This window comes from Xenopus laevis, chromosome 6L, assembly GCF_017654675.1.
Source record: "Xenopus laevis strain J_2021 chromosome 6L, Xenopus_laevis_v10.1, whole genome shotgun sequence".
In the NCBI taxonomy this organism is placed as follows: Eukaryota; Metazoa; Chordata; class Amphibia; order Anura; family Pipidae; genus Xenopus; species Xenopus laevis.
This window is the reverse complement of record NC_054381.1, coordinates 23,347,812-23,419,900: the sequence shown is the minus strand read 5'-3', so window position 1 is coordinate 23,419,900 and position 72,089 is coordinate 23,347,812. Positions and strand designations below refer to the sequence as shown.

The following is a 72,089-nucleotide window of genomic DNA, read 5'->3' as shown; positions in this document are numbered from 1 at the left end:
TTTAATAAGAAACCTGACTGTATGCAGTGAAATTCTCCCTTCATTCACTGCTGTGGATAGGAATTGTCAGATGGTCCCTAACTGCTGAGCCGGGAAACAATCATACTTATGAACAGCAGGGGGAGCCCCCGCCTTACTTCCCAGCCATGCAGAACTCAAGCAGCTTTGTTTATGATGATCCCTAAGCAGCTCAGACCACACTGAGCATGTGCACAGTCTTGCAAAGATGTTTAACAAAGTTACAAGATGGTGACCCCCTGTAGCCAACTTTGAAAGCATAAATTATTTGGCTTGTGGTGCAGTAAGTTCATGTTTATATTTAGTATACAAAATACAGCATTTCTAGCCTTATTCTATTTTAGACTTTACATGCCCTTTAAAGGGAGAGGCTATCAGTTTCCCATGAATGAGGCAACTCTGGGTCATTTTTCATTGTGACATGAAGCAGAGCAACTTTATCTCCCCAGGTTTCCTGTGTGACTGTTCCTATGGAGAAATCTGGGACCAATGGAAGACATTTCAGCCATGTGCACTCAGTCTGGGCATACAGATTTAGCCAATTACAGGAGGCGAATGACTCCCATTGTCCCCTCATTGTCATTTGCTGGGGTTTCACAATGACACCCAATCACAATAGCTGGGGGGAGCTTTACATCTGGACCTTCAGTATCTGGACCTTCAGCCTCTTTGTTGGGAAAAATAGCTAAAAGTATGAAGGACTTAAATATTTTATAAGTTATTACATAACTTCAGCATATATATCCAACCAGCATCTATGCCTCTGTACAGTTCTGCAATAATATTTGTAAAATTTTAAGAGAGCTCTATAATCCACATACATTACAGAACTAATTGCCGACCCCTGGCAGGACACATGGGGTCTCACCATCGACTAGAATTCTCATAGGATCTATTTAAGGGGTTGTTTACCTTTAAATTAAATTTGAATATGATGTAGAGACTGATATTCTGAGACAATTTGCAGTTAGTTTTCATTTTTTTGTGACTTTTTAGTTATTTAGGTTTTTTATTCAGCAACTCTCTGGTTTGCAATTTTAGCAGTCTAGTTGCTAGGGCCCAAATTACCCATCAACCATGCACTGTTTTGAATAAGAGACTTTAAAATAAATAGGGGAGGGACTGAATAAAAAGATGAGTAATAAAAGTAGCAAAAACAATAAAAGTGTAGCTTTAGAGAACATTTGTTTTTTTTAGATGGGGTCAACGACTCCGCCCATCTGAAAGTTGGAAAGGGTCAGAGGAAGAAGGTCAATAATTAAAAACTAAAAAAAAAAATAATAGTGAAGACCAATGGAACAGTTGTTTAGAGTTGTTCATTCTATAACATACTATAACTTAACCTTTAAGCACAAACAAATTTAAAATTAGAATCGCACAGGGTCATTAGACCAATGTTGCAGTTATTTGGAACCACTTTAAGAGGCCACTAAATAAAATGTCTGAATTTTTTTTGGGCAGTTTGGCCACGCCCCTTGCTGGCTTCTTGGATGGGGACACTATAGGGAGGGGGCTATGGAAGGAGGTCAGGAAGGCAGTGCGAGAACAACTATGTCTAATGCAAGGCTGAATCTGCAAGTTCAGTTAATAGCGCCTTAACAGAAAATAATTATATACTCACCCATTATTAGTTCCGTAATTAAGACACAAAGGGAAAATAATAAATGATGATCGGATTATATGGTGCAAGACAGGCAAGTGAGCAAGTGAGGATGACAAAGCCAAACTTGTTTGATTCCTGATTTGATATTGGTTATTATTTTTCATTATTGATTGTTATTGGATTACACAGTCATTTGCTCTATCTGCCATGCCACTGCTTGGGGGGTGCTGCTTCCATAGAACTAGACCCCCCCCCCCCATTCGTTTTTCTATTTTAGGGTAGCAGGACAATGGCTGCTGGAGGATTGTGGGACTTGTAGTACACTCCCATGCTGTCCTATAAATAGAGTTTCTTAGCCTTGATCTGCAGGGCAGTCCTTGGCTGGGGAAGTGTCCTTTGAAGCCTTTCTTTTCTCTGGATTGAATGATGCAAAGCAGATCTCTTAGGCTGGCGCCTGAGCGTCATTACCTTCAATTACAATAATTGTTGCCTATCCAGTTTGTGCATTTTCCCCTGGGGGATCTCTCTCTGTCATTCTCTCCCCTTCCATCTCCAGTCACAGCCGGCTGCTTTCATAGCTCTGCTCCATGTCCTGTCACTGAACTGGAGCTGGGATACAGCTGTGAGACTCCTCACTCATCTCTCTATACATTTCTGCCCTTATTCTACGCAAAGCCATTATTTCCAATGTTATGTCATGGGAACAGACTTTTTTTTAAGGAAGGTAACATCAGGAATATCTTGTTGAAATATAGCTCCCAGAATTCATAGCAAGCCAGTAGCTAAATATGTACAACGAACTGAAACACATAGGTTTACACAGTAGGTGCTACATATGGCTGCAGCTACACACAAGGCTACCTGCTACGTTCAACTGCCACATGAAGGCAATTCAAACTGCCAACAATAGTCCCTTATGGCAAGTGGAACTCTGTAGAATATTCTCAGCCATAGAGAAACACCCAAAAATGTCATGAACAGCCTCCTATTAACATGAATAACTGTAAGGTGGGCACTCTATTCTGCACTCAGTATAACTGTAAGGTGGACATTCTATTCTGCACTCAGTATAACTGTAAGGTGGACATTCTATTCTGCACTCAGTATAACTGTAAGGTGGACATTGTATTCTGCACTCAGTATAACTGTAAGGTGGACATTGTATTCTGCACTCAGTATAACTGTAAGGTGGGCATTCTATTCTGCACTCCGTTTAGCTGTAAAGTGGGCATTCTATTCTGCACTCACTTTAGCTGTAAGGTGGACATTCTTTTCTGCACTCACTTTAGCTGTAAGGTGGACATTCTATTCTGCACTCAGTATAACTGTAAGGTGGACATTCTATTCTGCACTCAGTATAACTGTAAGGTGGACATTGTATTCTGCACTCAGTATAACTGTAAGGTGGACATTGTATTCTGCACTCAGTATAACTGTAAGGTGGGCATTCTATTCTGCACTCCGTTTAGCTGTAAAGTGGGCATTCTATTCTGCACTCACTTTAGCTGTAAGGTGGACATTCTTTTCTGCACTCACTTTAGCTGTAAGGTGGACATTCTATTCTGCACTCAGTATAACTGTAAGGTGGACATTCTATTCTGCACTCAGTATAACTGTAAGGTGGACATTCTATTCTGCACTCAGTTTAGCTGTAAGGTGGACATTCTATTCTGCACTCAGTATAACTGTAAGGTGGACATTCTATTCTGCACTCATTATAACTGTAAGGTGGACATTCTATTCTGCACTCAGTATAACTGTAAGGTGTACATTCTATTCTGCACTCAGTATAACTATAAGGTGGACATTGTATTCTGCACTCAGTTTAGCTGTAAGGTGGACATTGTATTCTGCACTCAGTATAACTGTAAGGTGGACATTCTATTCTGCACTCAGTATAACTGTAAGGTGGACATTCTATTCTGCACTCAGTATAACTGTAATGTGGACATTCTATTCTGCACTCAGTATAACTGTAAGGTGGACATTGTATTCTGCACTCTGTTTAACTGTAAGGTGGGCATTCTATTCTGCACTCAGTTTAGCTGTAAAGTGGGCATTCTATTCTGCACTCACTTTAGCTGTAAGGTGGGCATTCTATTCTGCACTCACTATAGCTGTCAGGTGGGCATTCTTTTCTGCACTCAGTTTAGCTGTAAGGTGGGCATTCTATTCTGCACTCACTATAGCTGTCAGGTTGGCATTCTTTTCTGCACTCACTATAGCTGTAAGGTGGACATTCTATTCTGCACTCAGTATAACTGTAAGGTGGACATTCTATTCTGCACTCAGTATAACTGTAAGGTGAACATTCTATTCTGCACTCAGTTTAGCTGTAAGGTGGACATTCTATTCTGCACTCAGTATAACTGTAAGGTGGACATTCTATTCTGCACTCAGTATAACTATAAGGTGGACATTCTATTCTGCACTCAGTATAACTGTAAGGTGGACATTCTATTCTGCACTCAGTATAGCTGTAAGGTGGACATTCTATTCTGCACTCAGTATAACTGTAAGCTGGACATTCTATTCTGCACTCAGTATAACTGTAAGGTGGACATTCTATTCTGCACTCAGTTTAGCTGTAAGGTGGACATTCTATTCTGCACTCAGTATAACTGTAAGGTGGACATTCTATTCTGCAATCAATATAACTGTAAGGTGGACATTCTATTCTGCACTCAGTATAACTGTAAGGTGGACATTCTATTCTGCACTCAGTATAACTGTAAGGTGAACATTCTATTCTGCACTCAGTTTAGCTGTAAGGTGGACATTCTATTCTGCACTCAGTATAACTGTAAGGTGGGCATTCTATTCTACACTCATTATAACTGTAAGGTGGACATTCTATTCTGCACTCAGTATAACTGTAAGGTGGACATTCTATTCTGCACTCAGTATAACTGTAAGGTGGACATTCTATTCTGCACTCATTATAACTGTAAGGTGGACATTCTATTCTGCACTCAGTATAACTGTAAGGTGAACATTCTATTCTGCACTCAGTTTAGCTGTAAGGTGGACATTCTATTCTGCACTCAGTATAACTGTAAGGTGGACATTCTATTCTGCACTCAGTATAACTATAAGGTGGACATTCTATTCTGCACTCAGTATAACTGTAAGGTGGACATTCTATTCTGCACTCAGTATAGCTGTAAGGTGGACATTCTATTCTGCACTCAGTATAACTGTAAGCTGGACATTCTATTCTGCACTCAGTATAACTGTAAGGTGGACATTCTATTCTGCACTCAGTATAACTGTAAGGCGGACAGTCTATTCTGCACTCAGTATAACTGTAAGGTGGACATTCTATTCTGCACTCAGTATAGCTGTAAGCTGGACATTCTATTCTGCACTCAGTATAACTGTAAGGTGGACATTCTATTCTGCACTCAGTATAACTGTAAGGTGGACATTCTATTCTGCACTCAGTATAACTGTAAGGCGGACAGTCTATTCTGCACTCAGTATAACTGTAAGGTGGACATTCTATTCTGCACTCAGTATAACTGTAAGGTGGACATTCTATTCTGCACTCAGCATAACTGTAAGGTGGACATTCTATCCTGCACTCAGTATAACTGTAAGGTGGACATTCTATTCTGCACTCAGTATAACTATAAGGTGGGCATTCTATTCTGCACTCAGTATAACTGTAAGGTGGACATTCTATTCTGCACTCAGTATAACTGTAAGGTGGGCATTCTATTCTGCACTAAGTATAACTGTAAGGTGGGCATTCTATTCTGCACTCAGTATAACTGTAAGGTGGACATTCTATTCTGCACTCAGTTTAGCTGTAAGGTGGACATTCTATTCTGCACTCAGTATAACTGTAAGGTGGACATTCTATTCTGCACTCAGTATAACTGTAAGGTGGGCATTCTATTCTGCACTCAGTATAACTGTAAGGTGGGCATTCTATTCTGCACTAAGTATAACTGTAAGGTGGGCATTCTATGCTGCACTCAGTTTAGCTGTAAGGTGGACATTCTATTCTGCACTCAGTTTAGCTGTAAGGTGGACATTCTATTCTGCACTCAGTATAACTGTAAGGTGGGCATTCTATTCTGCACTCAGTATAACTGTAAGGTAGGCATTCTATTCTGCACTCAGTTTAGCTGTAAGGTGGACATTCTATTCTGCACTCAGTTTAGCTGTAAGGTGCTCTGTGGAAGGTTCCATCGAATTGGTAAATGAGCTCGGAATTGATGTGTGTAAGTGCAAAACGTGTGAAACACTGCAGAAGAATGTGAAAGAGACAAACAGCACAGATTTTATAATAATGTGTAATAAAGTATTTTTTTGAGCCAGCATTTTTATTACAGCATATGAATAATTTCGGATTTTTCTAATCTACCCTGTTAAATTGACTTTACATGTTTGGCTGGCCATTTTTTTTTTAGAAGCAAGCCCAAAGCCAGCCTCTTTGTCTTAGAAATAATAGCCCGGCGTAGCAGCTGTTGCATGCACAAGTGCTTTCATATTTCAGAGATGACACGACGTGTATGTCTGAGTCATGATGCCATGTAATAAAATCATTTGTGTAAAGCAAAATGCTCCGGGAGACCATAAAACATCATCTCAAACAGGGTGCTAATGAAAGCTCCTCGGCTTCCAGCTCCTCCAGATAAAAATAATGATAGGAAAGAGCAGCATCATAATTAGCCGCTTCATCAAAGTGTTGGGAGCCACGTCATGTCGCCGAAATACGCCATTAAAACAACAAGCCTCTTTTTTAGTAACTTTAATTACTCACATCTGAAAAGGGAAACATAGTGTTAGGATTAGAGACGAGCAGGCAGATGGATATAATGAAGAACATGGGAGATTCTGTAATCCACCCTTGACCTGGATATGCAAATGATTAAAGGAAAAGTAGAAATTTTTCCATAGGAAAACCAAGGACCTCCAGATTTTTAGGCACCTAATTGTTTCTTGAGGCCCCAACCTTATAAATAGTACATCCATGGGACTAACAAACACTTCCTCCAAAAACAACATCTTGTTGACAAATTTTGTAGTTGAAGCCCCAAGCAATGGGGGGGGGGGTCCGTCCTTTGTTCTTTGCTTTTTAATTCATAAATGACCTTGAGGTCGGCATTGTAAGTTCTGGCTCTGTGCTTGCTGATTATTATAAATTGAGCAAAACAATAACTTCAATGCAAGATGTTTTCAAATGGGGTTTAAATTAACCGGGGGACTGGGCGGCCAATTGGCAACTGCTGTTTAATAAAGGTTATACAGTTTGGCAAGAACAACATAAATGCTGCGTAATGGGGTGTTTCAGTGGAGTCAAGGGGAGTTCATTTTTAGTATGTCCTAGATTGGATAATTCTAAGCAACTTTTCATTTTTTCTTTCTTATACTAATTATTTGCCTTCTTCTTATGAAACTTTCCAGCTTGGGGGTCGCAAAAACAAATGTTCTGTAAGGCTAAATAATTCTCGTTATTTGCTTCTTATATTACTCGTTGTTCTATTCTGGGCCTTTCCTATTCGTATTCCAGTCTCTTATTGAAATCAATGCATGGTTGTTGGGTTAATTTGAATAAAAAGGTAAATAACTCAAAATCCACAAAAAATAACAAATGAAAACCAATTGCAAATTGTCTCAGAATATCACTCTCTACATTGTACTAATAGTTCAATTAAAGGGGACAACCCCTTTAATTGAGAAAGAAAGGGTTTATTGCGGATAACAGGCTGTGCAACGCTAGGTCGTATCTTCTAAAGCCGATCTGGTGAGGGTGTAAAGCTGAGAAAGCATGATTCTGATTCTCCTGCAAGATCCCTGATATGGGAAAACAGTTAAATAGCAATGGTAATGAGTTTAGGAAAAACACACATTGGGGCAAATTTACTGAAGGGGCGAAGTGACTAATGCTGGCGAAAATTTGCTTCATCGTTTCAAAACTTCGCTGATTTACTAACGGAGGCTGGCGTAACTTCGCTAGCAAAGGAGATAGACTCTAGTGGTACTTCACTCCCTAACGCCTAGCAAATTTGCTCTCTGGTGAATGGACATAACTTCGCAAATTCACTAAGATGCGGATTTTACTGAACGTTACCTCTTGCGCCAGACTTGCCATCACCACCTCAGACCAGGCGAAGTGCAGTAGAGTAGATAGGAGTTCCTCAAAATTTAGCTGAAAATTATAGGCTGCAAAAGAGCATAAATTATTTTTGGGGTAACCGGCTTCCCCCCTACATTTCCTAACATATGGCACATCAAATATACACTGGGCTCATGTGTAGGGCAATATAACAACTCTATTTTATTTTATTAAGCTTCCTTGGGCTTGTGTAATGTAATGTATTTGCTGCAACATATACGTCCATTCAACTTTAACTTCCCGCCGTATGCAAATTAGGCAATGCTAGCGCAGCAACTTTGCCAGCGTTCGGCGCCCTGGACGCAACTTCGGATTTTAGTGAATTAGCGTTATCCTGGCGAATCTACACCTGGCGAAGTGTTGCGTTGTGAGCGAAGCTGTCGCTGGCAAATTTTCGGAGGTTAGTGAATTCTTTTTAAAACCTTATTTATTTAAAAGGGGATTCCTTTATTCATGAAGACCCTATCTCACAATCAGGATTCCCAACTGCTGTTACTCCATTAGCTGCCACTGAGCATATATATATATATATAGATAGATAGATAGATAGATAGATAGATAGATAGATAGATAGATAGATAGATATACCTTATAACCTTATAATCAGTGGGTACCGATTTTCTAGATGGCTACATTTATCCAAACAGTAAAGGGAGAAAGGAGAAGACATACTATTGTATATAAAGGCAGTAATGTAACTAGAGGGGGGCCGGGCGGGCCCTGGTGCGGGACACGCAACCGGGCCCCCCGCCCCCCTCCGTACGTGATTTTCGGCCCGGATTTCAGTGGCGCGTAACCTGCCGGGGGGCCCTGAGGGGGTGCGGGCCCTGGCACTTACCCTTATACAGGCATGGGATCCAGAAAGATGGGAAAGCTATCTTCCATAGACCCAATTTTATGCAAATACTGTTAAAATATATTAAAATTACTTCCTTTTTCCCCTGTAATAATAAAACAGTAGCTTGTACTTGATCCCAACTAAGATATAAATAATCCTTATTGGAAGCAAAACCAGCCTATTGGGTTTATGTAGGGGCAGATTTATCAAAGGTCGAATTACGAATTTGAAAAACTTCAAAATTCGATTTCAAAAAGACCAACTGAAATTTATTAAAAAAAATAAAAAAATCGAAGTTTTTTTTGGCTGAATAGGTCCATTTTCGATCGAATAGGTCCGTCGAATTCGATTCGAAGTTTTTCAAAAAAAAAAAACCTTCAATTTTTCAAAGTCCACCAATTGACTCCAAATAGATTCTAGGAGGTCCGCCATAGGCTAAAAAAGCAGTTCAGCAGGTTTTAGATGGCGATAGGTCGAAGTCAAGACAGTACATGATAAATTTCGAAATTTTTATTTTTTTATCAAATTTGGACTATTCCCTAGTCGAAGTACATTAGCTCGAAGTTCAATTTTTTTTAATTTAAATTTTCACTTCGACATTGGATAAATCTGCCTCTTAAAGTTTACATGATTTTCTAGTAGATGTATGGAATGGAGATCCAAATTACAGAAATATCCCTTACCTGGAAAACCGCAGGTCTTGAGCCTTCTGAATAACAGGTCCCATACCTGTAAAATGTACAGTTGTTGAATAAAAGCGCATAAGGCAGGGATTGTTTTACATTGAGCAGTTCTGTTCCTGTGTGAAGCTGGTTAAATTTGCACATTGGAAATGGATCCTCATGAAGAACTTGGTATGTGATAGAATGGCTAATTCTAAGCACCTTTTCAACTGGTCTTCGTTTTCCTTTTTTTTTATAGTTTTTTCATATCATTGTTCAATAATCTTTATTGGCATTTATATCAATAAACCATCCAAACATCAGAAGCCAATGTTAACAATCAGATCTTAATACATATCAGTAAATACAATATTTATAGTTTTTATTCAATTATTTTTCACTTTATCACTGACCCCATCTAAGAAAACAAATGGTCTGTAAGGCTCCACATTTATTGCTGTTGCTTCTATTTGGACCCTAGTAACCGGATGGCTGAAATTGCAAACTGGAGAGCTGCTGAATAAAAAGCTAAATAACTCAAAAACCACAAATAATAAAAAAAATGAAGCCCAATTGCAAATTGGCTCAGAATATCACTCTCTACATCATACTCAAAGTTAATTTAAAGGTGAACAACCCTTTAAACAGTTCCCTGGTGCCCTTATTCCTAGAGAAGCTCCGGCTACCTGCATTTAACAAAGGCCACTTGCAAGTCTTTCCAGCGATATGAACATAGTGGCTCTGTAAATTGTTAGTGTCTGGGCTAGCCATGAGAGACAGCCTGGGGCAGTGTCTGTGAATGCGGAGGCTGTCTCCTCGACAGAAACCATGTCATTTTCACCCATTCCATTCAGTTCCATTGAACGTCCAACTCAGTAAGTGAAACATATCATTTCTGTGCTCTACGGCCTTAACATTAACTGCCATTTAGCTGCTCTAAAATAAATTCCCTGCTAGACAGAAAATTATACCCTGTGCCTCTCAGAACTTGGAACCTTAGACTTATGATAATGAAGGCATGGTAAATGTACAAGAACATCAAGCCCAGAGCAGAGGTTAATGATATGAATATCTACGCGGCTGTAATCATTCCAAATACAAAGCAGACCGCAGAAAGGAGCATAATAATGTCAGGAGGCGTCATTCATGTGACAGTTCAATAGTAAAAAAAGCTGAAATTGTTAAAAATGTCTTATACATTTAGTTACAGGAGGCCAACTAGAGTCTCTAATACGATAAATCTCCCATGATGGGTTTAGCATAGATTTAATTGAATTAAAAGAATTATATTCAGGGGAATATCAGGATGGGATATTTTGTAGAAACGTTTGCCAAATATAGGATATTTTTATTCATAGAAACACTTTACATTAAATAATCAACATTTCATAAACAGTTCACAAATCACATAACAAAACAAAAATAACCAAAAATCCCACAAACCCACCCATACACCCTCCAACCTGCAGAGTCCACCCCTCTGTCCATTGGCAATTTCCCATCAAATACATCAAATCAAAGGCCAGTTTGCAAAGTCTTGGGGGCAGATTAACTAAAGGGCGAAGTGGCTAACGCTAGCGATTTTTCGCCAGAGTTGCCACCTGCAGGGACATCGCCAATTCACTAACAGGCGCCAATTCGCTAATGAATGCCATTGCCAGGCAACTTTTCGCTCTGGTGAACGGACATTACTCCGCAAATTCACTAAAATGAGGATTTTACTGAATGTTAACTCTTTCGCCAGAGTTGCCTTCACCACCTCAGACCAGACAAAGTGCTATAAAGCAGCTAGACCTTCCTCAATCTTCTGTCACTTACATCATATCCTGTGTGTCGAAAATGCATTAAAGTTCCAAAAACGCTGGCGACTTTTCCTTTTTTTTAAGCAGTATTGGCTGCAAAAGTCTTAACTTACTTTTTTGGGTAAGCGGTTTTCTCCAGACATTTTATTACATTAATTTTACAGTGGGCTCATGTGTAGGGCATTATATTAACTCTTCTGTCTCTCCTAGGATACCGCTCAGCCTCCCCCTCCTATAGCAGCTCCAACCCCTCTTCAGGGGTGCTCTGTCCGCAGCGTCCCCACCGCTTTACTCGAAATGTGCCAAAGGAATGGACGGCACTCCACTTGAAGAGGGAAAAAAGATCTTTATTGCAAGCTGATGCAGGGATCAAACGGCCCTACTCGTTTCGGGATACAATCCCTTAATCATAGGCATCATGATTAAGGGATTGTATCCCGAAACGCGTAGGGCCGTTTGATCCCTGCATGAGCTTGCAATAAAGATCTTTTTTCCCTCTTCAAGTGGAGTGCCGTCCATTCCTTTGGCACTGTTCATTATATTAACTCTCTTGTCTTTATTAAGGTTCCCTGGACATGTGTAATTTAAACCGGTAACTAAAACCATTTGCACCAACATTTTTAATAAAGACGTCCATACAACTTTAAATTTTCCGCCGTAAGTTTCGTTAGGCACAAATGAATGCTAGCGCATCTTTGCTATGAAATGCTCGCACAGCCGAAGTAACGGTAATGAAAAGTCGCCAATGTTCGACACCTGGGACGAAACCTCACATTTTAGCGTATTCATAACGTATTTGCGCCGTGCGAAGTGGTGCGATGGGTGCGAAGCTGACGCTGGCGAAAATTTGCCCTTTAGTGAATCTGCCCCTTGGTTTGTCCATATGGCCTTCCTTCCCCCATTACCAACCCAAATGAACATCCCAGAAAATTCTTTCCTGGACCAACCTCCTCCAGTTTCCATCACCCAACAAAAACAAAAACATCACACTTTCATTCATTTTCAGATCCGATTCTCCCAGGCTTCAGAAAGCAGCACCTCCAGCCTATAGAAAGAGAGAGGATCAGTATCAGTGCCCAGGGAGCCATATACAGTAAGTACAAACCATGAGAAGAGGGCATGTTCATGAAGAAGAAAAAGTAAGGAACTACCTATTGTAAAGTGCACCATCCAATGTCTGTCCATATGTTCTCAAAGAAAAGGCACTTAATTTTTATCTTTATCCGGAAAGCCCAAGGTCCCGAGCATTCTGCATAACAGGCCCCATGCCTGTACTTGTATACTGCCAGAAATGTCTATAATACGATATGAGGAATATATAATGAAATAAAAATCTGCTGAATGCAAACTGTAGTTCCTTTGCTACCCCTTCCGAGGAGTTTCTTCAAAAACATTTGCCAGAATTTATTATATTGTACCCAGGGGCAATCTTAGTATGTTATCTGGATCTGAGATACTTTCAACCAAGCACCAATGTTTTCCCCATCTCAGAAGGATGAGTTGTAGAAGAACAATTTGGCTGTATTGTCTCCTCCATTGGCCTCTAAATTGGTGTTGTCATGGTGGATAAACGTATTTATTGGTCTGCACCTGTTGGCCTGAAGGTCATTTAATGCTTCACGGACTGAAGGTTCATTCATCACCTCCTTGTCCTTGCAATGAATTTGTCTGCTAGGCAGCTGCTATGCTCTCGATCTGTATTTCTTAAAATAAGAGCCCAACCTCAATCATGGGGCTCCCTTGCTGGTCCAGCAAACAGTAATTGCAATTATTTCTCTCTATACACAGCAGCCTATTCCAACACTTCTTCTCTTCACCATCTCACTGAGGCAACTTTGGGTGACTATTGAAAACGCATCGCTGCGTGTGCATTAGTGCAGGCGACTTTGCATTGTAGCCTATAGGGAAAAACGCAGAGGCCGTTTGGGGAGATAGTCGTGCAAAAGACAAGGTGATCAGTCGCCAGGTGACAAAATCTCGCTGAATCTCCTCGTGTGGCCTTACCCTTACACCAGCGGAAGGCAGTTTGAGGCAATTAGTCGCCCGAAGAAGAGGAGATTTGTTGCTGGGCGACTAATCTCCCCGAATCTGAGCGTGTGTCTCTGCCCTATGTGTGTTTGCTTACATATAGATTTGATATAGATAAGCTGCTGTGTAGCATCCAAGGCATCCAAGATGAAGCAGGGTAATATGGCATGTTTCCTTTGCAAATAATAGATAAATAGATAAACTCAGTAGAATACAATGGTTTTAGTAATTAGCCAGGGAGATAAACAATTGCCAAATGTCCTTCATACATCTCTATAGAACCATTCAATTATAGCTTTTCTCCTATTAAATACGACATTTGTTGACAAGAAACAGTTTATTTGTAGGTCTAGGCTGAACAGATATAAATCTACCCCCTCATTGCATATATTTTCACTTCAAGGAGAAAGAAAGTCGTTTAACCACTTGGGGGTGATAAATGTTAGGAACCCCCAAGTGAATGTATTGACTTACCTGAAACCCCGGGCCGGTGCTCCTATCAGCAGAAAACTGCACCTGCCCGGGGTTATTCCAGTAAGTACCACGACTTTCCTTCTCTTTTCGTGGTGTTTATGGTATTGATATTTATACACATTTATCCTACTAAATATTTAGCGTTGGATTCATGATAATTAGGTTTTTCTGGGTTTCTTAAAAAAGGTGTCGCAACATTGGAAAAACAATGTCCCTTATACTGTTTATAAATGAGAAAATGCCTTAACCCAGTGAAAACAAAGCTTGTGGGAAATGGCAACTGCAAAAGCGCAGAGCTAAACACTTTGTATCCTCTCCCTCACGCTAACAATGGAGTCAGTCGGAATGGTGAATGTGGGATTAAATGTGGTTTACTTTGGCGGCATGGGATACAAGGTTAAGATAAACTTGCTTGTAATAACTCTTGCCCAATTCAACCTGGGGGAACTGTGCCACCCAATATCAGACTTTAACCAGGGAAATAACTCATTTTTAATTTTCTTTTACTTTGTATAAAAAGGAATGTTTAGCCGATTTATTTCAGGTTAAGCAACACTACATTCTCATTGGATGTACAGACTGGATCGGATACAACTGCATTACACAACAACACAATATGGCAAATGCAGCAGCTTTTCTGATAAGTCAGATCTGATCAATCACACTTGGACACATCGCATAATGGACTTAAAGGGCATGTAAAGGCAAAAAAATAAAATCCCATTTTTTACTTTCTTTAATGAAAAAGAAACCTATCTCCAATATACTTTAATTAAAAAATGTGTACCGTTTTTATAAGAAACCTGACTGTATGCAGTAAAATTCTCCCTTCATTTACTGCTGTGGATAGGAATTGTCAGACAGTCCCTAACTGCTGAGTAAGGAAACAATCATACTTATGAACAGCAGGGGGAGCCCCGCCTTACTTCCCAGCCATGCAGAACTCAAGCAGCTTTGTTTATGACGATCCCTAAGCAGCCCAGACCACACTGAGCATGTGCACAGTCTTAGTCTTGCAAAGATGTTTAACAAAGTTACAAGATGGTGACCCCCTGTAGCCAACTTTAAAAGCATAAATTATTTGTTTGATTAGGCTTGTGGTGCAGTAAGTTCATGTTTAGATTTAGTATACAAAATACAGCATTTCTAGCCTTATTCTATTTTAGACTTTACATGCCCTTTAAATAACATTCAAACATCAGTTTTACATCAGATTAATACTACTGCTATATCAAGACATGTTTGCCAGAAGTAATATTTCAAAAATCTGTTCCTTTTCCCCTCATGTAACTACTAAATCATGCATGCTTGCACCATGGCCTTGTGCTTTCTCACTGAGACTACTGGAACCCATTGCTAAACAGTCTCCTGGACTCCTACTTCTCTCCTCTTGGGTGAGTCTGCAAAAATTCCACATGGGTGGATTTCAACACAAAAAAATACACACCTGGTGGTTTTTGGCCCCAATTCCTCCCTTTGACAAGAGGATGCAAGCAAAGCCAACCACAGGATGCAAAGTCAATAACGGACACTGGCATTTAATTACTAAAAAATGCTGATGGAGTATCTGCCAGGTATGCCAATAGCCTAAGAGGGAGCCTGCTTCTCTTCTATTGAAATCTTTATTATGGCTCACTGTTAAGCAAAGGATAACTTACAAAATCCTTCAGTTATCCTTCAACCCTCAGCACCTGCCCTTATCTATTCACCTGTGGCTTCGTATGTTCCTGGAGATCTCCAGGAGGCAACCGCAGCAGTTTTCATTCTTTAACTGGAAAATTGTGAAAAATTAGCAAAAAGCATTAAAGTCAATGGGCATCAAAATAATTGTGACGCGCGACAATTTGGATGCGAGCGACAATTCTTATACGTGCAACATTTTTGTCCAAATGCATTAAAGTCAATGGGTGTCCGAATAATTTTGTTGGGCGCCAATTTTCATGCGCGTGATTATTCTGACATGCGACAATTCTGTTCTTGTTGCGGCCGATTTTTCAACTGTGTATTTTCGCTGCAGTTTCACAAATTTATTTACTGGTGGCGAAACGCAGAAATTCACCACAAATTAGTGCCTGGCGAATATATTAGCCCATCACTAATCTCCATTCCTCTCACAGTCACTGGGGCTCATTTATCAACACTGGGCAAATTTGGCCACGGGCAGTTACCTATAGCAACCAATCAGTGATTAGCTTTTTGAAACCAGCTGCAAGTAGAACAATGAATGCAGCAATTTGATTGGTAGCCATGGGTTACTGTCCATGGCAAATTTGCCCAGTGTTGATAAATAAGCCCCACTGTCTCACTCCATCCACCCACTGCTACCTTCCCTAAAGCTTTCTTCCTTGCTGCTCCTTACATTTGGATTTCCATCCCTGAATTCCTACTCAGGGAATGTTCCTTTGGGCTTTTTGAAATTATCTTACCTATTGGAACACTAACACAGTATCTGGTTCAGTCTTTGCACTTCTGGCCCAGTTTCCCAGCCATTGTGAACAACAACATTACTGTTTGTGCTTGTAAGGAACCCACCAACCTAGACTGTAAGCTCTACAGTGCACCTATGTTTTCCTCCTCGGTCTGCCACTTAATCTTTTCTACTGTATATATTTGTATGCACTGCAATGTTTGCCCTCTTGGTTATACTATGAATGTATTGTAAAAACATCAAGCAGTGCATAAACAGTAGCTTTATTCAAAGAAAGATAATCATACAAAGCTTGTGATGATTATTACACTTTATTTATATAGCACCAGCATGCTGCACAGTATCATTCATCAGTCCCTGTCCCAGTGGAACTTACAGTCCATATCACATGCATGCTATGGGTTATAAAAAGTTAAATAACCTGTCAGTGGGGTTTTGGAGGGTAGGAGGAAACTGGAGAACCTAGAGGAAACCCACACAAGCACAATAAGAGCATGCAAACTCCATATAGATAGTGCCCTCTCTGGAATTTTACCTAGGACCCAAGCATTGCAAGACAACAATACTTACCACTGAGCCACCACAATGAGGTAATAAGTGGTATTTGGCCTTGAGCAATTGTTGAAGCTAAAAAAGTCTGAGTCTAAAAAGTCTGAAAAGCCACTGCCTTTAGGGGCATTTTGATAATTAAAGGGATACTGTCATGGGATAAAAAGTTTTTTTCAAAATGCGTCAGTTAATAGTGCTGCTCCAGCAGAATTCTGCAGTGAAATCCATTTCTCAAAAGAGAAAACAGTTTTTTTTATATTTAATTTTGAAATCTGACATGAGGCTAGACATATTGTCAGTTTCCCAGCTGCCCCCAGTCATGTGATTTGTGCTCTGATAAACTTCAGTCACTCTTTACTGCTGTACTGCAAGTTGGAGTGATATCACCCCCTCCCCAGCAGCCTAACAACAAAACAATGGGAAGGTAACCAGATAACAGCTCCCTAACACAAGATAACAGTTGCTGGGTAGATCTAAGAACAGCACTCAATAGTAAAATCCAGGTCCCACTGTAACATTCAGTTACATTGAGTAGAAGAAACAACAGCCTGCCAGAAAGCAGTTCCATCCTAAAGTGCTGGCTCTTTCTGAAATCACATGACCCGAGATGGAGCCTACACACCAATATTACAACTAAAAAAAAATACACTTGCTGGTTCAGGAATGACATTTAATATTGTAGAGTGAATTATTTGCAGTGTAAACGGTGAAATTTGAGATGAGAGCTCCCTACTGAAGTCAGTTCATCACAAGACCCCATTATCATAATAATCTCCCTATTTTAGGTGCAGCTTCTGACACCAAGTGGATCGTTTTACCTTGGGAGATGATTCCTAAAACTTTCCATTGCTGCTGCTGAAAGTGTCCTGAGTCCATCCTTGGAGACCATTACAGTAGCATTGGTCAAACAGTTACGTGGGTTGTAGCCATAGGGCGGAAGCTTCATTGTTATCTAGTAATTTACTTAAGTCAATGCCTGTGCAGGCCTTCAGCTCTCATGTTCATGTCAGTTATTTAGTCTCAGCTTAACCACACCCAGAAGCTTAATTATTATTATTACAATCCTGTTACATGCCATCATACTCTCCAGTTATATATTAAACAATGCATACAAAAGACTTGCTACAAATTTGCTACAAATAGGGCCAGTTTGTGAGAACCTGTAATCTAATGAAACGGGGAGGGTGAGTCAGAGGTTTCCCATGGCGTGGTGTGGTCCGTCTGTAAAACATTTCCCATCAGGAGAGAGATGTGACGGTGCCTTAGGGTGGAGCATGACCAGTCACATACCTGGCCCCATTAGAGCTCATTACAGTTTTTAACTAGAGATTTTCAGATAAACCTACTAAATGCTACCAACTTCATTTTGTTTTCAGCAGAAAGCTAACTCAAAGGTAATCAGCTCAGTTTCCAGCATGGTGATGAGTGAAATATACTCACCGTCTCACACATATACACACAGTCATTCATAAACCAGCTACACTTGAGTCTATACTTACACAAATGAGTTGTTCGCCCTTTGGGTGGATCAATCAGATGTCATGGATCAGTCATGGTCAGTTTGACCATTAACATTGATGACTAAAATAAACACTGTCCAAAGGTCTGATGCCTATGGATAGATATTGACTTGTTCACTCTTGAACGAGTCATCAGGATATCAATGATCAGTATTTAAGTGTACCTCTGTCAGATACTGATCAAGCTGAGCAAAAAATCCAATCAGTTGAGGACTACATGAAGTTGTGAATATTGTCTTCATCCAATGAGTATGAATGAAGCCCCCACATGTGATCCAAGGGTGGCATGATCAGACAAATATCCACTCTTTTGGCAACCTTTACAAATAAATAGATAGGTCAGGTTAGCTTTCCATGTTTGTGTCCATAACCAATGGGTGGGTCATTCTGGGAACCTTAACTCAGTGATCCCCATCCAGTGGCTCGTGAGCAACATGTTATACACCGACCCTTTGGATGTTGCTCTCAGTGGCCTCAAAGCAGGTGCTTATTCATGAATTCCATGCTTGGAGGCAAGTTTTAGTTTCATGAAAACAGGTGTACTGTCAAAAAAACCTCCTGTAGACTACCAGTCTACATAGGCACTATAAAATAGTCAATCGTCCTTATTTGACATCCAAAGGAACATTTTCCATGCTTGCGTTGCTCCCCAACTCTGTTTATATTTGTGGCTCATGGTTTAAAAAGGTTGGGGACCCCTGCTTTAGATGGTCCTGAAACAGACAACTGCCCTAGGGCCTATCATGTCGTAGAGCAACAGATCAGTGGCGGAACTACAGGGGGAGCAGGGGGTGCGAGCGGGCCAGGGCCCGCACCCCCTCAGGGCCCCCCAGCAGTCCGCGCGCATATTCCCTGCGCCAGGTCCCGCCCCCCTCTAGTTACGTTTCTGCAACAGATGTAGGTTAGTGTGGCAAATATAGCCTCTATGAGGGATGACTTTAAAAAAGGAAGGTAGGGCTGAAAAAGAGAGCACATGATGCCTTGGTAGAGGGGAAAGCAAAGACAAACACCAGGGTTCAGTCAAGGTGATGGTAGATGATAAGGCTCCATTTGATATGAATGATGAACTATTTCTATATGACACTGTGGAACCATGATAGAGCTATATATACAGTTTATATGAATAAACAAGCAAATTCAAGAGGTCCTCTGCATTGAGACATTTTGTGCATACAGCTACTAAAAAATGCCTTACCCTTTAAACAAAACAGGGATTGGTTGTCCATATATTGCAATATATTTAAGCTGACCAACTACGTCAAAGTCATCTCATATCTGGCCAGTCCTCCGCTTAATTTTATCTGATTCATTAAGAATTCTATTGCTTCATTATACATTTTACACAGGGACTAAGTTTTACTTGCGACTTACTTGCTGCTTTCAAGGTTAAAACTCCCAAACTTGGCTGCCCTTTTATTAGACACCAGTGGGATCACCTGACTATAGCTGGGAAGGGTGGGAGCTACAACATGGAGCTGGTCACTGCTCCTGTATAAACTATAACAAACAAGGGAAAGTTGTGCTCACCACTAATTTTTGAAGCCATCAGGCGGGGGTGCAATGAGGCTGTGACCACAAAATACATATAGACAAATACAAGAGTCCTCTGCACTCAACCCATTATCATTATATTTAGGACATTGAGACAATTTATAAATAAACAAAACAGATAAAATTAATAGGAGGCAATAATGCTCACAGTTAAGAATTCTCCGGGTCTTTCATTCTCAAAAAAAACCAAAATGCCCAAGGGCAACCCTGCTTGGGAAGTTCTTATTTGGTTCATTGTCAGTCACCATACAAACATTTCAGGGTAGGGCCCTTCCTCAAGCGTGACGGAGACTCTGGCGCTGCTTGGGGTTGTGGACAAACCAGCAATGTTGATATATGGTAAAGGTAAAGCAATGTTAATGTTAGCAAATATATGTAAGCGCCTCCTTGGGCAGAGCTGGGGATTCCTCTGTACGGGGTTCAGGAACTTGCCTAGCTGCATTGATTCATCAGCACATTCTCTATTTTGACAGCTTTAACAGAAACTTTAGATTGTCATTTCTACACGATACGAGCTCCTTCCTCCGTGTCCACGTGGCACTTAACATTGAGCACAATGGTACATATATTATTGTTTATGTGCTATTTATTACATGTATGCCCCTGTCTGTTTACAAATACAGTCCATATACACGAACCATGAACTGCTTGTTCTATTCGCCATATTGTTCTTTGAAAGCAGACATCGGATGCATAGGCAGTGAAACATTATCTGAGATTCTAAAAAAGAAAGTGCTAGCAGCACAAGCCCAGGTAGAAGGTACAGGATGAAGATATTATTGATTTCCAATAATTTCCTTTTTTTTTTTGCATTTCTGCAGAGATTTCTTATGTTTTTAAAAGGATTCTGTCCTCAAAATAAAAGTTTTGATTTGTGCGTGTAGACAAAGTACTGTGTTTTGTAACAACGAGATTAGTTTGGAAAAACAATTATATAAAAATGGAAAAGTGCAAGTGGTCGAAGGAAGAGTCAAACCCCAGGATGGGCCCTTGGCAGCTAGGTGTATCACCCCTAATGTAATGCTCCATCTGTTGGTCCCTCATAGAGCAGGACACTTGCACACAGCCTAGCATTAAATGATTAAAGGGATACTGTCATAGGGAAAAAATATTTTTCAAAATGAATCAGTTAATAGTGCTGCTCCAGCAGAATTCTGCACTGAAATCCATTTCTCAAAAGAGAAAACAGATTTTTTTATATTCAACTTTGAAATCTGAATCATGTGACTTGTGCTCTGATAAACTTCAATCACTCTTTACTGCTGTACTGCAAGTTGGAGTGATATCACCCCCTCCCTTTCCCCCCCCCCAGGAGCCAAACAAAAGAACAATGGGAAGGTAACCAGATAGCAGCTCCCTAACACAAGATAACAGCTGCCTGGTAGATCTAAGAACAATACTCAATTGTAAAAACCCATGTCCCACTGAGACTCCTTCAGTTACATTGAGAAGGAAAAACAGCAGCCTGCCAGAAAGATTTTTTCTCCTAAAGTGCAGGCACAAGTCACATGACTAGGGGCAGCTGGGAAACTGACAAAATGTCTAGCCCCATGTCAGATTTCAAAATTGTATATAAAAAAATCTGTTTGCTCTTTTGAGAAATGGATTTCAGTGCAGAAGTCTGCTGGAGTAGTACTATTAACTGGTGCGTTTTGAAAAAAACATGTTTTCCGATGACAGTATCCCTTTAAGCAGCCCACAGGCAGGCCAGATGCCACAATTTCTTTTGCACACTAGGCTACTGAGATCAGGTTCTCTGGAGGGTCCATGTACACCAGTCCAACACTCCAAACCACTAACACATTGCTATACATTTTAGCAAAATCTTTAGCTTCCATAAAGAAGCTTGTGGCCACCATAGTGTATTCCATTCAGGGGTGTAACTACAGCACGAGAAAACCCTACGGTTGCAGGGGGGCCCAGGAAGTATAGGGGTTACATGAGGCCCAAATATTGGTAAAACAGGACAATCTCTGGAAATGTTGGGGGCCCTAAAATAAATTTGCTGTGGGGCCCAGTAACATCTAGTTACTCCACTGATTCCATTTCCATCGCTTTCTCGTCCACGTCCCTCTTTCAAACATCTGTTAGGACATTAGCCTGAGTCCAACATTAGCAATAACTGTAGGTGCAGCTCCAGGACAAGAAAACAGGCCTGCTCCACAACCAGGGCACCATGTGGTGTTAAGAAAAAGAAGAGGATTATCATGTGCATAGAAATACATACACCTTTGTATGTCTGCACTATATTTATATTTCCATGGCCTTTTGCCTTGGTCCCAAAGCAGCAGTTCTGTTATACTTTACTGCTAAGATTCTAGCTATATTTATAACACAACAATCAGAGGAATTCTGTCATGATTTTTATGATGTCATTTTTATTTCTAAATTACACTGTTTACACTGCAAATAATTGTATATAATATAAAATTTCATTCCTGAACCAGCAAGTGTATTTTTTTAGTTGTAATATTGGTGTGTAAGAGCCATCTCAGGTCATTTTGCCTGGTCATGTGCTTTCAGAAAGAGCCATGATAAAACTGCTTTCTGGCAGGCTCCTGTATCTCCTACTCAAAGTAACTGAATGTGTCGCAGTGGGACCTAGATTTTACTATTGACTGCTGTTCTTAGATCTACCAGGCAGCTGTTATCTTGTGTTAGGGAGATGTTCTCTGGTTTCCTTCCCCCCTGTTCTGTTGTTAGGCTGCTGGGGGGAAGGGAGGGGGTGATATCACTCCAACTTGCAGTACAACAGTAAAGAATGACTGAAGTTTATCAGAGCACAAGTCACATGACTGTGGGCTCCTGGGAAACTGACAATATGTCTAGCCCCATGTCAGATTTAAAATTAAATATAAAAAAAAAATGTGTTTTCTCTTTTGAGAAATGGATTTCAGCACAAAATTCTGCTGAAACAGCACTATTAACTGATGCGTTTTTAAAACATTAATTAGTAGAAAGCTAAGCAAGGTGAAGAAACAGCTCCACTGAAGTTCTAAAAACTGGATATATGGAGTGCCTGGCACTAATTAGAAGGGCATAAATATGAGGTATTCATGAAGGTTCATGATAAGGATAAATATAGACATCTCAAACTCATTAAAGAGAACTCTGTAGAGCCAGCCAGGAGAATGGTGGCAGCAGTAAGAATGAATGAGTATGTGCAGCAAAGCAGCTGGGTGAACAAAAATGGTTTGTAAGATAGTAATGAGATAGTGGGCGCCTGGCAGATGGAGGAGAAGCAAAAAGAAAACAGAAGGGTCTTTTAATCTTCTGGAGGTATAAGGGTTAGATTAGAAAAGCAGAGTGTACATACCATATTGACATGATCTCTGCATTCTCACTATGTCAGGAGGCAGACACCAGCCATGTGTTTACTTTAGATAAATGCATTTAATGCATAAATGCATAACATAGAGATCCACACACATACAGACATACAATGCACCCACACATACACTTGTGGATACACACAATGCACACACATCCCTTACACTGTATATTTGGGTGGAACAATGGCATACCTCCCAACATTCTGGAAATGGAAAGAGGGACAAAAAAAATGTGGTGCCCGGAAATTTTTTGACCACGCCCCTTTTTGCGGCCACATCCCCTAATTACCATGCCAATTTTACAAAATTTGCCAGGTTATGAAAGTTTGAACTCATTTCTGTTGTTTTTATGTTTTATTACAGTTTTACTAATGAATGTGAATTGCCCTTTAAGCTGTGAGTCTAACTGTTACAAATGTATCTTAAGTATCTATTCTGGGCTCTCTGCCAAGAGCCGATTAAGTTAGAAACATTGTGTCTTTTTTTGCCTGTTCAGTGCAGAGAAATCGGGAATTTCCAGTACAAACGCAGGACTACGGGTTGAGCTGTCAAAAGAGGGACTGTCCCACTGAAAACGGGACAGTTGGGAGGTTTGACAATGGTGCAGCCTCTAACCCCCAATCCTTCCATTATCCTTATCTATATTTGACTGGGACAAGTTCTGCTTAATTTAAAGAATCCAAAAAAAAATGTTCCAGGCGGCACTAAGGATAAGTATAAAGAGGTATCTTTATTGTGTCATGGTGGGTAAAATCATGGCCAGGCATCGCCATGGCATCAACAGAGTTTCTATTTGAACTGAGTGATCCAACATAAAAAGTTACACTTGATGGTCTGGTGTTATTTCAACAGCGGCCATCTAATATGTTGGATATGTAATTGCCTCAGATCACTTAACACTATTAAACACTGATGCCATGGTTCCAGGCAATAAATGTACAGGTGTGCCCTACTTGGGACCAAAATTAGAAGACACTGGAGACAAATTTTCTGTGGTAAAATAACCTGGTGTGAGCTTATCCCTGCTAAACAGTAATTACGACAGGGCTGAGATGATATTATATTATATGTCTGTACAGTCTACAAACAGACTTAGGGGTTGGGTTGTTCCTGCTAATGCTTGCGTTTTCTTTTCCTGCCCATGTACCCAGACCCAGTGATGCCAATCCATGACCCTCTGCCCTGGGTACATGGCTATGAAAAGTAAATGCCTGCCTGGAAGGAAGGAAATGGAACAATGTATGGAATCATATTTCCAGGCAAAGAGACCCTTGTACAAGGCTGAAACTGCAACCAGCGCCAGGAATACCCTTTGTAGAAGCTATAAAAAGCAAAAAATACATCAACCTTTTCATTTTTCCATTACACAAATACATAGGTACTTACAGATCTAAAACATCAGGAAGTCACCTTTCTCTTTGGTACATGAGTGGCGAGATCATATATGTGCTTAAAAGGAACATTATTATACAGGTATGGGATCTGTTATCCAGAATGCTCGGGACCTGGGCTTTTCCGAATAATGGATCTTTCTGTAATTTGGATCTTCATACCTTAACGGTGGCCATACACGGGCTGATAAAAGCTGCCGACAGACTGAATTTGCAGCTTATTGGCCCGTGTGTTGGGCCATCAGACGGGCTTCCTCGATTGGTATTCGGCCAGATGTCGGGCAGGGTTAAGAATCTGTTTGTTGATTCAGTCCCACGATCCGACCACCCACATTGCCTGAATTATGACCCAATCGTTGGGCCCTAGGGCCCACAATCGGATCATCACGAAATCGCTCACCTCAATGTGGGCATACAGGGGAGAGATCCGCTCATTTGGCAACATCGACAAATGAACGTATCTCTACGCGTATGGCCACCTTAAGTCTACTAGAAAATCGTGTAAACATTAATTAACCCCAATAGGGTAGTTTTGCTTCCAATAAGGATTAATTATATCTTAGTTTGGATCAAGTACAAGGTACTGTTTTATTATTACAGAGAAAAGGGAAATCATTTTAAAAAAAATTGGATTATTTGGATAAAATGCTATGGGAGATGGCTTTTCCATAATTCGGTGCTTTCTGGATAATGGGTTTCTGGATAACGGATCCCATACCTGAATATATAATGGGAGCTCCTTCATTGGTTTCACAAATTCCAGAATAAAAGCTCCTCTAGTGGTCACTAAATCTTGTTCACTATTTCTGTATTACAGGTATTTGATTTGTTCTCCAGAATGCTTGGGACCCGGGGTTTCCATAATTTCATACCTTAAATCTACTAGAAAATTACTGAAAGAATAAATAAACCCAATAGGCTGTTTTTTGCTTCCAATAAGGATTAATTATATCTTAGCTGGGATCAAGTACAAGCTACTGTTTTATTATTACAGAGCAAAAGGAAATCATTTTTAAAAATTTGGATTAATGATATGGAATCTGTGACGGCCGTCCCTTAATTTGGAGCTTTTTGGATAATGGATTTCATATCTGTAGTTGAGTGTTGTACTGTGTAAGCCATTGAAATGTAAAGTAAATGTATGTATTCTTTTTTAATTGGCTACTTTTGATACTGTGCCCGAAGAAGAGATCTTATAAGTCCTGAAACTTTGTCTTTTGTAATCTTCTAAGCCAATAAATCATTTGTGTGTTGCATTTTCATGGGGATTCCTGGCACTAAGATAGTTAAAGACACTTGTTCCTGTATCTGTTAACAAGGGCAGGAACAGAATCACTGAGCGGTTCCTGTATTTTTGTGTAATTTCATCGCTAGATGCCCAGGGGTCACTCAGCATGTTGTCTTAATAAAGTCCTGTATTCTTGCTTTCATTTCCCCCCCCACCAATTCGACGCTGATGTAAACTGTTATTTTTAAATTATGATAACCAAATCCTGCTGCCATGTTACAGCGGCAACCCTGGCTAATTAAAGTACAAAAGTAAAGCCTGGAGGAATTTAAACAAAGAGAGAAGTTATTACTGGTTATCTGCAAATAAGTCGAAAAGTTATAATTAGCTGGAAATGCCTTTGAAAATACAGTGGGGTTGGCTCAAATGAAGGGCTCGTTAAAGGCAGAAAAAAATATACAGCATGCAAAGAAAAAATAAAGTCCATGACTTTAATTAAAACATAAGAGTATACGGTCCCAATGTAAACTGCGCGTTGTTAAAATAATCAAGTTCCAGACTGGCCAAAAGAAAAAGAACAAATGTACAGAAAAATAAAAATGGTGGAAATGGAAGGGCTGGACATGTTTGTTATGTGCACGGGCACAATAATACATATAAGATTGTGCGCTGGAATTTTATTGAATATTATTATTGATTTATTGAATATTTCTGTAAAAACCCTAATAATCCCTCCCTTCTCTTCCACTTCCTGCTCCCTGAATTCCTAGGCTGTGCAGGGGAGCCGGCGGCACTCAGCTCCCTGCTCCGTAGGACAGGAACCAATCAGCAGCTAGCAGGACCTAATAGGGAACTGAAGCATGTCTTTGCTTGTGTGACTGCAGGGCTGTGATTGGTTGTCCCCCTCCTATATTGCTTTTGGCAGGGACCGTTAGGACACCCCACCCTACATCTGAAACAGGGACCAGTGAACATCTATAGGGAGCTCCAATAAAGGGGCTATTTTTAGAGATATGAATTTTTAGCAACCAGTAAAAGCAACACCATATATTACTTATAATTGCCTACAAAAGTAGGGGTTTTTCATGTATCCTATATGTCTCCTTTTAACACTGCCCAACAATCAGATTGGAGTTGGAGATGCCATGAGTGTCATTGAGCAGCGGAAATTGCCATGTTTTTACCCAGAATGCAACATTTCCCTCCAGTGAGGGGCAGTTGCATCTGATACAAAGGCACTTGCATCTACTGTAAATGTAAATCAGACACAATTGCCTGACAATTTTGAATGCTAGGACTACAACATTTCTGGTGCTAAGCCTCAAAATTATGTCAGACAGGGTTGGACTGGGACCCTGCATATTGAAGTGTTTAGACACAATTACCTTTAACGAAAGTTGTAAATTTGTGCGTCCACTACTGTGCGACTGTGTTTGGCTTCATAAATGACTCCTCAAAATGAGAGACCTGTACACAAGCAAGAAACTGCCAATTCAGGCAAGAATGTCCAGTTGCAGACAATATTGGCGGTGGAGATATCATTAACAGGTCAACTTACATGAGACATGTTTGTGGTCCATTAATTCAGCTGAATATGCAGTATGACTCAATTGGCAAACCTATTATTTGGAGATCAGGTCATAGGTTGAGCATAATGAAAATTTAGTTAGGTTTACCCTTGCCCCAAAAACGACCAACCGATTTATATTCATATGTAATTACTGTATATGTTTCCCGGATGTAAATGTTTCTGTTGAAACAAAAATGTCACCCTGGATCAGGTTGAACGACTAGGTCTAGATCTGGCTGCTTATAGCCAGCCTTAGGCTAACTGTCTTCTTGCTCCAAAAATGTTTTTGCCATGTTTTCTATCATTGTTAAAGCTGAATGGATATTGCATATCCATGTGTACTTTAGGAAAACTGGCTGACAAGAGCGGATGGCACGTGACTGTGAAGTTACTAGCTAGGAATTCAGTAGGGAGACACAACCCATTGTAATCTGTTTTGTCAATTAAAATATATTTGATCTATACACCCCTAAACTAAGGTATAATCACTAGGGCATGGCACTCCTGTTGTGTTATATTGTCCCAGCAAATAGCTGGAAAGTGGTTGCATGGGCGTCAAGATGAAGCATGATGAGATGAATCGGTCAAGGTTTTCCTATAGACTGAAAGAGACCATTAATCTATATTGACTTATTTTTATTACTACAGTGAAACATACCTCAACAGTGGGATAACTGCACCTGGGCCCTAACCCCCTTGGGGCCCACCGGAGTCACAATAAATGCTATCACAGGCGACAGAGGGAATCTTCTAGGCAAGCTCGCGGGCTCTTGATTCCTTTGGGGGGCAGTGGGACCAGGACTGGACTGGGATGCAAACTAGGCCCTTGCATTCCTAGTACAGAGAGGCCCAAACAGCCCCCACCAGACCACTAAATAGTCACTTTCTATGGCACCTTACAGCAGCCCCTCTGGCATTTGCCAGAACCCACAGATTGCCAGTCCAGGCCTGAGTGGGACTATTTATGCCACTGGGAGCCAATAAAAAGATTTTTGGAGTGTGGAAGGAAACTACAGCACCCAAGAGTAGCGATGAGCGAAATCTTTTGCTGAGTTTCGCCGCAAAAATGCCATAGACTACAATGGGTGAGACTTCAATGTATTTTGGCAAATTTACGCTGTTTCGCAAATTTTTTGCAAAGCAAAACGGGTCAAATTCGCCCATTACTACCCAAGAGAAACTCAGGCAGGCACAGGGAGACCATTCACACTCCAAACAGGCAGAACCATGCTTAAAGTCTAAGAACCCTGCAGTGAGATAGAGAAATGCCACCCACGGTGCCGCTCTATGGAGGAATTTTACAATGTTTCATTTAAGTCCCACTGAAAGAGAATGTCACAGCTGTCCCTAAAATATGTCTGCATCATCACCAGGACACGATAAGCTCAACAAGTGCCTTGCTATCTCTGTGTGGGTACAGTCGCCACTCCTCGGTCAACAAGAGTTCAAGACCCAAATACACATTATGAGTCAGGGAATGGCATGCGCAATCCTCAATGGTGGGCTTCTCTATGTATAAGATTCATCACGTGTTCTGCCACATTATTACGTTTATGGTTTAACCTTACCTTGCTCTTCAGCCTACTCATCATTCATTTAACAGTAATATCTATACAGGTACATGCTAAAAGAATTCCACTGTAATAATCTGGCCACGCAAGTGAATGCCTAAATTGCACTGATCTGAACACTAGTCCACTGGTGATGACAATTCGGATCACGGCAGAACTTTAGCCCTATTATGCTTTAGTAAGGATATAGTAACACAATACATTTCAACTGGGTTTATATATATATATATATGCTCGGGACCTGGGGTTTTCTGTATAATGGATCTTTCCGTAATTTAGATCTTCATGACAAGTCTTCTAGAAAATCATGTAAACATGAAATAACCCTAATAGGCTGGTTTTGCTTCCAATGAGGATTAATTATATCTCAGTTGGGATCAAGTACGAGCTACTGTTTTATTATTGCAGGGAAAAAGCAAATCATTTTAAAAAACCTGGATTATTTGGATAAAATAGAGTATATGGGAGATGGCCTTTCCGTAATTCGGAGCTCTCTGGAAAACATGTTTCCGGATAATGGATCCTATACCAATACACATATATATATGATACTAAATCCCTAAATGGATTTTAATGCAAATCTGGTGTCTAAATGATAAATCTTGAGCTAGTTGCCGTGGTGCTGATGTGAACATGCCAAGATGAATTTATAATATGACAGATGAGAATTCTGATTAGTGCTGGTCATCTTTTTGCTATTCTTGGCAGCTGCTCGATTATTTGCAGTGATTTGCTGCGGGGAAAGTTTTGGTTGCCACCATAAGAAGCAGCAATAAAAAATCCCATGTTCCATAGCGTTATGGGGTAAAATACTTTTTCCTTACTGTATGCCATCTTGCCATATTATCCCTGCACAGTGATTACAGTTTATCACTTTGGCAGTGCTGTATTCATTGTATTCATTGGGGGCTGGCAGATACATATATTTATATATGACTTCTATGATTTTGCCACTGACTTATGGTCTATACCAGTGATCCCCAACCAGTGGCTCGTGAGCAACATGTTGCTCTCCAACCCCTTGGATGTTGCTCCCAGTGGCCTCAATGCAAGTGCTTATTTTTTAATTTCTTGCTTGGAGGCAAGTTTTAGTTGCATAAAAACCAGGTGTCCTACCAAACGAAGCCTCCAGTAGGCTGCCAGTCCACATAGGGGCTACCAAATAGCCAATTACAAACCTTATTTGCCAGGGACCTTTTTCATGCATGTGTTGCTCTCCAATTCTTTTAATATTTGAATGTGGCTCTCGGAACAAAAAGGTTTGGAACCCTGGTCTATACAGTAAAGACCTGCCCCCCCCTCTCTATATATATAAGTAATAGCAATCTATCAGATTGTTGTTTTCATTATTGTAACTGCATTGGGCCAATAAAAGCCAATTCTTATTGAAAGGGGTGGTTCACCTTTAAGTTAACTTTTAGGGATAGATTTATTAAAGGTCGAGGTGAATTTTCGAATGAAAAAAATTCGAATTTCGAGCTATTTTTTGTGTACTTCGACTAGGCAATAGTCCAAATTTGATTTGAATTTGAAAAAATTTGAAATTCGAAATTTATGTCTCGTTAAAAATGCGACTTTGACCATTCACCATCTAAAACGTTTTTTCAGTTCGAATTTCGACCCGTGATATATATGCCCCTAAGTATGTTATGGAAAGGCTCATTCTACTTTTCAACTTTTCAATTGGTCTTCATTATTTCTTTTTTTTTATTGCGTTTATGCTTTAAAAAAAGGATAAACTTTCTCATTGCAAATACTTCCAGGCCTAGGGGGTCACAGCCAGGATCAAAACCATTCCTTTATACAAATGTATTCCTCCCGGTTAGTTTATTGTATTGCAGTGTCAGGCACTTAAGTTAAGGGGGTAGGAAAGGCTAAGCTTGGACTCATATTTAGGCAAAAGAAGGCTGATATTTTTAAGGGCACTGTATATTGCCATTAAAAAGATCCAGAGCAGTTGGTTAAGCTGATTCCTGTGCTGCTTTGCATCCTCTCTTTCTATAGTTGATCATATTTCCTTAATCAGATGGTCTGTTTCCTATGCAGGAAATGGATAAGTTCTCTGTCGCATTCCAGCCTCGTGTTCCAAAGGATATTCAGCTTCCCCTTCCCAACCTTCTGCTTCTGCATCTGATTGCTCTTCCTCTGCCTCTTATCACACTCAGCAGAAGGTGTTTGAAGAGAAAGTCCACACTAGTTACAACATGGGCTTATCTTTAGAATATGCATGGGCAGACTATTGCTTGCCATGCTATTGCCACATCTTGTTTAACACCATCAAGGCCGCCATCAGAAACCTTGGGGCCCCGTATAAGTTATTCATATGGGGCCCCCATGAACATATTTGCCATGCCCCTTGTGTGGGCTAATAAAATGACTGGTAAGAAGGTTTTGCTAGGACAAAAGTGTATGGCAGTGGACCCACCAATCATTACACTGGAAAGCAGAGGTGTATCTATAGGAAACAGACCATACAACTGCTGGGGGCCCAAGAACTATAGGGGTCCAGTGGGACTGATAAGTAGCTGCAATATATCTTTCTGGAAAATGTCTTTAGGGGCTCAATGATCTTGCTGTGGGGCCCCATAACTAATCACTAATAGTCCATATAAATAGTAATAATAATTAATTAGACTTTGTCATTCACTTCAGACTATGCTGCATCTTAATGTGATGGTTCAAGTTGGATTCCATAAGACTGCATAGTCCAAACCCAAATCAAAACTCAAATGAAGTCAGTGGGCATGAGTTGTAATGTGCCAGTCCATGAATTCAGTGACAGTAATAACAATTGTGCAACTGCTATTAAATTGTCCTGAGGTGTCGCTGGGGAAAGAAATCCTGTTTTTGTCACTTCCTCCTCCTCCTTTTCTTGGCAACATGAAAATTACGTTCCTCAAACAACTAGTTAGATTAAAAAACATTATATATATATCCTTGAGAAAGGCCCTAAAGTGGGCCGATGCAGATGCATATAATAAAACAGAGCTGCAAATTATTCTGACGCTATATAAATAAATGTTAATAATAATGTTAATAATAATAAAAACAATTTGATTTATCACAAATTGGAGTGCAGGTCCATGTGAAGACTATATATATATATATATATACTCTGTTCTCCTTGTGTACAAATGACATTATTGCTTCAGATTAGAATCTACATTGTGACATTGATGGATAGAAATTCAGAATTTCAGGTTCTGGGCTTTTGTATATGAGTCTGTCAAAGACCTGATAATCCTCCAAGCTGAACATAAGTGGCATTTATTGCAAGGTACACTAGGATTTGGTTCGGTATTCAGCTGAATCTTTCGCAAAGGATTCGGGGTTCGGCCGAATCCAAAATAGTGGATTCGGTGCATCCCTAGTTGCCACACAGCACTGGGGTTCGAAGTAAGATCTCAAAAACAAAAAGGACCACTCACACCTATCGGGTGCTCTGTCCGCAGCGTCCCCACTGCTGAGATCCACATCAACACCAAAGAAATGGACGTCACTCCGATCAAAAAGGAATACAGGTTTATTACATACTCCTGCAGGGATCCTACGCCCCACAAGTTTCGGGAATCACTCCCTTAATCATAGTCCAAAAATGATGAAGTAAGTACTGGGGCTGTTAGGGATTCCAGTTTAGACGTGGGATCTGGGTGCACATGCCCCAGACCTACAGCTTGAGGTGGAGGTATTCAACCATGAAAGAGACAGCAGACACTCACAGATCCCACAACACAGGCTGTGTGTTAGTCTAAAATAAAGTCTTGAGTTCATTTCCATGCCTGGTCTTGGGATCTGTCAGTGCCTGCCAACTCTTTCATGGTTGAACACAAGAACAAATGTGTCAGTCTGGAGTTGATATTAGGGTAATGTCAGTCGCAGGCCCGGATTTACAAATCAGGCGACCCTCGGCCGGTTCCACTTGTGGCCCAATCTTCCCCTTCGCTGTCCCCTACATCAGGAGACTCCAACCTTTTTTACCCATAAGTAGGGTTGCCACCTTTTCTGGAAAAAAATACCGGCCTTCCTATATATTTACATTTTTTCCCTACTGATAACAATGGGATCAACCATCATTTTTCCGGCCAGGCTGGTAAGATACCGGCCAGGTGGCAACCCTACCCATAAGCCACATTCAATTGTAAAAAAAGTTCCTGGAAGAGGGTGCTTTGGTTGCAGTCCTGGTGGGCCTCCAGAAGTCCCAGTCGAACCCTGGTTCTGGGGTTCCCTTAGTGCAGGGGTCCCCAACCTTTTTTTTTACCCGTGAGCAACATTCAGATATGAAAGGAGTTGGAGAACAACACAAGAATGAGAAATGTTCATGGGGTGCTAAATAAGGGCTGTGATTGGCAATTTGGTAGCCTCTATGTGGAGACTTTGTTTGGCAGTACATCTGGTTTTTATGCAAACAAAACTTGCCTCCAAGCCTGGAATTCAAAAATAAGCACCTGCTTTGAGGCCACTGACCAGGTCTTTACTGAGAAACAAAATAGGCCCTGGCATTTCAGGTACACAGAGGCCCAATCAGCCCCCACCAGCCCACTAAATACTGACTTTTTATGGCACCCTATAGCAGCCCCTTTGGCATTTGCCAGAACCCACAGATTGCCAGTCCGGGCCTGCCACTGAGAGCAACATCCAAGGGGTTGGTGACCAACATGTTGGCACGAGCCATTCAACTGGCTTGTGAATCAGTGAATCAGAAACTAATGAAGTTATTAACATCGCTAGTGAAGCCATTGGAACACAATTGCAGTGGGGGAAAAGTTCTGGAGGATGAAACTTAGAATGCACTTGCAGTTACACTGGAAATATAAGGGGAAAATGCTGCATTGTGGATACTGATACTGATACTGTTGTAACACTAACGTATATAAAGCTCAACACATTAAGGGGCAGATTTATCAAGGGTCGAAGTGAATTCGAGGGAATTTTCGAATTTGGATACTTCGACCATTTTTTACTTCGACTACGACTATCGTTCCACTATTCGACTATTCGATAATCGAAGTACTGTCTCTTTAAAAAAACTTCGACTTCAATACTTCGCCAACTTAAACCTGCCGAAGTGCTATGTTAGCCTATGGGGACCTGCCAGAGCATATTTCTAAGTTTTTGGGTTTCGAAGGAAAATCGTACGATCGTACGATAAAATCATTTATATCGAAATACAATCGTACGATGAATAAAATCCTCTGACTTCGAATTCGAATGTCGGAGGATTCTATTTTGCACTTCGAAATTCGACCCTTGATAAATCTGCCCCTAGGTGTTCATTACACATTTGAGGAAGGGGTTCATCCCCAAAAGATTGTGTGTTAGCCTGTGTGTATAGAGCAATAAATCCTTGATCAGGTAGTTGTGCAGGGGCGGGCCAGGCAACCTAGGCAACCTGGCCGGCCACCTCACTCCCCTCCATGCACTTGTGTGAAGGTGAGAGCACACCTGTGCAGTAAAGATGTGAGAGTGGTGAACCCAGTAATCTGGGAGCATGCAAACCCGGACTAGGGATGAACAGAGGATCCTTCAACAGATACCTGCCCAGCGCCCCTTATTGTTGCTCCCTAGTCAGGTGCCTCTTCTGCCGACCCCTAGTTCCAGCCCTGGCAGGGGGCATAGAAATGGATCCCGCCCTTCCGGATAGTTGTATGGTAAACAAAGTTTGACAGAACAAATAAATCTTATCTGTTTTAAGGTGGAAAACATTGCAAAAGCCATTTATTTTGTCAGCTCTTGCAAAAGAATTGCTGAGGATCAGCAGACACACTGGAACCATAAGGTATTCATACCTGTGTCTGTTTGTTTCCCTGAACAGATCCACACTCCCGGAGCAATGAACTGACAGTCAGTGAGGCCAGCGCCTGCCTTGTTATTCTCAGTGGGGTGGAATGTTCTCTTCTTTCTGTTTTCCTGTGGATCTTTTACTAATCGCATGTAACACTAGTGCAGATCTGATCTCCCCTCTATTGCTCGCAAGGTGCAAACTACAGTTATGGGACCTGTTATCCACAATGCTTGGGACCTGGGGTTTTCCAGATAAATGATTTTTCCATAATTTGGATCTCCATACCTTGCTAGAAAATCATGTAAACATTAAATAAACCCAATAGGCTGGCTTTGCTTCCAATAAGAATTAATTATATCTTAGTTGGGATAAAGTACAAGCTACTGTTTTATTATTACAAAGATAATATTATTATTATAATAGAGTCTAAGGGAGATGGGCATCCAGTAATTTGGAGTTTCCAGATAACGGATTCCATACCTGTATATCTATCTATCATCTATATAGAGAGAGAGATCATTTTTTTTAAAAATGCACACAGATATAAAGAATTGCCCAAAATCACTATTTTAGGATTCAGCAGAATCACAGAGAACGGTTAAAAATGTTTTGACTTCCTTATTTGTGTGATAAAAAGTCACATAATATTTTGGATTCGGATTTGGTTCGGCCAGGCACTTGGATTCGGCCGAATCCAAGTCCTGCTGAAAAAGGCCAAATCCCAAACCAAATTTTACAGAACTACAGTTGCACAGTAAACCCATTATCCGGAAAGCTCCAAATTACAGAAAGGGTGTCTCCCATAGATTTTATACAAATAATCCAAATTTTTAAAAATGATTTCCTTTTTCTCTGTAATAATAAAGCAGTAGCTTGTACTTGATCCCAACTAAGATATAATTAATCCTAATTGGAAGTAAAACCAGTGTATTGGGTTTAATGTTTACATGATTTTCTAGTAGACTTTTAGGTGGTGGTTCACCTTTGAGGTAACTTTTAGTATGTTACAGAGTGTCCAGTTCCTAGCAACTTTGCAACTGGTCTTCATTATTTATATTTTATAGTTTTTGAGTTATTTTACTTTTTCTTCTGACTTTCCAGCTTTGAAATAGGGGTCATCTAAAAAAACAAATGCTCTGTAAGGCTACAAATGTATTGTTATTGCTACTTTTCATTAGTCATCTTTCTATTCAGGCCTCTCCTATTCATATTCCAGTCTCTTATTCAAATTAATGCATGGCTGCTATGGTAATTTGAACCCTAGCAACCAGACTGCAAAAGTGGAGAGCTGCTGAATAAAAAGCTAAATAACTCAACTTAAAAAATGAAGACCAAGTGCAAAATTTCTCGAAATATCACTATCTACATCATATTAAAGTTAATTGAAAGGTGAACAACCCCTTTAAGATATGGAGATCCAAATTACGAAAAGATCCATTATCCTGAAAACCCCAGGTCCGGAGGATTCTGGATAACAGGTCCCCTACCTGTAAATCCATTTAGTATATCCAAAAGTGTAGCTGTAGCACAGTAATAGAACTGTGCAGGTATAATATAGTAATAGAACTGTGCAGGTATAATATAGTAATAGAACTGTGCAGGTATAATATAGTAATAGAACTGTGCAGGTATAATATAGTAATAGAACTGTGCAGGTATAATATAGTAATAGAACTGTGCAGGTATAATATAGTAATAGAACCGTGCAGGTATAATATAGTAATAGAACCGTGCAGGTATAATATAGTAATAGAACTGTGCAGGTATAATATAGTAATAGAACTGTGCAGGTATAATATAGTAATAGAACTGTGCAGGTATAATATAGAATAGAACTGTACAGGTATAATATAGTAATAGAACTGTGCAGGTATAATATAGAATAGAACTGTACAGGTATAATATAGTAATAGAACTGTGCAGGTATAATATAGTAATAGAACTGTGCAGGTATAATATAGAATAGAACTGTGCAGGTATAATATAGTAATAGAACTGTGCAGGTATAATATAGTAATAGAACTGTGCAGGTATAATATAGAATAGAACTGTGCAGGTATAATATAGTAATAGAACTGTGCAGGTATAATATAGAATAGAACTGTACAGGTATAATATAGTAATAGAACTGTACAGGTATAATATAGTAATAGAACTGTGCAGGTATAATATAGTAATAGAACTGTGCAGGTATAATATAGAATAGAACTGTACAGGTATAATACAGTATCACAAAACCCCATTAACCCCTGCAGCAACCTACTAGACAGAGACTGTCACTCCCCCCAGCAGTACAAGGCTATATATTCGTATGGAGCTACAACTGCCACCTTCATGTCTCCATGTTAATGAGAAAACAAGTGTCAGCTCATTGTCACCCAGGTGAGAACAAACCTGAGTCTGTAACCCTTTGCTGGGGGAGGAATGGAAGGAGGGGGGAGAGGCACCACTAGAGTCAGCAAAGTCTCCGCTCTCTGTTTTGGCAACGAGTTTAACCCTTTACACGGTGCGAGTTTTTTCTTTGCAGGACAAAAGCCAGAGGAGAGACATAGGTGTGTGTGCGGCTGCGGGCAGCTCTCTGGAAGCAGGGAATTAGCATATCAGCTTGGAGATCAGAGTGCGGCTGATATTGATCGGACCAGCCTGTGTTTGCTGCTATTGTTGGGGGATAATTGAGTGTCAGTCTGTGTCTGTGTCGTCTCAGTGGCGCCATGCTCTTTAGCTTTGCTCATTTTACTAAGCGTCTGCTGTTGCTGCTTCTGCTGCGTCTACTCCCCTGCCCCAGCCAGTCCAGCTACATACATACCCAGCGATCCGCCGCCTGATTAACTTCTACTTATCACAGCACTAACACACACACACACAGCACTTACACAGCACTAACACACACAGCACTAACACACAACACTAACACACACAGCACTAACACACAACACTAACACACACAGCACTTACACACACACAGCACTAACACACACAGCACTAACACACACACAGCACTAACACACAACATTAACACACACACAGCAGCACTTACACACACACAGCACTGACACACAGCACTAACACACATACACATCACTAACACACAACATTAACACACACACAGCACTTACACACACACAGCACTAACACACACACACAACACTAACACACAGCAATAACACACACACAGCACTAACACACAGCACTAACACACACATACACACACACACAGCACTAACACACACACACAGCACTAACACACAACATTAACACAGACACCCAGCTCTTACACACACACAGCACTAACACACAGCACTAACACACACAGACAGCACTAACACACAGCACTAACACACACACACAGCACTAAAACACAGCACTAACACCCACACACACAGCACTAACACACAGCACTAACACACAACAAACACACAGCACTAACAGACAACAAACACACAGCACTAACAGACAACAAACACACAGCACTAACAGACAACAAACACACAGCACTAACACACAACAAACACACAGCACTAACACACACACACATCACTAACACACAACAAACATACAGCACTAACACACAACAAACACACAGCACTAACACACAACAAACATACAGCACTAACACACAACAAACACACAGCACTAACACACAGCCTCTGTGCCACTGCCACATTTACCCTTCAATGGCACTGAGACATTCAGCAGCAGCAGGGCGCCTGTCAGGAAACAAGAGGAATCGCCTATTCCATAAATCAGACTGGCACCTGATCTTCCCTGGCCAGGTGGATGATCCCCCTAATAAAAACTACATTCTGTAATAAACTGCAACTGCACGGTTGCCCAGAATCATCAAACTGCACCAAAAGAAAAAATGAAGATAAGCTTCATCTTACTGAAATAAGAAACTTTCTAAATACCATCAATGAAAAATTCTGCATTGTTTCTGAAATAATCAAGTTTATATTCACTATTTCTCTCTCTGCGTCTGTTTCTCTTCATTCTGTCTTCATGCAGGAGTTGGGTGTCAGATGAATGATCCAATATATCTTATAGGGGGGGCTCCTTATGCCTAGAAGATATATTAGAGCTAGGGTTGCCACCTTTTCTAAAAAAAATAAATACTGGCCTTCCTATATTCTTGCCGTTTTAACATTGCCATCAAGCATCATTTTTACCGGCCCAGTTGGTGAAACCGCAGCCAAGTGGCAACCCTAATTAGAGCTCACTCTATTAAAATCACCATAAATCCTGTCCGGAATCACCATGAATCCTGTCCGAATTCATCTGCTAGGAAAGGGAGCCCCCCTATAAGGGTAAGGTCACATTGGGCGTTTTGGGGAGATTTAGTCGCCTGGCGACTAATTGCCTCATCTTTGCGGGGACCAATCTCCCCGAACGCCTTCCCTCACTCTTGCGCTGACTAGAATGAAAAATCGTGAGGAAACTTTCGGGCAAGTTCGGAATATGAAGTGTCGCGTGTACCATGCCGCAGGCTATTTTTCATTTTAGCCGGGGCAAGACAGAGGTAAGGCATTTGGGGATATTGGTCGCCTCAAAGACGAGGCGATTAGTCGCCAGGCGACTAAATCTCCCCAAATCGCCCAGTGTGACCTTATCCTTAAGGTGGCCATAGACCCAAAGATCTGATCGTATGAATCGGACATAACTTTCGTACGATTGCTGTCAGGGGCAGAACATCGGCTCATCTGTTCTTTTACTACTTTATTTGATCGGAATGGTAAGACTTTGATCTGAATGGTTAGTGGGGGGTCGGGAGATGGGCCACTTGGCTACCGTTTTACCAACTGGGCCGGTAAAAATGATGCTTGATGGCAATGTTAAAACGGCAAGAATATAGGAAGGCCAGTATTTTTTTCAGAAAAGGTGACAACCTTAACTCTAATACATCTTCTAGGCATAAGGAGCCCCCCTATAAGATATATTGGATCATTCATCTGACACCCAACTGCTGTATGAAGAGAGAATGAAGAGAAACAGATGCTGAGAGAGGAATAGTGAAGATAAACTTAATTATTTCAGAAACAATACAGAATGTTTAATTGATCATAGTTAGAAAGTTCCCCTCTAACAATGCCTATTTGGCGAATCTATCTATGGAACCCGGCTATTTTTTAATGAAAAATAGAAGAAAAGTAAAAACTCCCCAAAATGAGAGCAAATACAGCTGTTTCCCTTGAAGCAACTGCCGCTTTTGCTCAGTGATCCGCAGTTAATGTGTCATTATGCCATTTTTTTTCTTTTTTTTTTTTTTTGTTCACTGGAAATCTCTTGACAAAGATCCCTGTGGGGGATCGAAACGTCGAGCACAATAAATCTTTCTATTTTTGCACCATGAAGAAAAACCTGTGAGTGTCGCTATTTTTGCTTCTATATATATATATATATATATATATATATATATATATATATATATATATATATATATATATATATATATAAGAAATATCCAGAGTGATATAAGATGTATATATATATATATATATATACATATGATAAGAAATATCCAGAGTGATATAAGATGTATATATATCTATATCTATCTATCTATCTATCTATCTATCATCTATCTATCTATCTATCTATCTATCTATCTATCTATCATCTATCTATCTATCATCTATCTATCTATCTATCTATCTATCTATCTATCTATCTATATTGAAATATCCAGTGATATTAGATGTGTATATATATATATATGTATTAGAAATATCCAGAGTGATATAAGATATATATATATATGTTTGTATATAGCACATAGCTATTAGGGCACGTGTTTCTGAAGAACTGAGCCCTAGAAAGTGACCCTGCTCTGCTTCAAGATCTATTTTATTTTTGCATTCACTTTCAAGTCCCAATAAAAAGCTAAAGAACTCAGTTTTAGCCTTTGTTTTTTTGCTGTGAGCTGTAATTGTCTGCAGTGCCCAGGGGTTGTGTTTGCTCGGCTGCTTTTATCTCCCCTTCCATCTGTGTGTCTGTCTCAGTCTGGATTCCTTTGTACCCCCTTATCAGTAACACGGGCTTGGGAAACATCAAGCTGACATCCCCCGAGCCATCGCTCAGCGGCGCCACCTACAGGCCCTGTTACAGAAGCGCAGCTTAGTAAATGATTGACAGATAGGGAAGCGAATGAGGCGGTGTCTCGGGGCGTGGAGGCGGAGCCGGAGTGGAGCAGGGGAGCAGGGGGGAAGAGTTCTTATTGAGCGCGCTGAGCCGCAGGCTGCTGAGTGTACGGAGCGACTCCGAGGGATTACAATAGCTACAGCTGTCTCTATTGCTTTACTGTGGATTTTAGGAAGCTGATCCGACTGGACAGGGATTATTCCCCACACAGGGCGACTCCGTGCCCCCCGCTTCTTTCCTCGGGATCTGGATGGTGACGCTGGGCTGGATGGTGGAATCTCTCCGGCGCTGAAGACTTGCAGACCTGCCCGCGGGGACCTTTAAATGGATCGCCAATCCAGTCTGATCTCCCTGTGGCTTCAGTTAGAGCTGTGCGCCATGGCCGTGCTGCTGACTAAAGGTGAGTCGCTGAGATTTAGTCGCTCAGGTGTAACTGCCGCCTGTGCTGCTCCGGGGGGAATGCCGGGACTTGTAGTCGCTGCTGACACTTGTAGGGCTGAACGTTGTCTCTGGATAACTTGCTGCCACCCTGAGCCCGTGGACAAGCAAGAGGCACTAGTGGGCTCCCTCCCTGTACAAGAGAACGACGCGCTCCCCCATTTATTGTCGCTTTTATGTCGCCCCACTGCCAGTCTCACGCCAAACTCTTGTTTCCCGACTCACTAATTGTACAGTGTGGGGCATAGTAATCCTGATCGGCTGCTTGTTGAGATCAGGCCCAGGGATTGTTATACCTTTCATCTGTCTGAGCCCAAGATCGCTCCCTTGCGGTTCCCACATTTCGGGTTGTTTGCGGGGCACAAAGCGCTTGTGTGTGGCACCATCTGTACGATTCTCTGGTAATACATTTCTCTGCCAGGCTTTGCTGCACTCTCAGATGAACCTCTCAGCCTGTGCCACACTTTGCCTACTCTCACATTAACCTCTTTGCTTGTGCCAGAGTTTGCCTACTCCAGATTAACCTCTTTGCCTGTGCCAGGGATTTCCTACTATCCGATTAAACTCCTTTCCTTGTGCCAGGGATTGCCTACTCCAGATTAACCTCCTTTGCCTGTGCCAGGGTTTGGCTCCTTTAGAAGAAGATTTTAATTTGCCTGTGCCAGGGATTACCTACTCTCAGGTTAACCTCTTTGCTTGTGCCAGGGATTGCCTACTGACAGATTAACCTCCTTTGCCTGTGTCAGGGTTTGGCTCCTTTAGAGGTAAAATCTTAAATTTGTCTGTGCCAGGGATTACCTAATCTCAGGTTAACCTTTTTTCTTGTGCCAGAGTTTGCCTACTCCAGATTAACATTTTTGCCTGTGCCAGGGATTGCCTACTCTCAGATTTGGCTATGCCAAGGTTTGGCTGCTTTAGAGGAAGATCTTTATTTGCCAGGTTTTGCCTACTTTCAGATTAAACTATTTGCATGTGCCAGGGTTTGCTTCTCTCAGGGTAAGCCCCTAGTTGGTCTGTGCCAAGGTTTGGCTGCTTTAGAGAAAAATCTTCATTTTCCGGTGCCAGGATTCAGCTGATCTATGAACAGAAAGCTTGCAGGGATTATCCATTTCCTTGTGCCAGGGTTTAGCTAGAAGTGGTTCAGAATCTATTGGTTAATATGGCATGGCTCAGTTAGTTTGGTTTCCCCAGCCACCGTTCAGCCACGCCACAGGATTTATTAGTGCCGGGGAGTGAGAGCCGGATTCATCAGTTGGCATGTACCTGGGTTTGCCAGAAGTATCTTCAAGAGCACAGGCTTCCCCTGTCTATATGCAGAATAGAATTCAAATTACTCCTATAATTCCACATTAATGGTGAATATTATTATAATAATGACCCCAAACTTGCTGCTGGAGTGAATTAGGGGGTAAAGTGCCTTTTTGCCACTGGTCCGACTAAGAGCTGCTTCTCTTTCTGTTTATTTACCTTGGGCAGTGAATGGGGGGGGTAAGGGTAATTAGACCCAAATAACTACTCTGTTGCTTCTGAATTCTGACTCCTGGGGGGGGAGTGATCAGGGGACTGACTGAGGCCGATGTGAGGTCTGAGATACTGAAACTATGTGCCTGATAATGATATAATTAGGGGCTCACATACTTCTGGCTGCTCGCGACTTCAAAAGACTTTTTTTTTTGGCCCGCAGTCTCCTGTAGCCATCTTGACTAGAAGCAGGCATTTTTGCTTAATAGCTACATACAGTATAAAAAGAGGGGAAGGAGGGGGGGCAGTTACAGGAACAGAAAGTCCATTGTTCACACATTCAGAGTACCAATACCCTTTTGGCCCTTTGCAAAACATTGGAAGGAACTTTATATAAATAAAAAAAAGGGGGGGCAAATGTGAGAAGAAGAGAAGCCTCGGTGCTGCAAATCAATATGTTTCCTATTAACCTGGGAGGCTGATAATCAAGTTGTGTGTCAATACAGTTACTATAAACATCTTCTTTTCTGGTTCCTTGCCCGTCCTACCAGCTGTTTCACCCCCTAAATTGCCATGATGATTTCCTGGATTACCCTGTGCCCTCCCCAAAGCTCCACTTATTAAACCCAAGTGTAATGGATATACCTTTAAACACACAGACTTGATTTGCACTCTCCTTTTAATGGGCGGCGTAAAAGTCGAAACCCCCAGAAGCAATTTGGCCTGTGAAAGCTCAATGAGATCTGGTCAGTGCTAATTCAATGCCTCCTGTTCCCCCTCCTGCTCCCGCGTCTGTGTCATTTGGCTCCCATTAAGGAGACTATTAAAGGAGGGGAGCACAGCCTGGGGCATTTATGTGAAAGCTGATCCCAAGGTGGGCTGCAGTCACAACACCGCCTGTCTATTGTGTGCGCTCTATTGCCTTCCAGATGCAGCTGATCGGCCAAATCGGTGGGTTTAGCGTGGCCTGACAAGCTTCCACGTTAAAGGGATACTGTCATGGGGAAATATATTTTTTCAAAACATCAGTTAATAGTGCTGCTCCAGCAGAATTGTGCACTGAAATCCATTTCTCAAAAGAGCAAACAGATTTTTTTTATATTTAATTTTGAAATCTTAACATATTGTCAGTTTCCCAGCTTCCCCAAGTCATGTGACTTGTGCTGTGATAAACTTCAGTCACTCTTTACTGCTGTACTGCAAGTTGGAGTGATATCACCCCCCACAGCAGCGTAACAACAGAACAATGGGAAGGTAACCAGATAGCAGCTTCCTAACAAAAGATAACAGCTGCCTGGTAGATCTAAGAACAACACTGAATAGTACAATCCAGGTCCCACTGCGACACATTCAGTTACATTGAATAGAAGAAACAACAGCCTGCCAGAAAGCAGTTCCATCCTAAAGTGCTGGCTCTTTCTGAAAGCACATGACCAGGCAAAATGACCTGAGATGGCGCCTACACACCAATATTACAACTAAAAAAATAAACTTGCTGGTTCAGGAATTACATTTTATATTGTAGAGTGAATTATTTGCTGTGTAATATAGAATAAAAATCTAAGGGTATTTTTTTTGGGAAGGCAGGGGCTCATTCATGCAGTGAGAATGCCAAGGGTTAAATCAGTATAAAGTAGTTGGGGGGGGGGCAGATGTTGGCAAGGAGTTTAGGACTGATTTTATTCACCCACAACTTCTCCCCTAAAAAGGAATTCTAGGGTTGGTTCTTATATGATAAATTCTGTTCCCGAACTACAATTCCCAGCATCCTCCACACTGAGGGATGTCAAACTAAATTTGGAGGAGGATGAACGTGAGCTTCATGTGTGTTTTTTTTTTTTTTTTACCCATGTCAGGAAATGGCCTGGGCTCACGTCTCCAAACACACACAGAGTAAATGAGCTTTGAAAGGCTGAGTTCTTGCAATAGGGAAGCGATGTTAATTAAAGGCTTTATGCAGAAGAACATGCATTTCTGTTCACATCAGATGGAAGGGGCCCGGCTAGGGAGAGTTCTATGAAGGGAACCTTTTATCGCTTGCCTTTCATTTTTTTTTCTCTCTCTGAGGTTTCCTGAAAGGGGTTTGTTTTTTTTTTTTTTTTTTTACTGAGCTGCACTATTGGATTTTTAAGTCTAAATATTTCCCCTTTTGACCACATTGTAGATTGCGTGCAGGCTGCAGGAAGAAGCATCCGTCTTGCAGTCTGACCATTTTTATGACTTTCCATTTCAGCCGAGAGGGATTGACGTTGGCCAACACACTCCTGATTGTGCAGGGCACAGGATAGGATAGAGATCCACTGACACAGAGTGAATTTACACTGGCTACACTACAACTCCCAGCATTCCAGATCAGCTGTAGTTGAGGGCTGCGGGGGGTTAGTAGTTCCGTAACAGAAGGAAGCTGCCGGTGTTGATATCATTAACTTGATTCATAATCCATGGATGATGCCAACTTTTCAAGATTACATTTCATTTACCGACTCATGTTGCATAGTGGACATAGACAGCATGAGTCAATTGGTAGAAACCGTAGAAGAATCAGGCAGGTCATTGTTATTCTTTATATATAGCGCCAACACACTCTGCAGCACTTTACAGAGATTATACATCTGCCCCCTGCCCCTGTGGAGCTTCGTTCTAGAACATGAAAAGGGAAACCCAATTTTTGCCTAAGGCAAGAACATGTCATTCTAAGTCGCGTTCCGTATACATTTGTTACTCGTTTTCAGTGGACGTTTGTAAAGGAAAACCGAATTCGTCCCATCCTGCACTGCTGGTTCTGTCTCTTGAAGCATCTTGTCAGAAGTCAGCCTCGTGTTTGATATCGGCTGCTTCGTTGTAGTCAAAGTCACAACCAGCCAGGCAGAATAGAAAGGGACAGATTCGTCTTTCTGTGGCAGATGTGTATGTATATTGGGAAGTTGCTAAAATGTTTCTTTGTGCTTTTTATGCCCCCCTTCCAGGCTTATAGTATACTTCTAGAACTCTTCCCCTGGTTAAAGGTTTATTTTTGTGTCTCTCCCGAATGGTTCCCCTTACAGGAGAGAGGGGGGTCACATGTCTGCTCTAAACCCATTCCCAAGTTCCTACATGTCCTAATGCTCACTTGTACTGGGGAAGAGATAATTATAAGTGTCTATAAACAGTCTCATACTGTATCCATCCTGTGTAACATTGTATTTAGAGAGGCTGCATAAATTCATGTATTTCCAGCGCTTATATACTTTTGTTTCTTTCTTTAGGGGAAATCCGATGCTACTGTGACGCCCCGCAGTGTGTTGCAACTGGCTACATGTGCAAGTCGGAGCTCAACGCCTGCTTTACTAAGCTCCTGTACCCCCAGAACACAAACTCTCCTCTCACCCACGGGTGCCTGGACTCCCTGGGCAGCACCACAGAGCCGTGCAAGGGCAGCGCAGTGCAGAATCCCACAGCAGCGCCGACGCTCAGGTTGGAGTGCTGTCATGAAGATATGTGCAATTACAGAGGTCTGCACGATGTTCTGTCTCATCCCAGGAGTGATGCATCAGGTAAGGGAAGCTCTTTCCAAGCCAGAACCTTTTCCTTGATCTATAGGCTCGTGGCTGCCAAGGTCCTGTGTGTCTGGTATTGATTTTGTTGTTAATGTAATTAGAGATACCAGTGGGAAAAGCATGGTTAGAGTCAAAGATGTGTTTCTGTTGGGTAGCTTTGATGTCTGTCTGAAAGCTTGGCTCCTGTCTGGCTTTTAGTGCCCGTTACAAGAATTTCTTTCCAGCCGTTTTGGAGGAATGTTCCATTTTCTCTGGGCTGACATTGTGATGCTGGAGCGCCATAGACATATATATATATATATATAATGTATATGGGGAAGAACTTAAGAGGTCATCCACTGTCACTGTGCTAAATATTCATGTAGTATATTTAGCTTAGTGACTTGCCTAATAGCCAGCTCTCAGCAGTACATCAAAATATAAGAGCCCCCAGCAGATTAAGCTTCATAATAAGTACAGGTATAGTCGAGAATTGTATTGCAGCACCTCTATGACTGCAGGGTTAGGGGTTAAAACCCTCCCCGTGGTCTAACATCCCTATCACCCCAGACACTAAATACTTTGAGCCCCAAAGTGTAGCCAAATGTTATAATTATGGAACCAGTGGCATATTAGAGATGTGGGGCCCCTAGAATACATCTTCTTCCAGGATTCTCCTTGGTCTGGATACTTGCAGATCCAAGTATGCGTGTACCCCAGTTCTTGACACTGGGTCAAGTTTGGGGTGTGTCTGTGATGTAACTGGATCTGCACCCATCCGGACCCAGTAGTGCAAATAATAATAACAGAGAAATAATTATAGAAAAAAGCTAGATGGGCCCCTGTTTATAGTGGGGCCTTAGGCTATAGCCTGTGCATTAATCCGCCTCTGTCTGGAACCCACTGATCTAGAAAATCAAGGCAGGGAATCCCTGGCCCAAAGATTTGCCTTCTAATATGGGTAGTTGGGGCTTTAAGAGACGAGTGAGGTGGGTAGTGTTTGGCCTCATTGGTGCATAATAAAGCAGATTCTACCTTGGTACCGTATAAACTTTAAAGATATTGTACTTTTTTGAGGCTAAAATATCTAACTCTCTGTGTCTTTTGTTTGCAGGCCCAGGGGGCAGACACCAACACGACAACACAAGGAACCTCATCACGAAGGTCCACGAGTTGACCTCATCCAAAGAACTGTGGTTCAGGGCAGCTGTCATAGCCGTGCCCATAGCTGGTGGACTGATCCTGGTGCTCCTCATAATGCTTGCACTTCGGATGCTGCGTAGCGAAAACAAAAGACTAAAAGATCAGAGGCAACAGATGCTGTCGCGGCTTCACTACAGCTTTCACGGGCACCATTCAAAAAAGGGCCAGATGGCCAAACTAGACTTGGAGTGTATGGTGCCAGTGACTGGTCACGAAAACTGCTGCCTGACCTGTGACAAACTGAGGCACACGGACCTTAGCAATGACAAAATCATCTCATTGGTCCATTGGGGGATGTACAGCGGACACGGCAAACTGGAATTTGTATGACCGCCTTCCCGGCACAATGGTCCAGTAGGGGGTCTTCTGGATCTTGCTGGATGGGAGCACTTTATCTTTCTTTCCTTTTAAACAAAACAAACTGATCTTTAGGAGGACGAAAAATTTGGGATCTTTGCACAGCAAATATTTAATGTTTCCTGTGTGGGGTCCAAAAAATATCATATTTGCACAGAAAGAGTGATGGACTCTGTTTTTATTTGCTTAACATTGAAAAATGTGGAAGCTGTACACACTGTCACAATGTGTTTTTGTTTTGTTTTTTTGAGTTTTAGGGAGCTAATATTGTTATTGAAATAAACTGTACACAATGTACAAGTTCCTATATACAGTATGTTTTATTGTATAGAAGTTGTTTTTTTTTTGTTTTTTTTAAATATATATTTTTGTCTGGAACATGATACACATGCGTGGTGACTTTTTGAAATGGCACACAGTTTCAGGCAGATATCCGAATTCTTAGGGTTATATCCTAGCTTAAAGGGATACTGTCATGGGGGAAAAAAAATTTTTTTTCAAATGCTTCAGTTAATAGTGCTGCTGTAGCAGTATTCTGCGCTGAAATTAATTTCTCAAAAGAGCAAACTGATTTTTTCATATTTAAGTTTGAAATCTGACATGGGGCTAGACATATTGTCAGTTTCCCAGCTGCCCCCAGTCATGTAACTTGTGCTCTAATAAACTTCAGTCACTCTTTACTGCTGTACTGCAAGTTGGAGTGATATCACCCCCCCCCAGCAGCCTAATAACGAAACAATGGGAAGGTAACCAGATAGCAGCTCCCTGACACAAGATAACAACACCCTTGTAGATCTAAGAAAAGCACTCAGTAGTAAAATCCAGGTCCCACTGTGACACATTCAGTTACATTGAGTAGGAGAAATACAGCCTGCCATAAAGCAGTTCCATCCTTAAGTGCTGGCTGTTTCTGAAATCACATGACCAGCAAAATGACCTGAGATGCACCTACACACCAATATTACAACTAAAAAAAAAAAAATACACTTGCTGGTTCAGGAATGAAATTTTATATTGTAGAGTGAATTATTTGCAGTGTAATTTAGAAATAAAAACGACATCATAAAAATCATGACAAAATCCCTTTAATGACAGCTTATGACCCCTGGGGAGGATTTCCAAAATAGCCGCCTCCCATAGAGTTAAATGGCAGTTTTCTGAAAGCGGCTCTGCTAAACAAAACCTGGTAGACGAGCAATTGGCTGACAAAGGTCAGTGATGCTGTAGCTGTGATTTTATTCCAGGAGAGACAGCTGGGGCTGATTCTGGGCATGTTGCTATGTATTTTGTAAAATCTGCCTCTTGTTGGAGAAGCCTACTTGTACTCCAAGGGCTTCTTAATGGAGAACTATCCCATAAAGAGTGACAGGGACAATGTATCATTTGTGGGAAATCACAGGTGACTTTTAACTATGTTGGTGTGAGAATCCTAAAACTGCCACCCTAAGCACAGGTCTAGAGACAACTATCCACAAATGCTACCATCAAATTAGCTTTATTTGGGGGTTGGGACCCAGAAAAAGAGGCCACATACTCTTTTGAGCGGGGAGGGGTCCTCCATAATCCCCTTTGATATTGCCACATTTCTTCCTACAATAGGAAATAATAATTAAAATGAGACACATGACTGGGTCCAAACCAAGTTGTGGGACCAAAGTCTCGCTTGAAAGGGTAATTTATGATTAAGTTAACTTTTAGTATGTTCTAGAATAGCGAATTTAAAAAAAAAAAAATTTTTATAGTTTTTTTTTTTTTTTAATTATCGGCCTTTTTTCTTTGGACTCTTTCCAGCTTTCAAATGGGGGACGCTGACCCCATCTAAAAACAAATGCCACGTAAAACTACACAATTATTGTCATTGCTACTTTTAATTGCTCATCTTTTTATTCAGGCCTCTCCTATTCATATTCCAGTCTCGTATGCAGATCAATGCATGGTTGCTAGGGTCATTTGGATCTTCACAAGCAGATTGCTGAAACTGCAAACTGGAGAGCTGCTGAATAAAAGGCTAAATAACTCAAAAACCAAATGAAAACCAGTTGCACATTGTATCAGAATATTGCTGTCTACATCATACTAAAAGTAAATTTAAAGGCCAACAGCCCCGTTAAAGGACTACTAATAAAAGGAACTCAATGTTTTAAGAAAAAGTCATACTCGGTCATAGTTGCAGGCAAATCCGACTTCCTGCTGCTAAACCTACTAAAGGGAACAGTCCTGAGCCTCTGATCCTAAAAATGGCCTATTACACAGGATAATAAATGACAAGGGGGTATTTAAGGATTATGACATTTGTTTGCGGAGAAAAGCCCCAATGGCGCCTCCATTTGTCACTATCTTAAGTCACGCCGACATTTAGGAAATCTATTAGGGATGCACCGAATCCACTATTTTGGATTTGGCCGAACCCCCAAATCCTTCGCGAAAGATTCGGCCGAATCCGAACCCTAATTTGCATATGCAAATTAAGGGTGGGAAGGGGAACAATGTTTTACTTCCTTGTTTTCTGACAAAAAGTCACGAAATACACCTCCCCGCCACTAATTTGCATATGCAAATTCGGATTCGGTTCAACTGGGCAGAAGGTTTCGGCCAATCATAATCCTGCTGAAAAAGGCCGAATCCTGGATTCGGTGCATCCCTAAAATCTATATTGCAAAATATTCATATTGTGTCAGCTTGTATCTTGAGTTGGAATGATGATTTATCAAGAGGGCCATTACGGAGTGAGAGCAAAGGCAACATTACTATGAAATCTGCTTTCAGTCTGTAGTAAGAATGTAGTTAGCCCCTCTGCCTTTAACAAGGCTTTCTATTGTAATTACAGTGACTTTTGTCCTTGGAAGTGCCCCACCCTAAATGTCTTTGTGATGCTAAGTGCTCTAGAATGGCTACTGTTGGAGAATTAGCAATATTTAGGTTGTACAAAGGCTGATACTTGTTTATTTGCCTGATTTAATACAAATATTAAAAATGGCCCCAGGGATGATGAATGATCTGTGACAGGGTGGCTGCTCCCAAGAGAAAGAGCTGATGTGGCAGAGGTTTGTGTGCTCACTGGGATGTGCTGGGGTTTAAAGTTCACAACAACCGTCATCAAATTTGATTTAGAGGAAAACAACAATTTTTACAATCTTACGGGAGCCTTGCATCAAACAGTCCAGCGCCAATGGCCTCCGGATGCTGCCTCGCTCCATGCCCTTCTCTGTAAACGAAACAAGGCAAAGAAGTGTTATTATTTATGTTATAATTATGGTGTTTTACATCTGACCATTAAGTGAGAACTTCAGGTTTTTTTAATGGGCAAATACCTTCCACACCGGTGTGACCCAAATGGTTACTGGAGTAGAGCTGCCACTATACAATGTAGAATTAATAAGGGGAGCTTTGGGGCAGAATACTTACTATTAATACTTCTGAAGATATTTTCCCTTCTCTCAAATCTTAATTCTTGATGATTCTTCAGTGATAACTGTGCCTGCTTTTTATATACACGGCTCCTTGTTCTTTGTTTAGGACAGTGATCCCCAACTAGTGAGCACATTGTGGCTCAACAACCCCTTGGATGTTGCTCCCAGTGGCCTCAAAGCAGGTGATTATTTTTGAATTCCAGGCTTGGAGGCAAGTTTTGGTTCCATATAAACCTAGGGGCTACCAATAGTCAATCACAGCCCATATTTCATGCTTGTGTTGCTCTCCAATGTTTGTCTTTACCTTTGAAAGTTGCTCACTGTTTAAAAAAGGTTGGGGATCCCTGGTTTAGTAGATCACTTCCTGAGGAATTATGTATACATGAAAGAGACTTTGCACATTGTATATATATATCTGTTTTTACCAGAGCAATTTAGGGGATGAATAGATTCTGGAGGTACAAAAGAACAAAATATGTAGGGAGCACCACATGCACTTAGAATGTGTTTACTTACAACGGGTTGTACTTACTTCTTAGACATACAGTATGACCATGTCACAATCAAATAACGGAGTGAAAAGAAGTCATAGCACTCACGTTTCTTGCTGTGCAATTTTCTTATTTATTAGCTGGTATTACCACAAAAAACAACTATTTGGGGGGTCTGTGCCTTCCTATGTCAGATTCTAGAGGTGTCATAACTGCAGCTGTCCCAAGATTAGATGCTTGTGACAATGTTCGCTCAATAGACTCTTTGCAAGATAACCAGGCCCTCAGGATAATAATCTGATTGATACATTTAAGAACATTGTTAGTCTAAACCAGGGATCCCCAACCTTTTGAACCTTTGAGCAACATTCAGAAGAAAAAGGAGTTGGCGAGCAACAATAACATGAAAAAGGTTCTTGGGGTGCCAAATACAGGCTGTGATTGGCCATTTGGGAGCCCCTATGTGGATTGTCAACCTACATTGATGCTCTGTTTGGCAGTACACCTGGTTTTTATACAACCAAAACTTGTCTCCAAACCTGGAATTCAAAAATAATCACATCCTTTGAGACCACTGGGAGCAACAGCCAAGGGGTTAGAGATTAACATGTTGCTCAAGAGCTACTGGTTGGGGATCACTGGTATAAACTAATGGTTTAGGCTGGAGCCATGCTGGCAACTAGTTTTCCCAGCATGGTTCTATCTGATATGGCAAGCTTCTGCACTGGGCTCCAGTGGCGGGACAGGCTGAGGATGCAACCCCACATGACTTCACTGCTGATTGTGGCAGAACAATTGCCCCCTATGCTAGGAGGCAAATTTATCAAAGGTCGAATTTCAAATTCATGTGAGTTTTTAAAAATTCCCCTAAACTCCCATAAATTTGAAATTCAACCAATAGAAATTTATTAACAAAATCAAATTTTTACAACTCGAATGAATTAAACCGACCAGAAAACTCGAATCAAAATTGAATCTAATTTGGTTTGAATTTAAAAAACTTGATTCCCCGAAAAAAACTCGAAAGTCAGGAAGGCTGCAAACAACTCCAAATTGATTGCTGGACCTCTCCCATTGACTTAAACAGCAATTCGGCAGGTTTTAGGTGGCGAAGAGTCAGAGTCAGAGTATGATAAATTGAAAAAATTGAATTCAAATTTTTTGAAAAACTCAAATTTGAATAACTCCCTAGTCGAATTTGACCATAAACAAATGTGACATTTCAAATTCGAATTTTCAATTTGACCCTTGATAAATCTGCCCCTGAGTATCACTTTGCAGTCAGGAACTCGTCAACTGACTGTAGTTCAAAGAGAAGTTGGTAAGAGTAGATAGGACCTGACTGCAGCATAGCTACAACCACAGTGAAACCCTACAGGTCACCTTAAGGAAATTTAATGTGTCTATTGTAAATCAAACATTGTAGGGCCAAAGTGCATATTAAATTGTATAATAATTGTTGGCTATTTATTTCCCTGGTGACACCCGCCTTACAGCATGTGCAAGACTTTAAACGAAAAATGAACTGAGATGCCTATGCCTTGCTGTCATGTATATTAATAATAAAGTCATGCAAGGACCCTCTTATTAAACATAGACAAAATAAAAAAAAGGTGCTCCAGGTTTAATATTTCAAGTGGTTTCATTTGTAACCCTTTAGAAATGATGAATGAATACTTCTCTCTCTCTCATAAGTTTTCTAATTATAACCTGCTTGGGCTGGGAAAACAAGGACAAGCAAGTTACCAAGATGTCATAGCTTTAGTGCAGTCTTAATTAAAGGAACAGTAACATCTAAAAATTTAATTTGTTTTTAAGTAATGAAAATATAATGTATTTCTGCCCTGCACTGGTGCTGTGTTTGCTTCAGTAACTCTACTATAGTTTATATAATGAAGCTGCTGTGTAGTCACGAGGGCAGCCATTAAAGCACAGGATACACAGTAGATAACAGATACACAATGTAGTATCCCATTGTATACTACAGTGCTTATCTGTTATCTGCTGTGTAATCTGTGCCTTTCTCCTTTTTCAGCTTTGAATGGCTTGTTTATAAAAACTGTAGTAGTCTTTCTGAAGCAAACACACCCATTGTACCAGTGCAGGGCAACAGCACACTATATATAAGGTCCCTGAGTGGACCGAAACGTCACGTTGGCTGTAACTGCACATATTGTAACTATACAATTTTTTCACTGAAACCCCTGGAGTTGCTGGTCATTGGAATAGTGTATGAATATTTTTTACCGTGCACCCGGGTAATTGATGAGAAACAGTGTGCCACCCAGACGAACATGGATATATATTTATATATATATATATATATATATATATATATATATATATATATATAAAGAGGTCTGAAGCCGGCACAACTCGTATATTGCTTACAGTTGCCTGGGTGCAGTAAGCCCAAAACTTAGGTAGAAAAATAAAGAAGCTTGCACTCTCAGGTCTTATCAAAACATAAAATGGTGTTTATTTAGAAAACAAAAACGACTAACGTTTCGGCTAAGACTCAAGCCTTTCTCAAAGGCCCGATATTGGCAGCTTTAATCTGCCCGTGTATGTCCACCTTTAGTTTTCCCTTAATTTTCCCAGCTTTAACTTCACAAGGTGATTTCAGGCGGCGTTCAACTTTATAGTCAATCATAGTAGGTAAACTGGCCTTCATTAAAGGAGAACTAAAGCCTAACTAAAGAAGTAGCTAGAAATGTTGTACATTATATTTTGGGCTTCTGTACCAGCCCAAGGCAACCACAGCCCTTTAGGAGTAAAGATCTGCATCTCCAAAGATGCCCCAGTAGCTCTCCATCTTCTTTTCTGCTGATTCACTGCACATGCTCTGTGCTGCTGTCACTTACTGAGCTTAGGGACCCACTCACAATATACAGTACACATAGAATAGAAATGTCACAATATAAGGCTGATTAATAATTAATACAGATAATTACTACATGGCAGCACAGAAACCAGTGCAATTAGCATCAGAATTTAATAATCAGCCCTGTAGCATTATCTTATATTACAGACCAACCTCATTTTCTGCTGGATAATTAGTGACGACCCCTAAGCTTAGCTTCTCAACAGCTGCTCAGAGCCCACTGAGCATGTGAGTGTCACAGACACTTTCCAAGATGGTGACCCCCTGTGACAAGTTTGAAGTCCTGGATCATTGCTGCTATTGACAAGCTGAATCTTTAGCCAGTATATAAAATATGTCATTTTTATGTCTCCTTTAAATCTCCTCTATAGCTGTTAGTGATTTGCCTGAAAGGGAAACATTTATCGCTTCAAAGAGCTACAAAGGCTTCTAAGACGATGGCCTGATTCTTCCACATGTCATGTGGTTACGAGTCCCCTATTGTGTCACACAGAAGCCTAGTAGTGGGGTTTGCAATGGAATTAGTCTTTCAGAGGAAAGGTCACTCACCCGGATTGTTAAAGCCTTGTAGCAGTAGCATGATGTGAATTTAATGAGACTCTGCAGCTATACTGAGCAAAATGTTTATGCTTGCATTCCTTCCATACATATTTATTAAGTAGAACAATTCGTGTGCCCTCGAATTCCTAGAAAAAAAAGCAGGAATAAACATAAAAAGAATTTATATTTAAAGGGCAACTAAAGTCTAAAATAGAATAATGTTAGAAATGCTGTATTATGTATACTAAATATAAAGATGAACTTACAGCACCAGCAGCCTAATAAGACAAATGATTTATGCTTTCAAAGTTGGCGCAGGGGGCTGTCATCTTGTAACTCTGTTAGACATTTCTGCAATATCAAGACTCGCACATGCTCAGTATGGTCTGGGCTTCAGTTGGGAGGTTAAGCTTAGGGATCGTCATAAATTATCAAAACAGCACAAGTCAAATAATATCTGCCATAGAAGCCAATACAGCAAGACTGATTAATAATCATAATATAGAGACTGCACTGCGTCTCTGGATACAAATCTCTACAGTGAATCCAACAATGCTGCTCGAGTTCTGGGAAGTAAGGTGGGGGGGCTCCCCCTGCCATTTGAAAGTATGATCGTTTACCTGCACAGCAGTTGGGGACCATCTGACAATTCCTATCCACAGCAGTAAAAGAAGGGGGAATTGCACTGCATACAGTCAGGTTTATGATAAAAACTGTAGACATCTTTTAATTAAAGTATATTGGAGATAGATTTCTTTTTCATTAAAGAAAGTAAAAATGGGATTTTATATTTTTGCCTTTACATGCCCTTTAACCCACACTGGAAGACACTGGTTACTCATAATAGGTTAGACAATAGTCAGATACCTGATAAGTTTTGCCATTATTCCCTAGAAGGTACCACTTACATGATTCACCTCTTTTTTCTTTTCGCTTATTTTCTTATGCAAAAAGTTTATACTAACTGCACATATTTTTCACATATCTACTGTTCTCCTATTAAAATGATGGGACCCTTTTGGAACCTTGCTTTCCAATTACATATTGAAAAGCTCAAGTGAATGGGCAGCTGGAAAGTTTTTAGGCCGCTCTCTACCAGCTGAAATGCAAAGATGGAGCAATTGTCCCATCAGTTGATAAAATCATTTTTCTTACTCGCTTGTCGACAGAGCTGATTTTAGGGTAAATAGTGCCCTAAGGAAAATAAAAAAACAAATAAATAAATAAAAACAATTTTACCTTGATATGTGTGTTTTGAAGGTTTATATATAAGAATAATGGTCAGCCTGGTTCACCCCTTCCCTAGGGCGGCACCTGTAGAAACTGAGGGGTGTAACAATAATTTGCTTTGGGTTCTGGTTACATCTAATTCAGCCACTGACAGTGAGTAAGAGAATGAGTTAAAGTATATGGCTTCATGACCCGGCTAGTGTGTAACTGTGCATGTGCTTCACTGGGACATTAACCAGTTAACTCCTGCACTGCAGGACAATGCACAGTGATTGTAGCAATCCCCTGACACAAGCTGCTATTGTTTCTCCTTTCCTGACCCATTTCACGGCAATTTTAAATGTCACATGGTCTAATTACTCCATTTTGCCTCCTTCCCAAGAAGACACTGGAGCTCATTTATACCAGCTATTCGTAGGCAAATGAACCCAGTGCTGTAATTCTTCAGCCTGGCGCCTTTACCGAGGCTGTGTCCTTTTGAGATCGTCTCCTGTGTTCTCCCTGCTATGGAGCTGTAATATCCCCTTACTAATGAGTATTGACACCATTACTACAAAAGGGAGGAAGATGCCTCAACTTGTGACTCATTAGTGTCAACTGACGGTTTCTCAAGTGGGGGAGACTGGGAATTGTAGCTGAGCAATAGCTGGAGTGGCAAAAGTTGCTCTAGAGAAGGAGCTCATCAACTTCAGCATTTTAGACATTTTTAAATGGCAACTCTCAGAATCCCATTGGAAGTTGTAAACCAACAGCCTACAGAAGGGCAACAGGTTGGACATCCTTGCTCCAGAGAGTCAACATGGTGGGCTGGTTTATTTCAGGGCTGCCTTGTGGGTTATTTATATTACTCTGCATTAACCAACAAAAGAGTAACAATAGGGGGTCCTGTTTTAATTCGGATGACTTCTATATTGTATCCCCAAGCAGAACTGTGGCCAATGCTCTTGGCTGGTTTTACTGGAGGCATCAGAAAAGTAAAAAGTACCTGGGAGACAGTATATTATATAGTTTTAGCATTTTATGCTTCACTAGGGGTCTTATGAGATGACGGACACAAGCCAAACGTCTCTACAGTTTAGTCCCATCCAGAAATCCCAGTCCAATGTCTGTAAAGCCACTTCTCCAAACGATGCCGTAAAAAGTCATAAAACCTAATTCTTGTGATTTTTTAACTGTGGTTATAAAGTCTCTTGTGTAAATTAGGCCTAAGCCCCTGCCAGTCTCAAGCTCCTAGGACCGTAACATCGTTTATACAATAATAATGCTCATATTCCCCAGGAAACCAAGCACAGTTGATCCCTCAACATCTGATAACATGAGAGTATGAATAGGCTGCTTTTACCCCCATCTCCTGAATGCGACGGTAATTCTGAAACTTTGGCCAACAAGGTTTATTTGATTGTGAACTGAGAAACTAAACATCTTCCTTGGTGTAACTTTACAGCCAGCCTCCTGAAAGCCATCTGAACTTTTTCTATTTAAACAGGAGACCACAGGGGTTTTGACCTTGTTTTAAAATACCAAACGTCTGCTTTTGAAATGACTAAAATCTCCCATGTAAAGAGTCTGTAAATCTGGTTTCAATATCTGGTGATTAGTGGCTGATCCCAGAGGTTTAGATTAAATACTGGGCTCTGCAATCAATGCTCAGAGAGGGCTGCACACACACACTCATACACACACACACACACACACACTCCTACACACACATTCACACACACACACACTCCGACACACATACACACACAGGCCAACCCTGCAAAACCAACACAACAGGAGTCTGGAAGCACAAGAATGGCAAATCCTATTTTCCGAGGAAACAGATTGACAAAAGACTGATGTTTCATAGTAGGGATTGTGTGCCAATTCTTTTTGTAATCCAATTATTTTAAATACCTAATGAAACCTTGGAAATGGTACAAAGAAAAGGAACACTAATACTTGAATAGAGCACACAAAAGAACATACTGAATCCCTAAGGCTGAGGGCAGGGGCACATGGAGCGATTTCAAATGATTTCTCATCCTTGATATTTGTAGCTCCATGGGCTCAATATGGCCCCCCATTCACTTGGGTTCAAGCAGTAACAGTCAAGTATGTGCCCTGGGGCTGAAAATGAATGTTGGGCAGTTTTATGCATTTTGCCTGCTGGAGTTATTCAGAATACTTGGAGCAGCTCCTTTAGTGGCATTAGGATCTGCCTAAAACATAACCATGGGTGATTCTTACGCAATTCTCATATGAAAATGTGCTTATATACAATGATTATTTTGTTCTAATAATCTGGGTAAGACTACTTTTTGGCCAGTGCCACATCCAAAAGTGCACACACATGAGAAGAGATCACCTGCTGGTTGTGCCCATTTGGTCCTTTGTCTGGAACAGCCTTCTTAAGCCATAGACATGGTTCTCCTTTATCAAGTAGATTGTTGGAAGCGGGAGCAGGCTACACATAAATTGGGCTCAGCAGCTTGCAGGCAGGGGGTGCTAGACAGGTGAGCCTTTGCACTATAACAAATGACATACTAGCTAGTGCAAAAGGCTGCAACATGTAGGCCAAAAATCTGACTTGCACTGCTAGTGTCTGGTACAGTGCAGTCCAACTTATTACATATAGTGGGCCAATTGTATATCATACAACATGTTGGAGGGCCAGACTGAATTAAAATGATGATTTCATATGTAGAAGTCTATGGAGCCTGTGAAAAGACTGTGGGGCATAGAACTCATTTGGAGGGCCATATCCTGCCCATGGGCCTTCAGTTGGACAGCCCTGGTCTGGTGGATTCTACTTAAGTAGATGACAGGCCACACAGATGTGTATAGACGCTGTCAGAGAATATGCCACCTGTATCATGGGCCATTAGCACAGATATCTGACCAGCATGTTCCCAGAGAGGCAATGTAATTAGGCTCTTCTTTCTATTTACACAGAAACAATGGAGGCAAAGACCAGACTCATATTAGGGTCGGCTCTCTGGGTGGAGCCTGGTGGCTCCTGAAGATCTGGATTATGGCTCTTGAAAATAAACAAACCTTGTACTTTCCTTTTGTTTCCACCACAGCCATTGTTTGCTGCTTCTATAATCACTGGGACAATCCAAAAACAAACCAAAGTGCTAGCATTGAAATGTAAAACGCGGAGCATCCAACCTCAGAAACTTTGCATAACAGTCTCTGAATACTTGTGCTAACAGAATGTTCCGAGACAGGATAATTGCCTCTGCCCACAACCTCTCTGTCTCTCTCTCCATATGTACAGACAATATATATCGCTATTTAGAAAAAGAGCAGTTCATTTGAATACAACCTGTTTTTACCCTCTTATATAAAAATAATAAATAAAAAAAGGATCATCGGGAATTTTGATCAGCCCCGACCTCCGATCTTTCCTAATACTTGCTTTATTGAGGAGCTTCATGCTGTTTTAGTAGTAGTTTTAGTAGAAATACAAATATCATTAAGATAATGAGAAATGTCTTTTTTTTACTAGTAATACTTGGGTATACCTGGGTATACACAATGCATGCTTATTTTTTTATATAAATTATCCTTTTGCATTTGCACTCTCGGTTTAATTGTATTACCCTTTGAGTCAGTTGAGTTGAAGCATTGGGCCAGCCTAGAAATCCTACAAGGACAGATATTTTCTCCAAGCCCCGGATTCACAGAGGAACCTTGGGCGCCCAAAGGCAAACAAAGCATTGTTTTGCATAGGGCCCTTGGGTCTTTTGTCCAGTCATTAACTCCTCAAAGCAGAGAATACTAGACATTATAATACAGGTATGAGATCTGTTATCTGGAAACCCATTATCCAGAAAGTTCTGAATTATGGGAAGGCTGTCTCCCATAGACTCAGTTTTATCCAAAGAATCCAAATTTTTAAAAATGATTTCCTTTTTCTCTGTAATAATAAAACAGTAGCTTGTACTTGATCCCAACTAAGATATAATTAATCCTTTTTGGAAGCAAAAAAAATCCTTTTTGGGTTAATTTAAAGTTTAAATCTTTTTCTAGTAGGTATGAAGATCCAAATTACGGAAAGATCCATTATCCGGAAAACCTCTGGTTGTGATCATTCTGGATAACAGGTCCTATACCGGTATTTCATAATGTCAAAAACTACCAAACTGAGCATGTGTTGCGTCACTATCTCTAGTCCTTAGCAGTGTCACGTATAGTATATATATATTTCCCTTTAACAGCTCAACTTAAATGCAAAAGTAGACACTATGGATTTATGTATATATAAAAAACAGCTAAAAGTGTGCACACCATTAAACAAGGTTACATGCCTGGGTGCAGGAATCTGTCGATTATAAATAGTGATGGTTGAATCTTGGCTGTGAAAAAATTTGCGAAACTATGAAAATTCATGAAACGCATTGAAGTCAATGGACGTCAAAATAATTTTGACGTACAGCAATTTGTGACGCAAGCGACAATTTTTGTACGCACGACTGTTTTGTCCAAATGCATTAAAGTCAATGGGCGTCCGAATAATTTTGACGCGTGACAATTTTTATGTGTGCGGCAATTTTGACTCGCAATCCTTTTTTTTGTTTTCAACACAGTTTTGCGAACACATTCTCCAGGCGGCGAAACGTGAAAATTTACCGCAAATCCATGCCTGCCAAATTTATTCGCCCATCACTAATTATAATCCACCATATTACACAGCACTCACAGGTATTTGGTGATGAACAAAAAAGTATATGTTTATTGAACCAAGTTTCGGTCTCAACAGAGGCCTTTATAAACCTTGATAAAGGTCTCCGTTGAGACCAAATTGTCGGTTCAAGAACGTATACTTTTTTGTTCATCACCAAAGACCTGTGAGTGCTGTGTAATATGGTGTTCAACTAGGGTTGCCGCCTGGCCGGTATTTTACCTGCCTGGCCAGTAAAAATAATGGCTGATCCCAATGTTATTGATAGGGAAAAAAGATAAATATACAGGAAGGCCGGTATTTTTTTCCAGAAAAGGTGGCAACCCTATGTTGAACCCTTGAGGGTTGAAACGTGTAGATGTGAGCGTGGAATAAACTTTTATCACTTTATACTGATGAAATAAACTGTGAGTTATATATTTGTGAGTTTATATTTGGACTGTACTATTTTCTGGTTAGCACCCGGCTGTGACGCTTTTTGAGTTGTGAGTGCCGTTGAAGCTGGAGTTATATATATATATCCCTTTAGAAAGATCCACACTCACAGGACTTGGACCTGGATACAATTTAATAATAAAAGGGACCTGGATACTATGTAATAATAAAAGGGACCTGGATACTATGTAATAATAAAGGGACCTGGATACTATGTAATGATAAAAGGGACCTGGATACTATGTAATAATAAAGGGACCTGGATACTTTTGTAATGATAAAAGGGACCTGGATACTATGTAATAATAAAAGGGACCTGGATACTATGTAATAATAAAGTACCTGGATACTATGTAATATTAAGGACCTGAATACTATGTAATAATAAAAAAGACAAGGTTTTTTTTTTTTACGAAGGGTATGCAGGTTTGAAGATATTTGGTAAAAATAAAAAATAATTTTTAAAAGTTATTTTTTTATTTTTAAGTCCTCTGAGTGCGGATATTTCTAAATGGATGGATATATATATATATATATATATATATATATATCACCCTCTTCATGCATTTCATCATAATATATCATCCCATGGGATATGAAAACACAATCCCAACCTTACTCTAAGGCTGTTCTTTACAGTTTGACCAGTTTAATTATTTTCCTCTGTTCAACGGCTGTAAATCACTTGCAGCTCCGCCGAAAAAGAACAAAAACATGTTAGGAAAGCAAATCTATTATTCTAATAATTTCCATGGCTATTCCCCCCTGAGGTGCTAGATATGATATATGCCTGTGCCAGGTCCTTAGGGCTGCTCCCTGCTGCTGGAAGAAACAGAGCAGTTGGCTGCGTTAGGTCACTGAGTAGGGTCATGGAGCAAATTCCTGCTCCCAAGGGATGCTCATTAGCCGAGCAGTAGCCCTCTAGTTTGGACAGCTAATGTGTTCAGTGTGTTTGCTAGTTTACTTTGGGAATGTTAGTTCTGGGGATTGTTTGCCTTCTCAACTAAAGAGGCAGGGTCCCTTCCTGTCACTTAAGTCTGGGGACATTCTGTGAATTAAATCTCCAGGGCAGAGACACCAGCATTGGGGACGAACCATTTAATAGACTCAAGTGCCTTGTTTAACAGTAGGCAGCGAATTGTTTGTATTTACATGTTAATGGACCTGCTTCTCTCTACTGCCTGGCTTTGAAATGCTCCATTTGTTTAGGGTCTGGCTGGAACTCCCTTGTCATCGTTGGCCTGAGATTTATGGTGCCGTGTTTCATGGCTATCAGCAGTGAATTAGCCACAGCCAAACCTCTGTGAGTTATGGAATCAGGGCATGAGGTGGAGTTGGAGAACTTAAGGTGTAAAGAATAAACAGCCAATAGATGAAATGAACAGTAAAATCGAAATATAAGATTCTTTTCAATAAAGAAGGCACCTAAAAACAAGTAGCTTAAAGGGGTGGTTAACTTTTAGTATGTTACAGATTGGCAAATTCTAAGCAACTTTTCAATTGGTCTTCATTTTATTTTGTATAGATATTTAATTAGTTGCCTTCTTCTTCTTCTGACCTGTACCGGTTTTTAAATGGGGGTCACAGACATCATCTAAAAAACAGATGCTCTGTAAGGCTACACGTTTATTGTTATTGCTACTTTTTATTACTCATCTTCCTATTCAGGCCTCTCCTATTCATATTCCAGTCTATAATTCAAATTAATACATGGTTGCTAGAGTATTCTGGGCCTTAAAAACTAGATTGCTGAATTTGCAAACTGGAGAGCTGCTGAATAAAAAGCTAAATAACTCAAAAGCCACAAATAATAAAAAAGGAAAACCAATTGCAAATTGTATCAGAATATCATTCTCTATGTCATACTAAGGGGGGTTATTTATTAAGGTCCGAAATTTTTCTAAGTAATGTATTTATAACATAAAAATCCGATCAACTCAATTGCACCTTATTTATCATTAAAATAGTCAGAAAAAAATGGATTGGGCTTTGCACGAAAAGTACGAATTTTTCGTACTTTTCTGCAAATAATATGAATTTTTCTGACTTTTTGGTCCAAAATCCCCAAAATTATTTCCCGATATCAGTACGGACAGCAGCGCAGACACTGGGACCTTCCACATTGACTTATAAAGGAGAGCTTTGAGATGCCGGATTTTTGGAGTCGGACATTTTAGACCATCAGGCTTATCCGAAAAATTTGTATGTTTTTTTTTAGTCCTAAAACCACAAATTATTCGAATTTCGGAGCATCATAAATAACCCCCTAAATGTTAACTTAAAGATGAACAACCCCTTTAATGTACCAGGGGCTTTTAAGAGAAAAATATATCTGTGACAAAGCTTATTATATCTTTATCTGAAACCTGTTATCCAGAATTCTTTGAATTACGGAAAGACTCCATTTTATCCAAATAATCCAAATGTTTAAAAATGATTTCACTTTTCTCTGTAATAATAAAACAGTAGCTTGTATTTGATCTCAACTTAGATATAATTAATCCTTATTGGAAGCAAAACCAGCCTATTGGGTTTACTTAGGGGCAGATTTATCAAGGGTCAAAGTGAATTCGAGGGAATTTTCGAAGTAAAAAAATTCGAAATTCAAAGTAATTTTTTGGATACTTCAACCATCAAATAGGATACTATAACTTCGAATTCGATTCGAAGTAAAATAGTTTGGAATATTCGAATATTCGATAATCGAAGTACTGTCTCTTTAAAAAAAACTTCGACTTAAATAGTTCGCCAAATTAAACCAGCTGAAGTGCTATGTTAGCCTATGGGGACCTTCTAATGCATTTTTCTAAGTTTTTTGTAGTCAAAGTAAAATCGTTCGATCGATCGCTGAAATCGATCGAACGATTTTTTCGACCGCAAAACGGTCAAATTCGGTAAAAAAACCTTCAACTTCGATATTCGAAGTCGAAGGGGCACATTTACTTAGTTCAAGTGAAGGAATAGAATAAAAAAAACTTCAAATGATTTTTTTGGCTACTTCGACCATCGAATTGGCTACTTCGACCTTCGACTTTGAATCGAACGATTCGACCTAAAAATCGTTCGACTATTCAACCATTCGATAGTTGAAGTACTGTCTCTTTAAAAAAAACTTTGACCCCCTACTTCGGCAAGTAAAACCTACCGAGGTGCAATGTTAGCCTATGGGGAAGGTCCCCATAGTCTTTCTAAGCTTTTTTTGGTCGTAGAAAAATCGTTCGATCGATGGATTAAAATCCTTCAAATCGTTCAATTCGATTTTTTGAACTAATTGCGGTAAATCCTTCGACCTTGATATTTGAAGTCGAAGGATTTACCTTCGGCAGTGGAATATCGAGAGTTAATTAACCCTCGATATTCGACCCTATGTAAATCTGCCCCGAAATAAAGCCATTTGATGGTCGAATTTCGAAGTATATTTCACTTCGAAATTCGACCTTTGATAAATCTGCCCCTTAATGTCTAAATTATTATTTAGTAGACTTAGGGGCTGATTCACTAAATTCGAGTGAAGGATTCGAAGTAAAAAAACTTTGAATTTCGAAGTATTTTTTGGGCTACTTCGACCATCGAATGGGCTACTTCGACCTTCGACTACGACTTCGAATTGAAGGATTCGAAGTAAAAATCGTTCGACTATTCGACCATTCGATAGTCGAAGTACTGTCTCTTTAAAAAAAACTTCGACCCCCTAGTTCGGCAGCTAAAAGCTACCGAAGTCAATGTTAGCCTATGGGGAAGGTCCCCATAGGCTTTCCTAAGTTTTTTTGATCGAAGGATATTCCTTTGATCGTTGGATTAAAATCCTTCGAATCGTCAGATTCGAAGGATTTAATCGTTCGATAGAAGGAATAATCCTTCGATCGTACGATCGCAGTATTTGCGCTAAATCCTTCGACTTCGATATTCGAAGTCGAAGGATTTCAATTCCTAGTCGAATATCGAGGGTTAATTAACCCTCGATATTCGACCCTTAGTGAATCAACCCCTTAAAGTACGAAGATCCAACTTACGTAAAGATACCTACTTCAGAAAACCCCAGGTCCCAAGCATTCTGGATAACAGGTCCCATACCTGTATAAAGCATCGCTGCTGCCATCTTGCCCTACTGCTGCCATTGCTGCCATCTTATTCTACTATAGGCTCTTGCTCTACTGTACTAGACTATTTTTTATTGTGGTACCTAATTGAGCACCTATTAGAATTCCCAGCCAATGAGAGCCATGCTTTTCTTGCTATATCAATCTGATGTTTATGGTTATTTGCTCTTGGTGGGATTTATTTATATCCAAGCCCCCAACCCCTTGAATAGAAAAAAAAAATCTTTGCATCTGTGTTTTAAATTGTATATCAGCTTACCGTAAGAGTGACAGTATTTAAATAAAGAGTTCTCCCCCAGTAGGGCAGAAGGATTGCTCACTTCCCCAGTACACATCCATCTCCATCTGTCTGGCTCCAGAGCCATGTCTCTGAATGTCTGTCTCAACCTTCACTTAAGGGCACAGCTCTTGCCTTTGAAAGCACATTTTAGTCCCCCAGGCATGTCACAGACCTTTGTGCTACTGTCAGACACTGGGGAGAGGAGATAGTTAAGCAAAATTGCCCAACTATTAAACCTTCATCTGTGAGCTGGAGAGATGGGACAGGCACAAACAACGTGGGGAATGGGAAAAGTCTGAAAGGGAGAAAAGAAGGAGATTGTTTATTCACTGACACACACACACAATTTATAAATGTTATGGGCCCTTTAAACCAGGTGGGCTCCATGTGTGCAACTTGTGTGTCTCTCATTATCCGCCATTTCATCCATATTCTGATGACCGTGGTATATGGTACTATGCATTAAAAATACATCCAGCATTCTATTTTATAAGATGTCTTATTTCAAATTTATTGTAGACAAAATCTATATTTCAATTAAGTTTTTTTTAAATTTAATAATGTAAAATGAAAGAAATGGATATAAAGTCACCCACCTAGAAATACAGCTTTAAAGGCATAAATATGGCTGCTTTGTTGTCATGGCATTAAAAAAACTGCATGGATGGGAGACAAAATGCCCAAAATTGCCTGCAAATATTTATTGGTGTTCAACCAATGTTTCAGTGTATATACAGGTATGGGACCTGTTATCAAGACTGCTCGGGACCTGGGCTTACCAGATAAAGGGATCTTTCTGTAATTTGGATCTTCATACCGTAAGGGTCAGGCCAGGTCAGGGAGATTTGGTCGCCTGGTGACTAATCGCCTCGTTTCTGTGGCGACCAATCTCCCCAAACGCCTTCCTTGAATATGCGCCGGCTAAAATGAAAAAGTCGCCCAAAATTTCCTCGAGGCAACTTCGGAAAATGAACCGCTGCGTGTGATTCGCGCCAGAGTTTTTTATATTCAGGAAAGGCGTTTGGGGAGATTGTTCACTGCAAAAACTAGGCGATTAGTTGCCATGGACCAAATCTCCCCAAAACGCCCTGTGTGGACTTACCCTTAGTCTGTTAAAAAACAATTTAAACATTAAATAAACCCAATAGGCCGGTTTTCTTCCAATAAGGATTAATTATATCTTAGTTGGGATCAAGTACAAGCTACTGTTTTATTATTACAGAGAAATAGGTTATACATATCTATATTTTGAATTATTTGATTAAAAAGGAGTCTATTAAAATCCTTTAAAAAATAACTGGGTTTTTTTTGAGTTCATCTTATTACTCCTTTAAATGAGTTGTTAAACTTTAAAGGTTCACCTATAAATTCACTTTTAGTATATTATCGAATGGCTAATTCTTTCCAACTTTCAAATAGAGGTCACTGACCCCATCTACAAAATAAATGCCCTTTAAAGCTGCACATTTATTGTTTCTGTTACTTTTCATTACTCATCTTTCTTTTCAGTTCCTCTCATAGTCATATGCCAGCTTCTTATTCTAATCAATGCATGGTTGCTAGGGTAATGTGAACTCTAGCAACCAGATTGCTGAAATTGCAAACCAGAGCACTGCTGAACAAAAGGCTAAAAATAACTCAAAAACCAAATGAAAACCACTTGCAAATGTTATCAGAATGTCACTCTCTACATCATACCGAAGGTTAATTTAAAGGGGTTGTTCACATTCTGAGACATTTTGCAATTGGTTTTTATTTTTTATTATTTGTGGTTTATTAGTTATCTCGCTTTTTATTCAGCAGCTTTCCAGTTTGCAGTTTCACCAATCTGGTTGCTAGGGTCCAAATTACCTTAGCAACTATGCATTGATTTGAATAAGAGACTGGAATATTAATAGGAGAGGCCTGAATAGAAAGATGAGTAATTAAACGTATAAATAACAATACATTCGTAGCCTTACAGAGCATTTGTTTTTTAGAGGGGTCAGTGACCCCTATTTGAAAGCTGGAAAGAGTCAGAAGAGGAAAGCAAATAATTAAAAAACTATAAAAAATAAATAATGAAGACCAATTGAAAAGTTGCTTCGAATTGAATATTCTATAACATGTTAAGGGTCAGGCCACACTGGGCGTTTTGGGGAGATTTGAGCGCCTGGCGACTAATCGGCCCGTTTTTGCCCGGACCAATCTCCCCAAACGCCTTCCCTGAATATGCGCCGGCTAAAATGAAAAAACGCCGCTAATCACACGCGTCGGTTCGTCTTCCGAAGTCGCACAAAGTTGCCTCAAAACTTCGGCCGACTTCGGAAAACGAATCACCGTGTGTGATTAGCACCGGCGTTTTTTCATTTCAGCTGGCGCATTTTCAGGGAAGGCGTTTGGGGAGATTGGTCGCCGCCAAAATGAGGCGATTAGTCGCCAGGCAACCAAATCTCCCCAAAACGCCCTGTGTGGCCTGACCCTAAAAGCTTATAAGGAACCATTACAGTTTTCCCTTGCCAGGATGACAATGAAAGGATTAATGAAAAGTGATATTTGGACAGTAAAAGGGGGTGATACATGAAGCAACAAACTTGCGCAGCATTCTACAGAAACCCAGATAATGTAGTATCAGAGACAAGACAGATAATGTGATATCAGGACCCGGGGGATAACGATGTGTATTATTATGTATAAAATCCTACAGACACTATCAGATATCCAGCTGAAAGAATGCAAAGATAAACAATGCAGAGCTGGAGAACAGGGAGTTTTGGGACAGAAGTCATGTAACACCATCTGAAGATAAAAATAAGTCACTTGTAGCCAAATCAAAGCAGCCCATTCCTTTCTCAGCATATTCCCTTATCTGGGAAATAGTTTAGATAAAAGGCAAAGCAAAGCTGGAGAAAAAAAACCAGCCATGGATATTGTGTGAGCCTTCTGTACCATCTGGAGATATAAGGAATATTCTATTGTTTGTTTAAAGGAAAACGTTACCCCCAAATGAATCCTTAAGCAAAACAGATGGTTTATATCATATTACCGTAAGTGGCATATTAAAGAATCTTACCAAACTGGTCTATATATTTAAGTAAATATTGTCCTTTTACATCTCTTGCCTTGAGCCACCATTTTGTGATGGTCTGTGTGCTGCCTCAGAGATCACCTGACCAGAAATACTGCAGCTCTTACTGTAACAGGAAGAAGTGTTGAAGCAAAAGACACAACTCTGTCTGTTAATTGGCTCATGTGACCTAACAAGGATGGTTTGTTGGTATGTTTGTGTGCACAGTGAATCGTACGATCCCAGGGGACGGCCCTTATTTTTTAAAATGGCAGTTTTCTATTTATGATTACCCAATGGCACATACTACTAGAAATGTATATTATAATGAAAATGGTTTATTTACATGAAGCTGGGTTTTACATATGATCTGTTTTATGCAATTTTTATAGAGACCTACAATGTTTAGGGATATAGTTTTCCTTTAAGTTGTTCTGGCCACCCCTTGGGAGAACTGCAATGGTAACATTTACTTTCACCATCCAACAAGATTAAGGGCAGAGACACACGCTGGAAATTTGTTATCCAGAAAGCTCTGAATCATAATAATTTTAATTGAACAAATTTTAATAATAAAACAGTAGCTTGTACTTGATCCCAACTAAGATATAATGGGGCAAATTCACTAACCTGCGGAAATACGCCAAAGACTGCTTCGCTCACATTGCCACACTTCGCCAGGTAAAATTCGCCAGGGCAACTGTAATTAACTAAAATGCGAAGTTGCGTCCAGGGCGCAGAACAATGGCGAAGTTTCGCTAGTGTTAATTCGGTAAGCAAAGCGAAGTTGCGGTAGCGTTGGCTAATTTGCATATGGAGAGAAGTTACATTTCAATGGACGTATATGTTGCAGCAAATACATTACATTACACAAGCACAGGGAAGCTTAAAGGGCATGTAAAGTCTAAAATAGAATAAGGCTAGAAAGGCTGTATTTTGTATACTAAATATAAACATGAACTTACTGCACCACAAGCCTAATCAAACAAATAATTTATGCTTTCAAAGTTGGCTACAGGGGGTCACCATCTTGTAACTTTGTTAAACATCTTTGCAAGACTAAGACTGTGCACATGCTCAGTGTGGTCTGGGCTGCTTAGGGATCGTCATAAACAAAGCTGCTTGAGTTCTGCATGGCTGGGAAGTAAGGCGGGGGCTCCCCCTGCTGTTCATAAGTATGATTGTTTCCCTGCTCAGCAGTTAGGGACCATCTGACAATTCCTATTCACAGCAGTAAATGAAGGGAGAATTTCACTGCATACAGTCAGGTTTCTTATAAAAACGGTACACATTTTTTAATTAAAGTATAATGGAGATAGGTTTCTTTTTCATTAAAGAAAGTAAAAATGGGATTTTATGTTTTTGCCTTTACTTTCCCTTTAAGGAAATGTAGACTAATCTCCCCGAACTTCCTCCCCTGCCTTCTCCTTCCCCTGCCTTCCCTGCCAGCTAGAATGAAAATCGCCGGCAGGATGGCACTCGGAGCTCTTTGTTTTCCTTGTGAGGCAACTTTGGGCGACTTCGGAAAACAAAGCGATCTGAGTGCCATCCTGCCGCCGATTTTCATTACAGCTGACGGGAAGTTAGAGGAAGGCAGTTCGGGGAGATTGTAACCCCGAAGAAGTGGAGATTTGTCACCGGGGCAACTAATCTCCCCGAATCTGCCTGTGTGCCCATGTTATAGAATGGCTAATTCTAAGCAACTTTTCAATTGATCCTCTCTATTTTTTTTTTTTAGTTAACTCTTTCCAGTTTTCAAATGACCCCATCTAAAAAACATTTGCTCTGTAAGGCTGCAAATTTGTTATTGGTACTTTTTATTATTCATTTCTATTCAGGCCCTCTCCTATTGGTAGTCCAGTCTCTTATTCAAATGAATGCATGGTTGCTAGGGTAATTTGGACCCTAGCAACCACATTGCTGAAAATACAAACTGGAGAGCTGCTGAATAGAAAGCTAAATAACTAAAAAAATGAAAACCAATTGCAAATTGCTCTCTATGTCATACTAACAGTTAACTCAAAGGCGTGATGATGATCACATAAAATAGACAGCATGTGCTAAACAGTGCCCTCTGCTGAAGCTGGATTGGCTGGGGTGCCATAATGTTGAGACCATGGACTTCCAACTTCTTGTAGAAATTCAAGTCCAAGTATCTTTTGAAGGCCTGTGGCGTACAGGTCAGATGCAAGGTAAAAAAGGATTCAAGGCCCAGGAAATAATGGCTACAAAGTAATTTCTGACCCTATAATTACACCTAGCTTGGAGGTTACTGTGGGCGTCCTCTGTTAGTGCAGCCAAGAACCAATTCACTGAGCTCTGTCATTTGCATCTTTTTTGGTCAGCTGATTTTTATTTGATGAAAGGGCAAGTGCAAGTGCACCCTCACTAATGTTTGAAGTAGTGCCCTCAAAATGCTTGACTTTTGTTCCTGCCCCAGAAATCCAACCCAGTTCATTATTCTTATGATATACATACCAAATTTATAAGCATTGTTAATGTTTCATTATTTCCTATGAATAACGGGAATCATTAAAATTGTACATTTGTAAAAATCACTCCCTAAGCCATCCCACTGTATGTATGTATGTATAACTTTATTTGTAAAATTCTCTTTAGGAGCCACAGCGCTGTACACAGGGGCGCGCCGCCAATGAGGCGAGCTGAGACGCTCGCCTCAGGCGGCAACGCCAAAGCGGTTTCCAGGGGCGGCAAAAAGCCGCTCCTGCACCTTTAAGAGCCGAATTTCCGGTTTTTAAACCGGAAATTCGGCTTTACTAATGCGAGAGAGCGCAATTGCGCTCTCCGCATTATTGTTCCTGCCTCCCCTCCCGACAAGTAAGTCAGCGAGGGGGGGCGGCATTGCAGGAGCCGCCTCAGGCGGCGCTTAGGTCTGAATCGGCGCTGGCTGTACAGTGCATAAATGTACAATATGTATAAAAGGAAAGACAACTCCCACAATGAATATACACAGAGCTGATATCAGAACAAAGAGTGCTTTGTGGTAAGAGACACAGTGGGAAGGAGGTCCCTGTCCCGTAGAGCTTACAATCTAAGTCTAAGTCCAACTGTTGGTGGGACCATCCTCCTATAGGCTACAATACAAATGTACCAGTAGGACTGATTATTAGAGGACTAGGACTGCTGATAAATCAGACGCTCCATGATCTGCACAGAGTGGTTGACTGGCAGAGAGCTTGGGTAATGCTTGTTTGGGGCAAGAGGGTTGGGGTTCTACAGAAATAATAGTGGTGCAGACATGATTCCTAGCTTTGGGAGGCTTATCAGTATTGCTTTAAATAATCCACATTTTAAAAAAGTATTTCTTTTTTCTCTGTAATAATAAAACTGTACCTTTTACTTGATCCCAACTAAGATTTAATTAATCCTTATTAGAAGTAAAACCAGCATATTGGGTTTA

General features: G+C 40.5%; 1 protein-coding gene across 1 annotated transcript; it reads left to right on the top strand.

Moving 5' to 3' along the window:
• Positions 1 to 40,718: 40,718 nt before the first annotated feature.
• bambi.L (BMP and activin membrane-bound inhibitor L homeolog) lies at positions 40,719 to 47,964 on the top strand (the record flags this gene model as incomplete). The annotated part of the gene is given in 3 exon segments (NM_001087664.1): positions 40,719 to 41,009; positions 45,754 to 46,041; positions 47,138 to 47,964. Coding segments are annotated over 3 exon segments (783 nt in total). The 3' UTR covers positions 47,557 to 47,964.
• Between the last annotated feature and the right edge of the window lie 24,125 nt (positions 47,965 to 72,089).